Below are 60948 nucleotides of genomic sequence, written 5' to 3'. Positions count from 1 at the left end.
AATTCCTGCTGCCTCCTCCTCTTCACTGTGTGGAGCAGCTAGACAACTTCAGGAACTAGCGGGTTTGCTAAAACAGCCTGCTTCTGATGCCTTCAAATACAGACCTGTGAAAACACAGCAGTCCTGTAAAAACCCACTTCATTCTTCATATTATTTCCTAGGTAGTAGTACACCTACAGCACCAATAATTTTCAACCAGCTCTGCTACTCAAGTTTGTTTGCGATACACCTCTGTTGCTTAGCAGCACATAAACCATAGCGCTTGTCAAGATTCACAACAAACTGTAGCTATTATTTATTTGCATAAATATAAGAAGAGATTAAATGAGGATAGCCCCATGGATTTATTACCAAGCAGCATGACCTTCATACATATAGCATCCCTATGCTGTCATTATGCTTTTTCTTCTTCATTGAAAGACATGCAGAAAACTTCATGGGGGGAGAGGAGGGAGGGAGTGTCAACATATCAACAATTGAAATATTTTCACAGAAAACTAGAATTATTGTTCTAAATGGTGCTGTGGTGCCTTGTGGAAGCTGTAATTTAAATGCCTTATGCTCCCATTCTCCTCTATGGGCTGAACAAATTGTACATCCCATGATACAACACTCTCGCTTATTGGAGAGTGGCTGACCTGGTGCATCGTAGAAGCTACAATCCATTAATTTTCAGGTTTTGGCCCAAAGCTTTTTTTTTTTCTGGCTTTTTTTTCTGGCTGACATGCAGCTAATGTACACTGCTGTCTGACTGTAGCGTAAGTGTATCCAGCAACATTTTCCATCTCACTTCCAACCTCTCGTATATTATAACTGTGCAACCACTGGGTCAGGGAAGCTCCAGATGCAGCTCCTTCTGCTTGCCCCCATCATCAGCACCTGCTGCAGGTCAGTGGTATGCAGAATTCACTGGGAAGGGGGGTTCCAGATGTCGCTTTTTCTAACACTCCTTAAATTGCAGGTCATTACTGAGACTCCCTTGGACGAGGATGGAAGGGGTTCCAGATGCAGCTCCCAGGTTTCCTACTGAAGGTGCTTATGGAAAGATCTTTCCCATTGGTTGGTCCTAAACACTGCTTCTTGCTCCTTTCTCTCACCAAACAATGAAGATAGCCAATCAGCTTCTGAGAGCTCTGTGAATTCACATTTGTTGACATGTTGCTGGGCAACACCTGGGAGAGGAGAGGGAGACTCCCATTTCCACAGCACCAGAAAATTCTAACCTTTCAAGCCCTGTTGTTGGTAACACAGCGGGGGGATCATAATGTGGGGGTTTAAGTGCTGCAATCACAAGGTAAGACAAGAAAAGTTTACACAGAGAGTTAGAGAAACTGTGCTTTATTTTATGGTCTTCTAAATCTGTTGCTTAAGCTGCAGAGTTTCTCTTTTTAGAAGAGAGGAACAAGAATCAAAATCCAGAATCAAAAACCCCATGTTTTTGGAGGAAATTAGGATCTAGATCTAAATTTTGCTGCCTACACCCTTTTAAACAGGGATAATTTTTAGGGTAAATTGTCAATGTACTTCCTTCAGTCTCTCTGGCCATTCAGTTCAGATGATTCCGTGAATGCCTTAAAGGTAACAGGATAGAAAAATAATAAAGCTCCCAGCTCAGGCAGCGAGTGGGGAAATATGAAAACCATGTTTGTGATGTTTGCATAGAAGTGATCCTTCTGGCCCTTAGGAAAGCTGGGCTGTCTGTTTGAATACAGGACTGAACTCTGGGAACTGTTGCATTCAAATCGCAGCTCTGCCATGCTCTTGTTCTGTGGCTTTGGAGGACTCAGTTAATCTGGTTATGCCTCAAATTCATATTGGTTTAGACAGATGATCACATTTCCCAATGTCACAACAGTAGTGATTGGGTAATTAAGCCCCTTCTTTTACCCCAGAGATCAAACACAAATAGCCCATTGTGCAGGATGCCTACAGATCTCTGAGACTTGAACAAAATAGATTATTGAGGAGAACAGATTTAAGTAGTATTTTTCCCACCAACATTGGTTGATTTGTGACTATTTGACAAATGGATTGCTTATGCAGTTTCTTTCTTTCTTTAGCACATCTCATTTGTACAGGCCACCAGGGCAGAAACATAGGCTCTGTGGGCAAACCGTGTTTAGCTTCCTTCCCTCATTCCATTTTCTTTCAGATGGAAACCAAATTTGATTATTCTGATATTTAAAGGGGGAGAGGGGGGAGTACAAATAAAATCATAATGTATAACATTTTGGATACTGGAAGTTAAAAAACCTTACTTGACGAGCAGAATAACCACAACTGGCATGTGAATTATTGACCATACCACATCACAGAAAAAAGTACAAATGAAACTACATATGTTCCTTGTTGAAAATTTCCGGTTGTGATTTAACTTTATGCTGACACACATAAAATTATCTCCTCTCCAGGGGTATGGTTGATAGAGTTGTTGCTCAAATTATTAGCATAATTGACATCAGTGCAAAATTTAGTAGTGCTTTATTTCATTTGGCATTTTCATTAATCCAGGAATCTGGTATTTGATTTGGAAAAGGAATGTTGGGCTTCTAACTAGATGAAGCTTATTTTGCAGCTTACAGTTTGGGTATGCATATTTTACATTGTTCTTCATTTAACTGACATTATTTAGGGTATTCAGGCTGCTGTTCTATATATTTTTCGATAGACTCATGAATTTGAATGAAAACCTGGTATTTGAAGAATTGCAAGACAGAAAACAAGATATATAAACAAATAATATGAATAACAACATAAATGAGGAGAAAGCAAAGTCAAAAGTAGTAAAACTATGAAATCATCAAAGCATAATGGGAACAATTAAGGACTCAGACCAGTAGATCTTAATTGTGGCATCCCATATTGATGACACAGTCAGTCAACATTGATGCTGTAGCAAAGAGACATTTTTCTTGCTGCAGAAGCCCATGTTTTTCAAAAATGACAAGAATATTTTTTCAGATAAGGGTATTGTGGCACACTGTTGGTGCCTGCCACTTTCAGGGCTGAGCCAAACAGCCAGCAGGTGCTTGGTTACGGTGGCCATTTTAGAACTCTGGCTGCCAATATAAACAGAGCAGTTCGCTGCTGGCAGGCCAGGCAGGGACATTGCCTGGATGAAAGGCTGTATGTAACATCTTGAAGGTAAGGGCAGGAGCTGTAGGGGATGGTTTGGAGGCTCCTGGTCCTGGGCATGACCTCAAACTGCACCCTGCCGGGAGTGGGTGGCCTGGTGAGGCTCCCAGTGGTGCAGGAGTCCCCAGGAAATACCAGGCCAGTTACCACACCAGTGAAAGGTGGGTTGGGATGCCTTAATCCTTAACCCCCACAATACTGTGGGTACAAGGGGGCCAGGCATGGTTATGGCCACCTGAGCCCCTACCAGAGAGGGAATCCCCGTGGCCCCAGTGAGGGGGCAGCCCCAGTGAGGGGGTGGAGATGAGGAGCCTCCGTGAGGGCTGGGAGCCCAGTATGTGTGTGTGAGTGTATAGAGTTGCTCTGGGAGGGGCCAAGGCAAGCTTGGACCCGGTTGGGTAATTGGCTGGCCACTACCCCAGTGAGGGTCGTGGGAGAGGCCCAAAAGACAGTATGTCTGCCACCCAAGGTATGAGCTAGATAAAGCCTCTGGCTGAAGGGGCCTGCTCCGGGAGGGAGCAAGGCAGTCTAAGTTGTCAATGTGGGAAAGAGACCCTGTGAGAGGGGGTGGAGTGTGAGAGGCCCTAGTGAGAGGAGGGTGGTATGAATGTGTGTGTGTGTGTGTGTGTGTGTGAGGCCTGACAACAAGGGCTAAGCTTTGTCCGGCTGTAGGCCAGGAGCATTGTGTCGTCTAGATGCCATCTGCGAGGCTTGGGCTGTGGTGTAGGGGAGGAACAGAGTCGCAGATAGCGCCCCCTGGCATTGGGGCAAGAATGGGCAGCCTCCTGCCTAATTAACACCATAATTATGTATCATCAAGGCAGGAGAGGAGGCGGGTGGTGGGCCCATAAACAGGTGGGCGGGCCTACGGCAGGCCAGCCCTGAGAGAGCTCCCTGTCACAGCTATTAAAAATTCATCATCAACTTGCAGCTGAGTGGGACATCTGATAAATTATTACTCTGGTCCTTCCTTACAGCTTCCCTACAACTCTATGCTGTGATATGCTCACATTAATTGAGTCCAAACAGTTTTTGAATGTGAGGCCTTCTAACTGCTATTTACATATAGCAGAAAGCAGGAAGGGATTTAATAGTTAACACTCTTACCTGAATCACTAGGGGCATCTTTAATCATGCTCCAGGGGGTGGGGTGCTTTAATTAGAGCAGCTCTCAGGAGCTGCTCTAATTAAAGTGCCTATAGTGTCTTGTGTATTCAGCATCCCATACTTAAACCCTGCTGCCATTTTGTTTTAACTAAAGCTTATTTGATGCGCTTTAGTTAAAAAAAACTGCTGCTGGAGCATGGTAATTAGCACACTCTAGCAGACTCAGTTAATTAATTGAGTCTGCTCCAATGCACTGTAACTACAGCACATTGGAGTAGGTGTCCTGCAGATCTACAGGTACCCTACAGTAGGCTGTTTATACATGTTACATTTTTCTAGGTTTAATCTGGACTACAGCCATCACTATATACACGTGGATGTCTTGTAGCCTGAATTAAAATTGGCTCCAATCCGAATGGACTAATTCTCACTGAAAGTTAATACAGACTAGGACAGTCCAAACTAGGCAGTTTAAACTGGTGTTTGTGCCCGAAAGCTTGCAAAGAACATTTTTTCCAGCTATTTACCTTGAACAATTTGCATTCCCAAAGAATCTGCTACCTGATCTTTCAGTGTCTCCATCTGGAAATGTTTCTGTGCCTCTCAACTTTGGACCCCTTTTATATCTATTCTCATTTTTTTCTGGGAGCTGAATACAGGCTTAATTGATTTACAAAATGAGGAGAATAGATAAAACAAGTGCTACTAGGTTAAAGTAAAAGGATCTTCAGCTCAAAAAATTACAAATAGATTTTGGCATCAAGTAGTAACTGCTTGTATTAAAATACAGGGATAAATATAGAATCCAAATCTTTTGGACTTTGTCAAAATTAACAAGTATATTAGTAAATGTATGTGCATTATTTTATTTAGAAAATTATAGTTAATATTTTCAATATGAGCATTCTTTAAACATAGTCAGAAGGGTAATTATAAGCTTTCTTGATTAGAAGCAGCACAAATACAATAATTTTTTTTCTTCCAGAAAGTAAACTCCATCTGCAAATGTGTCTATATACCAGCAAGCTGCACATTTCAAACTAGATAGTACACTGAACATGCACAGGTGCACATACACAAATCATGTGCACAAATCCTAAAATGTGTCCATTGAAGGAGACAACCAACAGAAGATGGAGTTCATGCATAGATGTCTCACCCAGGACCTGGCTTTTTTAAAGTCATTCTCTCTTGCAAGGAAATTAAAAGAAAATACATTTCCTAGCAAGAAATAACTTCTTGAACAGAAAGCTTCACTAAGGTCCCTGACAGGATCTAATCTACCATCCCAACATTCGCACTTCCTGACATGCCACGTGCAAGGCAGGATGCATGATTTTGTGATCAGAGATTAGATCCCAATCATGTCCCATTTGCCAGTGCAGGGGGAACCTGGGATCATGATCACCTGCACTGGCAACTTGAAACCTGGGGATGCATCCAGACGAGCACAGTTGTGTGGTATGTGCAGATAGCCAGGAGTCAAAAAAAAAAAAAAAAAAAGGCAGTAAAAAAAGCAGAGCAATGCATGCTTGGCCAGCACATGCTGCTGAAAAGCAAAGCTGGGCTGCCCGAAGCCGCACTCCACTGCCAGCCAGGCTCCATGCAGCAGAATCGCCTCAGCTACAGCCCCTGGAGGCACCCAGGGTCCCAGGTAAGGCTGATGAGGCCAGCTCAGTGCTTGCCCCAGTCTCCCCTACCCCACCCGGGGTAACTTGCTGTATGCCAAAGTTCACATGGCATGGGCATTCCATGGCAGATAATATGGGCAGCTGGTGCCTCCTGATACTGGGGGGGCACCAGTGGCCAATTGCCAACTGGCAGGGTGGGGGGGAGAGGGGAGTCCCCAGCAGCCAGTCGCCAAGCAGTGGTCAATCTCCACCACTGGCAAAAGTGCTGGCGGCGCTTCTCTCAGTGCCCCCACAATCTTGTGAGGGGGGGAACCAGCCATCACTCCCCACTCCCCAGCCTTCAAGGGCCAATCTTGGGGGGGGGAGGCACATGCCCCCCATGCCCTCCCTACATGTCACCTATGGGAATAACTTTGTGGCTCATTTATTCTATTACCACACCTTAAATTGAATTGAATTGACTATGGAGCCAGGTTACTATTTAAGGCCTGATTAAATTGTTAATCATGTAATGTAATGCAAATCCTTAGGACTCACAGTAGATTTGAGGAAAATGTCATCCTTATTAAAGCATGTCTCAAAACTTTGCATTTGAAAACTTTTCAAAGAAAAAAGAGGTAATTTTTTCATGAAAATGTTGATAAATTATTTTTCTTATTTGCTCTGCTATCATCACAATTGCTCACAAATACAAATAAATTTTTGTTAAAGTCACAGTAAGTCTCTTTCAGAACTAGACAGGAAACAATTATTTTATCTCTCAAAAAACTGAGATTTTAAAAACATTTCTCTTCTGTGTTAGGATAGCATACAGGAAAAAAGTAACTTTCTGGGTCATTCACTCAAGCTTTCCACTATAACAAGCAAATGCAATCATGAACTTACCTTGGTAAGTTCTTAAGATTTTTAAGTTGTTTATTCCATGAGAGAGACCCTTCAAAATTTATACAAAAAAGCAGTGCAAGGGAGAGATCCACCCCACCCACTGCACCAGTTAATGCCCTAATCTGGATGATGGTAGATCAAAATTCAAGTACCTGCTCTTTCCCAGATTAAGAGCTGGGACCTCACTCCTACATACCATGTGCCTGACCTCTTGGGCAAGGGTCAGATTCTCTTTTGTTCTGAAAAGTGGTTTCTGCTATAAAAATTTCATTGAACCTTGTAACTGTTGGAGATCAGAGCAGCGCCGGCAGCTGCTTTCTGACCCCCCCCCACCGGAGCAGTAAAACTTTCACCTGACAGGCGGGTAGTGATGGATGGGGTGAAATTAACCAGGCACAGACGCGTGTTGGTTACAGGAGATTGTTTACTTACATTGCCCAGATAGTGACGTGCGACGCAGGCTGAGCCTTTGTTCCTGTTACAGTTGCTTCGGTTACAGTTGAGCGAATAAAGTCGGGTTACGATATCAAGCGATGACGAACGAAGCGCGCCGAGAACGAACTATCGAGCCTGCAGGGCTTTACTACGTCAAAATTAACGATGACGGGGAGTGATTGACAGCTGATCAGGCCGTCAAGCTACTCTGGTGATGGACTCAGGTCTCTCCTCAGAGATTTCTCCGGGGTTCTCCGCCTTGGGTGGAAACTGCTATTTAGACTATTTAAAGACTATTTAGAGACTATTTATAGACAGAGGTGTCTGACGGAGATAGATACCCAATGATGAACCATTATGTGGAATCTTTAATTTTCTGGCAAGCAGCAGTTCTTTGTGCTCTCAGGTTGCTATCAGGTTACAAGGTAGTGGGTTAGGTTTTCTGCCTGTTACGTATGAGGTTATGATGAGGGGCTTACGCTTGTTTCTTGACCAAGTGCAGGGATTTATGGTAGGGCTATCCTCTTTCACCCTGACCAGTCTTAAGTTTCATTTCTTGTTTGTGACGTGGGCATAAATTATATACAGCTCTCCGCCAGGATTTTGTTTCAGGAGTGTCTGGCAAGGATTTTTTTTTTTAACCCTTAGTTAACTACTTGAATGGTATCTCTTGCTAGTGTCATAGGCACTGATTAACTGGGTTGTGACAGTAACATTGTGCAAAAAGAATTAATCTTGACTAATCAACCTTTTCTGATCAGGAAAACACATTTGGCCAGAAAATTCCTGACTGGCTCTATTCTAGCTGTTTAATTAGGGAATAGTACAATGTTATTTTTTTTTACACAGTACTGCTTTTTAGTATCTGAGACTCACAGTTACTAAAGAGTACTTGCCCTTAGCTATGTGTGTCTATCCCTGTTTAATGAAGGTGTTGACACCGACCCATGTTCTGCAAACAGGTTGTGGGGGTGTCACATCCCTTAGTGCCTGTTACACATGTGGCTGCCTCTCTGGTAGAACAGGCTTCACTTATGGACATTTCTGAGTGCATTACTCATAAGAGATTTAAGCCAGGCTCCTATGATATTAGCTCTTACAGCAGGGGCAGGCAATTATTTCGGGTGGAGGGCCACTTACTGAGTTATGGCAAGCCATCGAGGGCCACATGCCAGACAGCCAGGGACAGATAAATATTCATTTTATTATTTTTTTAGGGGCCTCACGGGCCAGATAGAATGGCCTGGCAAGCTGCATCTGGCCCGCAGGCTGCATTTTGCCCACCCCTGTCTTACAGTCTCACAGGGCTTTGCAACTGCCAGAAATGGGTGTATATGCCAATATTCTGTGAGAAGATCTTGAGAACTATTCCTTAAGATGGGAAGATATACAGAAATGTGGATCTTGCTCAGCTCTGACAAGATAAATCAGCCTGACTGGGAAACATGGAATCAATCCTTTTCTCAATGTACTTAATTCAGACTTGATTGGACAATGGATGTTTCTTTTGACTGTACTAAAATTAAAAGAATTTACTTCCTTAACTGACTAAAGGGGACTGTTATTTGGAGAAAAATATAATATACAGGAAATGTATAAAGGTTTTGAATTTGGATGGATTTGCTAAGAACATATTTAGAAAGTATTTATTTTTTTGCTTTTTGTCTTTCAGTTAAAAGATGTCATATAATAAAATACAGCAGATTAGCTCACACTGTTTAAAAAGTGTTTTGAAGTACCTTATATCACAGATTTCTAACCTGATTTAAAAATTGAGCAGAATAAGGCAACTTTAGCACAAAGAATGCTATTTCAATCTATTATTTAGTATTATATGTTTTCTCTTAAGAAATAGTTAGAAGACTTGTGGAAAAATTTGAAAACCATTTAACACTGAAAAAATATGCCTGTAACGTATGGCATTTATTTTCTGTATCTTCCATAAGTATTTATTGCGGACATTTGTGTTAATGTAAGAAAAACACCACATTTTGAGAAGCAAAAGCATTACCTGTTGCAAGCAAAGGAACTTTAGTTTGCAAATGGTGATGGATTTTTGCATTGGAAGTGGGCATCCTGCCCTTAATAATCCCAGATGTGCATGCACATTTTTGTGAGTATGATTAAGGAACCAACTTTTGAAAACATTAGCTAGCTCTAAAACAGCATTTGTTCCATTAAGGTTTCATGTGTAAAGCACCACATTGGCAGTCAAGAAATATATACTCAGTTCCTGACTTTGCAACTGACCTTCTGTGTGACTGTGAACAGATCACTTCACTTTTCTTCTTGTCTTTTGTTAGTTTGTCTATTTAGCTTACAGCCTCTTTGTGGCACACACTGTCTCTTACTATGTATTTGTTCATAGTTTAGCAGAGGGGAATCATGGTCCCAGGGTTAGGACTTCAACTTGCTACTGTTACATAATTAAATTGGTGATGATGATTGTAAACCTGTTTGTAATATATTCTTTTTTTAATAACTGAAATTTGATGTCACAAGTAAGATTATAACTTTTTCTGACAACCAGCGTTCCACTGGTCAATGTGAAAATAAATTGTGTCCCAAATAGGAATTCTCACTACAGCCATCAAGTGAACGTTAAGCACAAAAAGTAAAGAGTTGTGGACAGTGGTGAAGGCAGGCAATGGGTCAATTCTACAGCCCTAAGTGAATTTCTCTCTTAACCAGTGAGAGTTTTCCCTGAATAAGGGCTTTGGCACATAGGACTTCTCTTAATATGTGTTGAAACAGAAGTTTTTTAATAAGACGTACTTTTTTCATTTTCTTACATGACAGTCACAGCCCAAGGAGGATGCCCAGTTGATTGCTTTGTTTACATCCCACCATGCAGAGATCTGTGTGTTTTAGCTTCACTGGGCCTTCTGAGACCTGCTGACTCTGGATTTAGCCTCTTTAGCACACTTCCTTGGTCCAGCCATGTCTGCATGTGCAAAAATGAGTCCTTCCAGTTCAGCTGCCAGAAGCTTCCAAAATTTAGCCACCTCCCTGCCCCCAGATTCCCCCATTATTTTAAACACGGCCTTTCCCAGAGCTCCTGCCATATGGGCACTCTCCATTTCTTTTAGCATTTCAGGGGCAAGAGATAATGAAAGCAAGCAGAGGTTTTGTAAGGATTTTAAAAACCTCATTTGTTTTAGTTAGTCCCTAGCTTGCATAGGGACATAGGACTGGAAGGGGTCTGGAATGCAATCCCCTTCTGCCTCTAGGCCCCCACTGTAGAATCCCTTTCATAAACTGATCAATCTCCATCTTAAAAATAATAATATTTTGCTGCCCCTGTTGCTTCAGGTTCCCCTCTCAGTCTCATGAGCATTCTTTGGGCTGGTGTCAGTCCTCTATGGAGGTCAGGATTCTGTCTGTCCGTCTGCATATAGTTTATACGCTGGAGCATCTCTCTCTTTCCTCCTCTGTCCAGCCCATTTTATGTAGTTTCTCTCTCTTTCAAAATATCTTGTGATAGACTTGGTATTTTGAAAGCTTTCATTCCATTTGTCAGGTGAATCTCTAAACAGCCTCCATTCCCAGATCTCAGATATGAAAAACTGGTTTACCCTGGGAAGTAGCCAACACTTTGGCCAATGGTACTTCACCCACATTTAATGACCCCAATTGTTAGCCCAGTGCCAGGTGAAGGAACTTCTCCCGTCACTTCTTGTGAGTTTCAGGTCAGTATGGAGGCAAAAGGACATCGGAGAAGACAGCCACATCCCACACTCGAACAAAATTTGCAGTCTGACAGGCACATACAAAGAGTCCCCAGTACAGAATAAAATGTGCTTGCTGTACATTGACAGATTTCCCCCAGTTGTCACAACTAATTTTTCATCTTGCTGGTGAAGAAGCACGTTCTTTCCTGGCAGCAGGAAGCATTTTGCAATGTGTTTTTTCTACGAGGTAAATACTGTTTTTTCAGTTGTGAATTCTCCTCATGGAACTCCTCTTTAAGAAAAAGCTGAAATGTTGAGGACTCATAAGAAGCGGTCAATTTAATCCCCTGCTCAGCACAAATATGTTTTGTTCAGTAGAGTTCAGTCAAGGCATCCAGGCTTATAAAATGGCCTGATAATGGGCTTTGAGGGGTTGTTTACATAAGGGATTTTAGAGAAATGAGAAAACAGAGAGTCTCTTCAGGAAGAGTTTTATATGGGGGAAATAGGAAACGTATGTGTGAACTTTGATTCCTGGTTCCAACACAGAAATGGAATAACTCCTAAACAATAAGAACAGCAGCCATTTCAGTGAAAAACCCTCCTCTTCCATCTAATGGTAGAGCCCTTCCTTTCAAACCAATTGTTTAACCTACACTCTTAACGGCTTGGAGAGAATAGCAATAGAGAAAGCAAATGATAATGTCATTGTGACTTTTGATTAGAATCATTTGAAAAGACTGCTATAGGTCTTGTTCTTACTGCAGAATAAGAATGTGGGTTGTCTAACTTATGCTGATTTCAGCCTTCTTATTTTGCTATAATGCATATGATGTGCCACTCATTTCCTGAAGCTGAGCTGAGCTGCAGTATTCCAGTTGCTTTTTATTGGATAATATGTGTCCAGTATTTTAGAATGGACTGTCATTACAAATCCATATTTTAAATTATGGCACTCGGCTAGCATTGCTATTTAAGATAGTAAACTATAACTCATTTCCACTGTATTATTCAAACTCCTGTAACATTTGGCTAGAATCTGGAATGGTCTTCCAAGAGAGGTGGTACTATCACCTAACTAGGAGGTCTTCAAGAGGAGGCTTGATAGTCACCTGGCTGGGGTCATCTGACCTTGGTCCTCTTTCCTGCCAGGAGCAGGGGTTCAGACATGATGATCCATTGTGGTCTCTTCTGACTCTACAATCTATTAATTTAGGAAAGAAAAAACAAGAAACATGTTTTGTGTCATGTTCTGTACAGAAACTTTAATTCCAAACTCTGAAGGATTTGAATGCATTTTATTATTAACCTAAAGAAAAGGGGTTTTGAATTGTTCAAATACATTTGAACATAGCACACTGCATTTGTAGATAGTGTCCAAAAAATAACTGTCCACTTGGCAGGAAGACGCATAGACCAAATGCTGTAATTCCCACAAGGAAGCATAATTCTGTTATGAAGTATTTACAACAGTGAGCTTGGAAGTCCAACAATAGGTTTTATTGTTAATAGATTGTTTATAGTGTCTTTTATTGGCTGATTCATTCTTAATGCTAATAGTCTGAGTCGCCTAATAGTCAAGTGAAAATCAGTGCTTGAAGTTGTTTTAAAATTTTTTCAGGTAACATAATGATCATTCTGTCATAATTGATTAAATAGAACATCTGGTGATAGGCACAAACTTGCAAGGTGCAGAGTTCTTTGAGACTTAGTTGAACTTTTCCCTTCCCATGACCCTCCAATACTCTTTATCTCCTTTTTTTCTCAGGATCCTTAAAGTTTCCCTATGTCTCTATTAGCCTAGACCTTCTTGAGGAATTAAGTTAGCTCCCAACTTGTGCTCATCCAATAGGCCACCCTCCCTAGAAATATTCCCATTCTTTGAAAGGGCCTTGCAGTTAAAACAATCCCACTGTTAGGCCCTGTTTGACAATTAATACAAATTGTGTACATTCTAGAACCATAACTCTTGCTAAGCAATGGAGATTGACAATCTTAACCAGTAGCCAAGTGTGGGGTGGAGAGATGAACTCCAGGGAAGCAATGGTCAGAAAATTCAGATTGCTATGAAAGGGAATGTGCTTTTAGGTTTATATATATGTATATATAATACCATTTCTTGTCCTTTGCTATAGTGTTGGCAGGTAAGGTACGTACAGACATTCAGGGTGGTTAGGGGAAGTTGATTTAAAATGGCCACCTCATGTAAGGTAAGTTGGGATGGGGAGGGCTAGTGGCAGGGCTTAGGCAGATCACAGGGGCAAACAGGCTCCAGGGTAGGATTGGGCCGGGGGGCAGGCAGGGACAATGAGAGGAATCAGTTGGATCAGAGTGTAGGCAGAGTCTTTAGGTGGGACTGGGGGAGCCGGCAGAGTCTGCAGGGGGGGGATCAGGGGATTGGGGTGGTAGGTAGGGTCTGTGAAGGGGTTGGTAGACTCTGGGAGGGTTTCATGGGATCAAGGTGAGGGGGCTTGGGAGGTTGTAGGAGCTCTCTCCACCACCCCCAGGACCAGGAGCAATTTTTAGCCCCCAAAACGAACAACCCCCTCCCCCAGTGAATCAACCCCCCAATCCTGCTCACCTCTCCCCCCACGCTGACTTGCTTCCTTGGCTCAAGGCACTGGTGAATACTGGTAACGCGAGCTTGTGTAATGGGGGCTTTGGCAAGCTTAGGATGGGGAGGGAGCTGACTGATCTGCTGGGGGCAGTTGTCCATCTGGGGATGGGGACAGCTCAGGGAGGAGGTAGGAAAAGCACAGTCCCGGGGCTGTGGCCAGTAGCCAGCTTTTCTCAGCCCTGGAGCTGCACTGGGAACTATACAGAAGTTCAGGACAGTTAGATTGGTCTGAAAATGGCCAACCCCATCTAAATTAGACCACCTTGGGGGTAGGGTTAATTAAAATCAGGTCTGCTTTTTTCAACCAGTCTAATTATCCTGATCTTTTGTACAGTTCACACTTAGATCAACCTAACTAAGGATCTAAGTGTAAGGTCTACACCTGGGCAAACTATGTTAGATCAGATGGACATTTTTAACATGATCTAGCTTGCCCCTAACCTCCCTGAACATCTGTATGCACCCTTAGTGAAGAAAGGGAAGTTTTCTGCATTGAAATGTCTTGGGCAGAAGTGGCAAAAGTGGTTATTTCTTTGACATACAGCCATCACTACAAAACCAGCTAGCTGCCTGTGTAGCTTTGCTCTAGTAGCTAGCCCCAAATGTTTGAATTTCATTTCTAGGTCCATTAGTTTTTAGTGCCTTTTTCCCAAGACTCTTTCACAGTTTCACATTGCACAGTGGCTAGAATACTCTGTAAAATAACCCTTTTGATACATAAAATAAAAACACCATGGCATTTCTGTATGTCTATGGATATACAAGTACCTGCCAGTCTAAAAAATTACTAATTTTTCAACCTTATACTTTATCATAATATAAGGTGTAATGATACAATAGAAGTTTAGAGATGATGAGCTCCAAATGCTAAACTTTTTCACTGGGGTGTAGGTTGTAGCCGTGTTGGTCTAAGGACATAGGCAGACAAGGTTCCTTGGGTGAATCTGATATCTTTTATTAGACCAACCCAAACTTTTTCACTAGTATTCACCAGTAGGTTGGATACTACAAAATGTTGCCCATAAAGATGTGTTCCTATAAATATCACAGATTTGCTCTGATGGGATGCACAATGCCCTTATATTCACTCTACACCTTTTGTACAAGGAAATCTAGCTATTAAGCATCTTTGTAGAATGAAAAAGTGTCACAAATTCCCTGGGAAAATTCAGCCTCATGTTTGTGCCAGAAGTGTTAGTAACACTCTTTGTAGGACTGACAGCAGAAAGAACGTTGCATCACTCTGGTGACATTTTGTTGTGTTTTTCTTTATGATGGCACACAAACTTCCCAGAGATCATGCCCCAGTTTGATGGGTACTTGTGTATTCATGCAATCAAATAGTAACTCAAAGAGCTTACAATCTAAACTAAATTTGCCTGTAGTATGAGCATAAGGCATATATTCTGCTTAGACACATTGAAAGGCATAAGTGATAAACTTTGTCCAAGCAGTACAATCAGCCAGTTGCAAAAAAGGAAGTTCTTGGAGCAAATATTCTGTAAGTCCCTGGATAAATGATATCCTTGTGAGACATTAAGAGGGGGAAAATGTTGGTCAAGCAATATCTTTCTGCTATGGCTTCGGTTTAGTGATTTTTTTTTCATGTTGTATTGTGTTTATAGTTAACAGAAAGGATGCTAGTTAAGCGGAAGGGTGCCTAAAACTGCCCATGAGAGTCCTTATTATGTGGTAGGTTTTTTTTAATTAAAAAAAAAAATCGAAGAATAAAAGTTACCAAATAAGTTTGAAGTTTCACATAACTCTCCTTGAATTTAGAAAGACTTGCCTGTAAAATATATGTATATATTAAGGAGAGAATATACAAAAACAATAAGAAACACAAGAAGCCTAGTGTTTAAACATGCTGAGAGTTAAATTCTTGAAGACAAATAGCCAGGCCCTGAGCTTGGAATTTGTTGCCTCTTATGTTGGTCCAGAATCTGACTCTGAGGCTATTAGCAGAGGGAAGGGTCATATTATTAAGATGAGAAGTTTAGCAGTTAAAAGACACAGAGTGAACTTTTGGCACTTCCTTAGACTTTCTACATACTTTGAATAAGTCATATAATTTCTCTGTGCTTGGTTTCTTCTTTAGTTGTGAAATTTAGCCTCATTCATGTTTGTAGGCTCTGAGATCCTCTGTCAAGCATGACAATGTTACAGTGAGTTATTGTTAAATATTTGATTGTAACACAAATTAATTTATTTGATCTGGTTTCTCATGGCAAATGCTGGTGATAGTTACTGAATATTTTCTAAACATATCACTTTGGTTAAATAATCTAAATTATTAAATTAATAAAGGGGAAGTCTTAGTCAGGTTGGGAATTAAGCATATTTGCAAGTTTTACCAGTCAGTCTTATTCTTAAGTGACTCTGTAAAGGCAACATAATTTAGCTCTATATATTGTTTGTATGTTCCATGTCCTGGCTAGAACATCTGTTGGATTTATAAATAAACCTTTCATATTGGGAGCTGAAGGTCTAACTGGGTTTTTATCTTGTTATATGACATCCCCACTCTCTTCCAACCATACCATAGGAAGGTAAATAAAAGATATCACCCAAAGAAATCATTGCCTCTCGCTGTGGACCATCACAGTTACAACATCACTCTTACACTACCATCTTCATTAACAAAACTTGTCTTGAACAAGATTGCCTAAGTACATTTCATGAACAAATTGCCCCTGTATTTAGAACCTGGTTTCAACTTCTGTTGGTGGTATGTAACTCACAAGGGAATCCTGCCCACCCTAACATAGCTGGGTTGGATGTGCTCTGGTAACAAAAGTAAAAATTCAGATTTATTTTTATTCCTAAATCTCCATTTCCACAGCGCTACCTTGAAGAATCAATTTTTACTTTCAGGAAACTAAGTTTGAAAATTGAGTTCAAGAAGGGATATAAATTATAAGGTAGTATGTACAGTTTCACTAGGCAGCTGTACTTCTAATATATCCAGGAATATGAAATGAATCCAAACTGAACACATATTAGGCTGTGTATTTATCTTGGAACCCATTTGACATTTTAATTTTTTATTTAATTGCCGGGAGAGAACTTTGCTAAATTTATAGTTCATTATCCCGTACTAGTGGTTATATAGTTAATTCTCTTGCTCTCCCAGAGAAGTGGTATGCTCCAAAATGTATTGCTAATTTTGTTTTTGTTTTCACTGTGAATTTCGAGTGCAAATCTAGAAATATACCTACTTGAAAATTTCATGTTAAGGGTTTTATCTAGTTTGTCAGTAACACATCCTGTATTTTTTTCCTTACATAGAATCATCTTCATATGCCAGAATGATGTCTGGATTTTCAAATTCGTTACATCTGTGATTGTGAACTTGTCTGCCAGTCAACCCTGAATCAGAAATGCATGGAAGGATGGTGTCATGGAGATAAAAAGTAATTCAGAACAAGATATTTGTTTAAATGTTACATATGCAAAAATGATTAAAATAAAATCTTAGGTCAGCATGAATAGTCAAGGTTTCCTGTATTTTCCTGAGGTAAGGTATATAGTGTTTCTAGCACAATTTACTTCAAAAATAATCAAGCCACAGTCAGGCTTTCTGATCGCAGGAGAATTTCTCCCACAGTGAAATTCAGCGAATAATGAGAGAGTCTAGGGGTGGCATAATGCTCCACTGTGCAGGATTATCCTAAACATTATTGTTTGCTTGTGACCTGGAAAGAACTGGAAGAGATGTAGGAATGACAAAATCAGACCCTGGAAAAGAAAGGAGAAACTAGTATTGTCCTCTAGCAACCACTTTGGCTATTTAAAGAGTGCGTGGTCTCATAAAGAAGTCTCCTTCATTTATTCTCAGTTAGAGGAAGGAAGTTTGACTACTGTTGTGATAGGGAACCAGTCTGGCTCAGAGGTTAGAGTTTATAGTGTGGGGCAAGAGATGTCTGTCATATTCGTAATGATGTGTGGCTTTAGATAAGACACCAAGTTAAATTTGGATAGCTGTAAGCATGTAAGTCAGTGGAGTATACATTTTAATTTTTATCTCTTCCTCAAACTCTCCTTGCAGTGATAGAAGTCTCTATAGCTGTAGAAATTCAAAATAGTGTTATTTAAGAGGGTCATAAAGATAAACATAGGAGAGAGAAAAATCTGTCTCTCTGAGGAAATGCAGTCATGAGTCTAAAACACAAGGCCAAAGAAAAAGGGATGATTCACATCTCCTTAACCTAACCACTCCTCACATATACATGTAAATACGAAAAGCTGACCATAAGACCCTAAGAGATGGAATACATAGTAGCTGCAGAATACAATAGCATTGGGAAATGTCATGATTTAACTACATTTTATGAATTAACTACATAAGCCAGAAATGAAGTTAAAACTTCCTAATAACATAGAACTATGTGAAGCTCAGTAGTTTGAATTTAAAGGGCTTCATGCAAACTCATTATTTATTTATTTTTACTTCTCATAGTTTCACACTGCTTAAGTTAAAGTTTCAGATTTCTATAATAAAATAATTTGGCAGGTATAATTATAAGTTGAACATTTGTTATGGCCTTTCTTATTTGTATGGTATTTGGAAGTATGGCATAATAGTAGAGTAAATACATTCTTGCTAAATCTCTTGTTGCCAACTTTTGAGAGAGACGTTAATTATTGATATCTTATTTAATTTCTTTCAAACAAACAGCAAAAAAACCCAACCCAAAACAAAACAAGAAAGCACAGAAAAAACAAATCAAAACCACTTGAACTGGAAGATCAACTGGATACGGTATTAAAGCATCTGCTGTGTTCAGCTCAGGGAAGTGAAGTCAACAAAAGTGAGCATCACACTAAACAAAAGACCTTCTCAGTTCCTCAAGTCCCCCTGTGTAAAGTAGAGAGAGAGCATTCATGGAACATTGTATTCTTAATGGAAACAACTGGAAAGAAAAAGAATTTGAGCAAAAATAATAAAACTCTGCCAAGTGCTGGAGAGGCCCCCACTAATATCTCTACCATCCTGCCTTCAAAACAGGTTGCAACATCCAGTGCGTCAAATCTTCCCACAGTTTTGCCAGCAATAGTGACTGTAGATTCCATAGTAAAAACAGGCACTGGGAAGAGGAGACCAGGCACAGTAATATTATCAAAACGGTCAAGTACTTCAAGCATGTCTCAGAGTCAATTGAAACGACCAGTCATTCCACCAAGGAGACCTGGCTTTAAGGTGTGCTATATCTGTGGGAGAGAATTTGGGTCACAATCTCTGGACATCCATGAGCCCAAATGCTTGGAGAAGTGGCATATTGAAAATGAGAAATTACCAAAGCATCTCAGAAGACCAGTGCCCAGTAAACCTCAGGCTCTAACTGGTGGTTCCTATGATATTAATGCCACAAATGAAGTGGCATACCAAAGTGCTCAGGCCCAGCTTATACCTTGTCGTAACTGTGGACACAGTTTCCTTCCTAACCATCTCTCTGTGCACCAAAGGAGTTGCAAATCAAAGGACAGTGGTCTGGGCCCTTCATGCTCCAATACTACTAGATCTGTGAGAGGTCCTAGCTCTGGCCTTGCAGCACGCAACAATCAATCTAGTAAATGTGAACAAAAAGGTGGGGCTGCACCAGCCATACCAGACAAGGTAAATTATTAAACATCTGATCTGTGATTCTTTCGATAATAGACACCTGACATCTTAGAGATTCATAAATTCTCATCACACCCTAATTTCAAAGCCATCTGCTTTCAGAGAGGTCTTTTTGCTGCAGATGCTTCCCAGACGAGCAATGAGTGGAGAGGAATACTGTGTGCATATGGGAAAATCACAGAATTTTCAATCCTTTTTCTTCCTCTTTTCATCTTTCCTGTTAAAACAAGACATTTAAGTTCCTACTTCCTACTTTCCTGTGGGGAACCACAAGAGACCAGTATCTGTTAGGATTCTATTGTGCTACTTTAAGGCGGATTTGCATTTTCTAGCATGTTTAAACAGATATCAAATTTTTTTGTATTCAATTAATGTGAACCATAATGTTTCCTTATCCTTTAATCATTTCAGCTGTTTTACATTACTCTGCGTTAATTCACTGGAGCTCATATGTTCAAAGCCAGCAACTCGGAGCATAACAAACAAATAAGTACACAGATTGCACAGTTTTTCCACTGAAATTGATGCAGGAAACAAGATTGACAGGGCCAATTCCTATTAGCAAAACCCTACATGAACACTGATAAAATAGCTAGGATTCTTTGTTTGTTTGTGTGTGCATTTCTGCATCCTCTAAGGTTTGATTTAAAAAAATAAGAGTTAGACTTGTTGGTTCATGGTGAGGCATCGAAATAAAGGACCTAATCCTTCATGGGACTTGGTTTCCTAAATGCTTCCCTCATTTCTGAAAGTATGATTTAGCAGTCTTACAGACTAGAACCAAATGGACCTGGTAAACACATACACGAGATTTATATGGAATTTAGGCATCTAAGTCAAAATATTCACCCCTTCCAGCAGCTGCAAAACTGCAGAGGTGCCTAGACTCATTAGTCACCTACATTCTGGACTGAAAAATCTTTTGGAACCTAGACTTGGGCTACTGTGAATGCTCAGAAGTGGTTCACGTGTTGATCACCCAGTTATACAACTGCCATCTCTGTTTGCTGTTACCTAAATTGTTATGGGAGGTACCTGAAGTCAGCCTAAGTTCTCCTACTTCCTGGGTGAGTTCTCTATGTGGCAATTGGGCAAAAGGTGGGCAGCAACATCACCATTGCCAGCCATATTCAAGACTGGGGAAAAAAGTTGCAGTGCTTCATAACGAACTCAACTTAGCTGTGCTGTCAAATGGGTCGACATGTCTAATCAGGACACTCTGAATCTCAAGATTATAGAAGTTTCTCCTTTGCAGCCCTGAGTCAGATACCTGGACTAAGTACAGGCAGTCAAAAAGCCCAAGGCTTAATTGATACAGTCTTTGCAGGTTAGTCGAAGCTGCAAAGATTGAACCAATAAGCAAATGAACAGATACTCACTTTTGATTCAGAAATTGCAGCCACATGCCTTCAGTGGCTCAGGCCAGAAGCCAGGGGGCACTAGAGCATGGCTCTGTAACAAACAGCCAGCATGGGCTGTTATTTGCTTCGTCTTCCTACTGCCCCCAAGGTCTCTGGGATCTGCAGTCCAGAATCACAGCAGCAGGACTCTGCATGGTTACTCATCACTTCCTTTTCCTGCTTCCAGGTGCCTCTGGGATTTGTAGTCTGCAGTCACAGTCAGCGGCATAGGCGACTGGTGCCTCCTGGGCCGATCTCATCAACTGGTGGGGTGGGGATCTCCTGCGACTGATCTTGCTGACCCAAAAGCACCAGCAGTGCTCCCAAAAGTGGCAGTGGTGCTTCTCCTGGTGTCCCCGCTCCCCAGCTGGAGCTCACAGGGGGGGCACCAGTGCTCCCACCTGACTCCCTACCCGTCATCTAACCAGGAAGTGCTGGCTGTCAGGGGGTGCACCAGCACACTCAGGGGATGCACGTGCACCCCTGAACACCCCCTACGCATCACCACTGGTCAGCAGTAAGTTTCACAGAGCAGGGCAGGGCAAGGCAGCTCTGTATTTGGGGGAAGGGAAGTTTAACCCTCCTCCCTGGCCCCAGACCCCAGCCAGGATTTGCCAGGGGTGAGGGAAGAAGGGTAGAAAAGGGAGCCAGCCCTTTTCCTAGGGAGCAGAGAGGTGGGGCCAGCCCTGCTTTCTGGAACAGATAGCCCAGCCCAGGTCTGCAAAATGCTGGGGAACTCTGATTTAACTTGAACCAGGAAGGGGTGTGAAACAGAAGTTTCATAAACTTGTTTGACCTAAATCAGTTAAGTCTGATACTACATTCAACCAGGTTTATCTTAAACCAGTTTCAGCTATTTTAAACTGGTTTATGTGCACTGACCTTCTATTCTGTTACAGTTTCTGATCACTTAAACTGGTCTATGTGTAACTTCTGTCCCTAGTCCTGGGGTCTAAATTCATAGAAAATTAGGGTTGGAATGGACGTCAGGACATCGTCTAGTCAAACCCTCTGCTCAAAGTAGGAACATTCCCACCTAGATCATCCCAGCCAAGCTTTATCTATCCAGGTCTTAAAAATCTCCTAGGATGGAGACTCCACAACCTCTCTGGATAGTCTATTGCAGTGCTTTATTACCCTCCTAGTGAGAAAATTTAGGTAAGGTATTAGGGAAAACTTCCCTTGCCACAACTTGAGACCATTGCTCCTTGCTCTGTCATCCATCACCACTAACAACAGCCTAGCTCCATCCTCTTTGAAACCACCCTTCAGGTAGCTGAAGGTTGCTATGAAGTCCCTCCTCGGTCTTCCCTTCTCCAAACTAAATAAGCCCAGTTCCCTCAGCCTCTCCTTATAAGTTATGTTCCCCAGTCCATAACCATCTTTGTTGCCCTCTCTCCAATTTGTCCACAACGTTTCTTGGGGGAGAGAGGGTGGGGGCAAAACTGGACACAATACTCCAGGTGTGGCCTCACCAGTGTCAAATAGAAGGAAAAAATCACTTCCCTCAATCTGCGGGCAATGCTTCTACTAATGCAGCCTAGTATGCTGTTAGCTTCCTTGGCAACAAGGGCACACTGTTATCTCATATTCAGCTTATTGTCCCCTGTAATTCCCAGGTCCTTTTCTGCAGACACACTCCATTTCCTATTGGTTTGCTGTAGGCACTTCCCCACTAAGTACCTTGGTGTTCTGGCTCACTTTTATGTCTCCCTGTTCACTGTATAGACTGTCTAGGCACTTGATTGATTGAATCACATGCCTTAGATGCGAGGCATCTAAGTGGGGCATCTACAAAGCTGACGTGGACTGGCCCTAGATCATTTAGGCCTGCAAATGGAGCAACATTTAATAGCCTTTAAAATCAGAGCTTAACCTGTATTTGCCTTAGCCCCTGTGTTGTAAGAGCATTTCCTTAATTTGTAGAGGTGTTGTGAGGACACGAGTATATTGATTGTGAGATGCTCAGATATTGTAATAATTGGGGCCAATTAAGATCATAAGATTCATTGGTGTATCAGGCCCACTTCACAACAGGGTTTCTCTGTATCATGATCAAGTGGCATAAGACATATAAGTAATGCAAATATTACATTGTATGTATCGAACAGAGAAAAGTATGCATTCTCATTGTATTCCATTCACCTTGTAGCTTGTATCGTTCTGAAATGCAGTGTAACTGTACAATTAAAGATGCTATTACAATACATATGAGTGAAGAATGCTTACATATGAGTGAAGTTAGCTCTTGGATGTTACTATATATTTGTAAAGAAAAAAATAAAGGATAGGTGTTTTTTAATATCAGAAAAGAAGAAATATCTGTATTTCAGTTCTGTAGGGGGAAAATTGTTTAAAGTATATTGTGTTACAGAAAGTGAACATCTCACTCTCCTGTCCAGCAGATTACTTGTGCTGACTTGACATAAGTTATTACTGTTTTTGTACTCCTTGGACCATTGCAGAACAAATGGGGCCAAGATGAACTGAAGTGGATTCTTTTCTTTCTTGGCACCACCACTAACAGCATTGCTTAGCATGGTCAGTTAGAGCTGTTCAACCCCAGTGGCATTAGTTGGGGTAGTACAGAGCATAGGTAGGACTGACTGTAGTTTGTTCTGTAGAACCTTATTATTAGTGATGACACACGCATGCATGCCCACAGAGCCTACTTGCATTTTCAAACATGAGGCTGAGTTCTAGCCATTGGAAAAAAAATCTTGTATTTGTAAATTGAGTACCTTCAACACAGAAATTTTTAAGGGCAATGAAAGTATTTTTAAATTTATGGAGCCATTATTCTATATATAAATCTGCACTTTAGAAGCAGAGATGGGAATGGATCAATTTAGAAAGCAGAGCATGGATGTGCTAGATGGCATCAAGATAGCAAAAAGATTGCAAAAGAAATACATCATCTACAGAGCTGGCCTTTCAAGCAAGTACTTTTGTTTACCTAACCAGTTCCTCTTCAGTTTGCTACTAAGGGGCATGCAATTAATGCAAACCAATAAACTCTGGAGAACAATATGTGCCTGAATATGTGCCTGAGAGCAATAAACTCCAGAACAATAAACTCCGGAGTCTATTGCCATTTGAACTTGTGCCCAGGCCTGCAGCACATTGGGCCAAGTTAGATCAGCCCTGGCTGGCAGCGTGCCCCCTCAGCTCAACCTGCTACAGAGGGGCTGGCTGGGGCATTCAGCATGGAGCTAGCTGGTCAGCAGCCCCTGCACTAAAGCACCCTCATGCCCCAGCCAGCTGTGTCACTGTCTACACATGTGCTGCTGCTGCAAAGTTTTTTACTCTGCAGCAAGACAGTACTTGTCATTTATGTGCAAAGTAAATTAGTTTACTCCAGCCTAATAGGGACACACATGTAGACTCCAAGATGTTTAATGCAAAGCTAATTAATCTACTGCACAGTAAACGTCTTGGGTAGATGTGACCAGTGAAAAATATATTAGGAGTAAATAAATGGTGGCTGATTATATAATATCAAACTCCTTTGCTCCCAGGAGGATGTGTGTTGGGTAGGCAGTAAGAGTAGTTTGGCAAATACAGTATACAGTCAGAATACTGGGTTAATTCAAGGGACTGCATCCAAGCATGTCTGCTTGGGGGAATGCTGCTTTAGGGCACATCTTTGGGGTAGAAAGAAGGGGGAGATGAAGAGAACAACACCAGGTTTTAGTGACATTCTTGGTAAGGAAAATTATTCTAGAGAGCCTGCTAGTATAAGGATGAGTGGGCAAGTTGGGCACAAATCAGAGGCTCTTCCTAAAGTGGGGGAGGGGAGCATGCCAGAATAAAGCAGGGGGCATCTCCTGTTCTCACTATCTGTTCCCCTCCCTCTGTACCTTCTGCATCTGTCCTGCAGCTTCCAGCTCCATATTTAGTAGGGTGGAATCAGAGCAACAGCAGTAGCAGACGGGGTGTGTGTAAGAGAGAGAGAGAGTGAAGGACATTCTGGGAAATGGAATTTCTGCTGCTGGGAGAAGATGTCACCTCATTTTTTGCCACTGAAAACCAGTGTTATTTTGGTTACTTTGCGTGCATGTTGGTGGCAAAAAAGAGGGACCATCTCCCCCAGCAGCAGCAAACCTCCAGACACTTATTCGGTGCCACCACTGCTCCGCTTTCCCCACAGCTGGAATCTCCAGAGCTGAAGGCACTGCAAGGAAGCTGCAGAGTGGTGAGGAGCAACTGCCTAGGGTGCAGTACTGGCCAGTTATGCCTCTATATTTTAGTTCTGGGGCAAGCGTTCATTTGAAGAATCTCAGGGCTCATCTAATTTTTGCCCTAAAGTCACTGGTCAAAGGGAGCCTTTACAACTGCTGCTGCTATCTGAGGTTTAGTGATCCTTGGTTCCACACCTTGCCCCTGGCCAGGCCTCTTGTGCTGATAATCAGATCAGAGCTGCTATAGGAAGTCTTTGCTACCTAGAGATCTTCTCACTAGGGACCCCTGTACCAGCTGATTACCATAGCTCTATGGTTTCTTCGTAGCCCTGAAGTAGCACATAGAAACTAGGAGGAGCAGATGATGTGAGCCACCATTTCTACGCTAGTCCTGATTTTCTTCAGTCGGCATGTCTACACATTCATTAATGTGCCGTAACTACAGCGCATTAAGTTTAGTACCTGTAATAACAGATACTAACTTAATGTGCCGTAATCAGCACTACTGCACAGTATTGCCAATGCAGTTATTTTGTGACACTAATGTGCAGTAGACTAATTCTACTGTGCATTAGCACATTTGCATGGCTTTTGTCATGATGCATTGATGTTTAGTAGAATTAGTCTACTGTGCATTTAGCAACTCATTTAGACACTCCCAGCCTCTACCAAAGCATTCATACAACTCCAGATAAAGCCAGTTGGAATATTCAAGCCCCTGGGCTTGTTGGGCTACCATAGTTAAGGCACACCAGGTTTTGTAGCCAGTAGCACTCCCAGCTGTCTTTGACTCCCCAAACTGAATGACCAGGTATCCATTTACAGCTGGGAATCCTGAAGATAGCTTTCAGTAGAAGTCAGAGTGAATCTTAAACTCACGCCTCTGGAGCAAAACACTTTACCTGGTACATTACTACTTTTTTACTCCGAATGATGGCAAACAAGAATACAAAGTATGGACTCAGTTGAATCAGTCAAGTCTAACTGTATATAAAGCAAACAACAGCCTTTGCCTAACTGGCTTTCAGGAGTCAAATCAGTTTGGAGATTTCTATTCTTGCATACCATTTAGATTATATTGTAATGCATAGTATTACATTCTGTCATTTCATATCAAGGGACTGCCAACATTGAGTATTATATTCTTTAAACCAAGGTCTGAGCTAGAGAATGCACAACTCTTACTATGCAGATTAACAGTATCTGATATGAATGTTCTTTTCATAATTTCTTTTGCAACAGAAAGTGATAACTTTAATCCTAAAATCCTATAGTATCTATCTCTAGCATCTGGTGCTGCCATCTGCTGTTTTTGCCTATTGTAATACCTACCCACAAAATACAAATGTTAGCTATGTCTTTCTTCTGCAGTATCATACATCCTAACACAGAATCTGTTCTGTTACCTTTCTCTGTTCCAGTAAAAACTTTACAGCATAACCTGCTCTAACACAACATTATTCACCCACTTAAAAAAATTGAAACACCTTCAAATATCATGTATTTCCACATAGCATGCCCTGCTCCTGCTCCTGTCTTTTAAGTCAATAACTGACTTTCCATTAATTTCAACAGGAATAGATTTGGTCAGTTTGTTAGAAGTTATTTGTAAATGTAAAGACAAAAACGGTAAATAAGAATGGACAAAAAAAGCCTTGAAAGAGCTTTATTAAGGAACTAGACATTTGCCCATCAGGAATGCCAGGGGGTGGGGGGTAGGGACAGAGCGCCACCACCCACCACGCCGTGCCACTGCCACCTCCCAGGAGCAGGGGTGGGAACCTTCCCCACCATCCCCTCCGGCCCCCTCGGCCAGCACCCCGTGCCATCGCCACCATCTCCAGGGAGCAGGGCCAGGGGGTGGTGAGGCCAGCAGTGCTGGCCTCATCTTTCTACTCTGTCCCCTCCATCCCTACCATCATTGTGGTGCTCCACTGCACTGCCACTGCCACCTCCTGTCCAGAATGCTCTTGGAGCACTCTGATTGGTTGTTTCAGTAACCAGTCAGACTGCTCCAAGAGTGTTATGGACAGACAGACTGATGGACTAAGCCCATTATTATATTAGAATGTTATCATTGCAAGCAGTAGAAAGTCCCTTCTCTCTTCAATATACAGTCTTGTGGGTGCCTGTAGATGGGCTCATTCACATTTTAATTAGAATGTGTCAGAGCAGATTTGATTAATCAAGTCTGCTCCATGTTCTAATTAAAACGCCCCAGCATCGCCTCACTATCACATGTATTAAGCCCCTATGCATTTCAAAATATCCATAGGGGTGGTTTATCTAAACCTCATTGAATAAGCTTTAGATAAAAGTGTCTTGTGGCCATTTTGAAATGCACAAGGGATTAATACATTAGTTCAACCCATAGTTAAAGCACTCTCAACCTTCTCTTGCGGAGGCTGAAGAGGTCCAGGTGCCCTAGTCTCTCCTCATAGGGCTTGGCCTGCAAGCCCTTAACCATACAAGTGGCCCTTCTCTGGACCCTCTCCAGGTTATCCACATCCCTCTTGAAGTGCAGCGCCCAAAATTGCATGCAGTATTCCAACTGCGGTCTGACCAGCGCCCGATAGAGGGGAAGTATCAACTCCTTGGATCTGTTTGTCATGCATCTGCTGATGCACGATAAAGTGCCATTAGCTTTCCTGATGACTTCATCACACTGCCAACTCATGTTCACCTTGGAATCCACTAGGACTCCAAGATCCCTTTCCACTTCCATGCCTCCAAGCAGGTCATTTCCTAGGCAGTAGGTATGCTGGACATTTTTCCTCCCTAGGTGCAGCACTTGCATTTCTCCTTGTTGAATTGCATTCTGTTGTTTTCCGCCCATATGTCCAACCTGTCCAGGTCTGCTTGTAGTTGTTCCCTGCCTTCCGGTGTGTCCACTTATCCCTACAGTTTTGTGTCATCTGCAAACTTGGACAGAGGACACTTCACTCCCTCGTCCAAGTCGCTAATGAAGACATTGAAGAGTATCGGTCCAAGGACCGAGCCCTGTGGGACCCCACTGCCCACACCCTTCCAGGTCGATACCAACCCATCCACTACGACTCTCTGGGTATGACCCTCCAGCCAATTCACCACCCACCGGACTGTGTAGTCATCTAAGTCACAGCCTCTTAACTTGTTCACCAGTATGGGGTGGGATACCCCATGTCTAGCAAAAATCGATTTGACTTGAGTTGTGACATGGTTTGCTGTTGTGCTTTTGAGCAATACAATTTCAGGATAGTGTCAGCAATTTCAGAATAATAATCCAGCACTAATACATAATTTTTTCCTACATGCATGACTAAGTCCACTTGATACCAAGGAGCTACAGGCTCCTCCATGCCCATCATGGGTTCTTTTCTTTCCACTTATCTGAACTTTAAGTAAGTTGTATATGCCCTTACACCATTTTCTATGTCATTATTTATGTTGGGCCAATATAGAGCACCTCTTGCTCTCCTTTTGCATTTTTCAGTGTCTAGATGCCCCTCATGTATTCTGTTTAGCATGTCTTTCTTTAGCACTGCTGGAACAAGAAGTCATGAGCCTTTGAATAAAATGCCATCCAGGACTGACAGGTCCTCCTTGAACTAAGAGTAGGGGCTAGGTATATATTTTCCAGGCCAAGCAGCACAAATAGCTGTTATCACTTTTTGCAGTGTGGTCCTGAGTAGTAGCTTCTGCAATTAGTGCCCACATTTTATCTGTGACAGGAATCATTCTTTTAATTAGATTAACATGTACTATGTCTTTGTCTGGAATTCTGTCATTTTCCATTGTATCATATTCCCTGGACAACGTATCTGCAATAAGTAGATTGTTTCCTGGCATGTACTGCATGTCTAGATCATATATCTGCAGTTGAAAGAAAAGTCTCTGTAATGTGGGTGGCATGTCTGATAACTTACCAAAGGCTTATGATCAGTTTCAGCTATCACAGACTTCCCATAGATGAATACATGAAATTTCTTACAGCCATATACCAGAGCTAAACTTTCTTTCTCAATTTGTGCTTATAGATACACTAACTTAGAGAGTACCCTAGATATATATGCTACTGGTCTCCAGCTATCCCCATGTTTTTGAAGCAAAGCTGCTCCAGTGGCTTCTTTAGAAGCACCTACTGACAATTAAATGGGTCTTTTAGTACTGGAGCTTTCATTATTTTTTCCTTCAAGTTTTTTAATTCAGTTTCATGTTCATGTTCCCATATCCATTGAGTATTCTTATGTAGGAGTGACCTAAGGTGTTTGGTCTGCTCTGCTATGTTAGGTAGATATTTCCCTACAAAACTGATCATTCCTGGTAATCTTTGCACTCCTTCTTTATCTGGAGGGTGTGGGGTGTTTGTAATGGCTTTAACGCTTGCAGGATTGATTTGCAACCCTTTCTCAGAGAGCTTTTCTCCCAGTTATGTTATTCCTTTGACCCTGAATTGGTATTTCTGTTGATTCTGTTTCAAACCTGCTCTGTGAGCTCTTTCTAGTGCCTTTTTTACCTCAAGCCATGTCCTTCTATAGTATTTCCCCAAAATAATACATCATCAATATAAACCATAGTTCCATTAAGAACTATAAAAAATTAAGAACTTAAAAAATTTGTTGCACCTTTCTGTGAAATAATTCAGATTCAGAACACAGTCCAAAAGGAAACCTACAAAAGCAATACCTTCCAAAGAGTGTATTGAAGGCACATAATCTAGTGCTAATTCTTTACTAAGTAAACTTGCCAAAATTCAGAAGAGGAATCCAAAGCGGAGAAATATTTTGCTTCTGCCATGCTGCCAAAAAACTCTTCCTTGGCAGGAATAGGAAAATGCTCCCATTTGATGTACCTGTTCATTTGCTTAGGATCCAGACACAATCTCAAGGATCCATCTTTTTTCTATTATGGACAACGAATGAACCCAAGCAGTCGGTTGCTCTAGTTTTTCTATTATGTCCATGTTAACAAACCTATCTAATTCCTTTTTCAATTTCTCCCTTAGTAAAAAGGGAACATTTCTTGGAGCATGTATGGTAGAAGTATTTGGTTCTCTTAATTCTATCTTGTACTCAGTTGACAGTTTCCCTATTCATAGATTCATAGATTCATAGATGTTAGGGTCGGAAGGGACCTCAATAGATCATCAAGTCCGACCCCCTGCATAAGCAGGAAAGAGTGCTGGGTCTAAATGAACCCAGCTAGATACTCGTCTAACCTCCTCTTGAAGACCCCCAGGGTAGGGGAGAGCACCACCTCCCTTGGGAGCCCGTTCCAGACCTTGGCCACTCGAACTGTGAAGAAGTTCTTCCTAATGTCCAGTCTAAATCTGCTCTCTGCTAGCTTGTGGCCATTGTTTCTTGTAACCCCCGGGGGCACCTTGGTGAATAAATCCTCACCAATTCCCTTCTGCGCCCCCGTGATGAACTTATAGGCAGCCACAAGGTCGCCTCTCAACCTTCTCTTGCGGAGGCTGAAAAGGTCCAGTTTCTCTAGTCTCTCCTCGTAGGGCTTGGTCTGCAGGCCCTTGACCATAAGAGTTGCCCTTCGCTGTACCCTCTCCAGGTTATCCGCATCCTTCTTGAAGTGTGGCGCCCAGAATTGCACGCAGTACTCCAACTGCGGTCTGACCAACGCCCTATAGAGGGGAAGTATCACCTCCCTGGACCTATTTGTCATGCATCTGCTGATGCACGATAAAGTGCCATTGGCTTTTCTGATGGCTTCGTCACACTGCCGGCTCATGTTCAACTTGGAGTCCACTAGGACTCCAAGATCCCTTTCCACCTCCGTGCCACCCAGCAGGTCATTTCCTAGGCTGTAGGTGTGCTGGACATTTTTCCTCCCTAGGTGCAGCACTTTGCATTTCTCCTTGTTGAACTGCATCCTGTTGTTTTCTGCCCACTTGTCCAGCCTATCCAGGTCTATGCCTTGAAATACATCATAAAACTCTTCTTTTATGTTCTTGCTTTCTAGTCCTTCAGCGGCATCCATTCTCTTAATCAGACCTAGAGTTTTACACATTCCCAACCCAATAATTGGCACTAGCTTTCCTGGGACTATTACAAACTGAATTTTTACTATATTACCCTTGTGTCTAATATGCAGTGCACAAACACCCTTGTTTGCTTATTTATTTGAGTCAAATAACTAAAAATAACTAAAACACACACAAACCCTAGGCACTTGGTCAAGTATCTGTAGGTATTTTTATAAGGACAAGTTTCTCAGGAACAGGTCTTTTCTGTTGTTGCTCTCTTTAATGGTAAAAAACATAATACAGAACAGTAAATAGCAGACAGTCTAGTCCCTGGCCTATGAGTAGTCTGGGTTGGAAAATTCCTTGAACTGGCATCTGGTAATTTCCAAAAATAATATTATTTCAAACAATGATCTTTCCAGATGTGACATTTGGGTAGTATTGGTTTGAAGAAGGGAAAAAGTAAATGAATGTTGAACGCCAGTAGCCTTAACATTTCCAAACAAACCTGTTCGTCACTGAGATTCCGTAGTTTAGTAAAGAGCTGTTACTGGAAATAGTGAAGAGAATTCTCTTTCACTTTTTGTTTTAAAATTATCTATGCAGTCCACATTTTTAGAAGGGAGATAGAATATATTGTAGTAAGGGCTCAGGTACGACATTTTGGGATATATTTATTCCCCCTTCGGGAGATAAAATTTCCAGAGTTGAATTTTTTTAAAGCAAACATTCCAAACAAATTGTAAGTAGTATTTTTTTCTTTTATACCATTGGGGCAGTATAAAAGAAGCTTTAATGTTGTTGTAAATGTAGCTTAGCTGGCAGAATGACAAGGACCTAGCTGGAGTAGGCCAGAGCCAGAAATGGGCTTTGGTGTCAATAAGAACCATTCATAGCATACCATAAATGTACACAAATGTACATACCCCCCTGCCCTGAAAAGCTTACATTCTAACATCCTGGACCAAAACTCATTGAGGTGAAAAGAAAGATGCTTTTTTGCATTCAAACCATTTTGGATCAGACCCCAAAGTCCTTTTGCCAAGTCAGTGAACATGTAGAGAGCTTGTAAGTCTGAGTAGTACACTAAATAATCAAAACACAAGATGTCACAGGTCAAGGAGTGAAGTAGCAGATGGTGTGAGGGGTATTGATAACAACAAGATAAAGGAGGCATTGTAGCAGCAGTAGTAGTATAAATTCACTATATTACAGAGGGGAACAGAAGAGAAAATATTATCAGAATAAAAATAATCTATTATCAAATTTGGCTAAAGAAATTGCTAAAAGAAATTAAGATGATGAAGGGATATAAGATTAAAGAATCAACGTATTTCAACATTTCTTTGAAGTAAAAGTATTTCTTTAAGACTTATTCTGATTATGCATTACAATCTTTAGAACAAAGACAAAGTTTTCCCAACAATCGTATACTCCTTTGTGGAGTAGTATTTAGTTTCTTCATGTAATAGGGTTCCCACCTGTGATACAGGAAATAAAGCTTAGATGGATGATGCAGTAATGACATTTTCAGACTTGGGCTTAAGTGTAAGAAGGGCTGCATGGAACTTTTTAAATAAACTGAAGGTCTGACAAAGAAGTAGCAAATGTTGGATTAGACCGTGCCCTTATCTTCCATCCCTGCTCAGCTGAGTAAGACACATTCCAACAGAGCATGGTGCAAGTAGATCCTTTCTCCTCATCCCTCCTGAGCAAGAAAACAGGGAATAAATAGGTTCTGCCCATTATTATGATGCATCTGAGCTGTAATGCATCTGAGGGCTAACTTCTGAGGCAGCTCTGGTATACACACCACATCTAGTGAGGCACGTTCCAAATGTACAATCTAGCCTATAATTTGTAACACTACAGTACTTTTCTGTTACCCAAATATAGAACCTGTCTGCCTATTTCTTTATGCATAGAGCTGTTTTTTACCACAAACAAAACAGCTGCACGGTAAAAACATCCCTATTTAGAGCCCAGCTCTGTTCTCATTGAAGTCGATGACAACATTCATATTGATATCAGTGAGCAAAAGAGAAAATTTCCATTTCCTTTCATGATTGACAATTTAATTATTTGATTTAGCACCAGTTTCAATCCAGCAGCAACAAATGTCATAGCTATCTGATGTCAACTGACCTGAAATTTCCCAAGAATCAGGTACCACAATCACCAAAAAACCCCATGACTGTTAAGTTTTACAGAGATGCCAAGGGCTGAATTGGCAATGATGGATTAACTATGCTCTGCTCTTAGACTCAGGTTGGAAACAGACATCACCTTTACTGGTCCCTGTGCTCCCATAAAAAATGTATGGCATGACAAAGGTAAAGCAAACAGACATCCATATCCCTTATCATGCTACAAAAGCCCACAATTTCTGGGCGTGACAAAGGTGGTAATAGATTGTGCTGTTTTTTACTAGCAGACATCTCTTTGCATGTAGAGGGAGAATGCAGTCACCCTGGCATTGCCTGCACTATGCAGTGACCCCGGGTAGGTGCTCTGGAGGCTTGAGAGGCCCAATCCTTGCATCTAGGGAATTCTTTAATGTGCCAGGGAAAGTCTGGGGTGCATCTCTGTAAGCAGAGAAACCTTGGGCTTTCCCCATTTAAGAAGGTTCACCAGAGAGACCCCGGGGTGTACCTCTGTAGCCAGGGAAATGCTGGCTTTCCCTACCTACAAAGACATACCCCAAGATTCTCCAGGATGCATCTCTGTAAGCGGGAAAAGCCAGACAAGTGCCCCAGGGGGTCCAATCCTGTGAGGAAGTTCCCAGTGTATGCAAGACTGGGCTCCTCAAGCTCCAGAATAACATGTTGCCTGTTGTCCTGCAGCATGAATATATGTTTTCCCAATGAAGCAGGTAAGTCCCAGTAGAGTTGATGCTGCTTCATTTGGCAGTGTCTGTTTCTATACTTAGTCTCCCTAGGGCAGGGTTAACATGCTAAATGGGTAACTACAGACATTTTTCCTGTGGCTTCCATGTTATTTCTGTCATTTTTATGGCTTAAAAAAGGGTTTCAGCCTCACAGACTGTCAACATATCACTCGACACATCCACTGAATTGAGACATTTAAATACATGTGTTTCTGCCTTGCTATGACTTGCCTGCAACTCCCCCAACTAAAGTGAAACAGGATTTCATAAAGCAACTTGACCAAGAGAACAAGTTGATGAAATCGATGGTGCAGATTTGCCAGGAAGCTGTGATTGGGTGTAGAATTCTATATAACAAATTAGTTAAAGGTTACTAAGTGGCATGTAGGCATACAAAGTTCTTTGGGAAAATCCTATAACTTCTATTAGACCAACTGAAATAGCTGGAAAAAATCTTCTTTGCAAGCTTTTGGGTACAAACAACCTTTATCAGGTTGAAGAAGTGTCTGCAGTTGGCCTGTGCTCTTCCTGGATGGAACAGAATACAGCTTTAATATTGTATTGCTATTTTTATTTCTATTGATTTCAGTGGGCTTTGATTCAGTTTCAGAAAGGTACCTGCATTACTAAATAACTATTTGGAAAAAGTCGACCAGTTCTTTGATCACTCCAGGCTGAAAATTCATATATGCCACTTAAAGGTACAGGTTGTAGCCACGTTGGTCTAAGGACACAGGCAGACAGGGTTCTTCAGGTAAATCTGATATCTTGTATTAGACCAATTAAAATAGTTGGAAAAATTCTTCTTTGCAAGCTTTTGTGTACAAACATCTTCATCAGGCTGAGGAAGCATCTGCAATTGGTCTGTGCTCTTCCTGGATGGAATAAAATAGAATAGCTTCAGATCAAAGAACTGGTCAACCTTTTCCACATAGACATTTAGTAGTGCAGGTACGTTTCTGAAGCTGAATCAAAGCCCACTAAAATCAATAGAAATAATAATTTCAATAGAATATCAGGTCTTTTCAAGAGCAGTTGTATAAAAAGCATTCTGAAAACGATGTTTCTTAACTGCATTTGTTGTTTTCAGCCCCCTGTGATAAGACGGCCACCAACAGTTATTTGTTACATATGTGGCCGTGAGTATGGAACTAAATCTATTGCCATCCATGAGCCACAATGTCTGAAAAAGTGGCACAATGAGAATGACATGCTACCCAAACATCTACAAAGACCTGAACCCAAAAAGCCAGAAGTCAAATCCATACAAGGTAAGTGAAAAAATAAGAGGAAATGGAAGGATGAAAGCGGTAGAAGAAATTGGGTTTTAAGAATAAGTAAATGTTTTGTATAGGATTTTCTCCATCCAGTCAAAATGGGGTCTATTTCTGGTGGAGATAATTTTGCTTTATGTTTAAGCATTCTGTTTTCTTCTGCCACTGAGTCTGTAAGAGTTAAGTGTAGTCAGTGCCTCTCAGGTAATGCCGCTTTTCTTTGTCAGAAGTTTCCAATCGAAAAACAGTCAAATTTCAATCTGCTCCATAACTACTGCATACATTATAGTTACTTTGTGGATATTTTCTACCTGTTTGGATCTTTTAAAAAAGAAGTGGTTCAAGAGTAATGTGCAATTTTTATATGTCAATTAATTAAAACAGGCATCCAATTAATCTGGCCTTGCAGATTGGATGAGTGGCACAGGGCCAGTCCACAGGCTGAATCAGTACCATGGACTCTCCCTCCCTCCTTCCCATGCCAGATCCAGAGCATGTGCCTGCTCCTGGACCCATGCTGTATATGGTGCCTGACCCATATGCCCCACACCTCACAGGTTCAGGACCCATGCTGCATACAGTGCTTGCTCCAGCTGGCTTGGGACCATATGCAGCATGGGTCCTGAACTGGCTGGAGGGTTGCAACTTGCAACATGAATCCTAGACTGGCCGGAACAGGTGCCCCATGCCTAGTCCCAGACCAGCCATGGTGGATGTCATGGGTCATGCAGATCTTGGACCTGGCACCTTGTTCAGTGCAGCTCCCAGGCCCTGCATGCAGGGCTGGTCCAGCACGCACTGTGAGGGTCATCTCAGACACAGAAGCAGCACGAGGGACTAGGTGATAGGGATCCATGGGCCAAATCCAGCCCAAAACCCAGATCTCTGACACCCCTGCATTAAAACAAAATAACCTTCAGGCAATAGTAACTTTGGGACTGAACACTCAGCCAGATTTTCTTCTATAATGTCGGCCATACAAACCTAAACTCTAGCAATTTCCAGTGATAACCAGTGTTGCTTCTGAGATACCAGAGTTTTAACCCTACTCTGTAATAACAAATATGAATGCTAACTATGTGGTCATTCAGGAGAAATGTTGAAGGTTTAAAAGCAGCTACTATATACATTAGCACACAGCAATTTGCTGTTGACTAAATACACACACACACACACACACACACACACAAAACTACCATTCCTTCTGCAGAGACAATTACTTCAGTCTGCCTGCTCTCTCTGATCACTAGCAGCTTAACATAAAAACACATTCCATTGTAAGTATCAAAATATAACTACAGTGGAAAAAACTGCAAGATGTAAAACATTCTTTTACTTTCTTTTCTTTAATTATGGAATATTGGACCCAATTCTGCAAGGTCAATCTAAGTTCCCTTCTCTCCTTTACCTCCTTATAGCTATAAGAGCTGAGCGGGCCCAATACGTTCTAGAATTGGATCCTTATATTTACTTCAGAGTCTGTCCTTACTGCAGAGGACAGCAGCTTGAGTAGGACTTTATTGTGTAGCTGCTGTCAGCCACGTGGCCAACCCAGATATTGAGCATGTGAGTTAAATCTGCAAGGGAAAATATGCCTCCTGAGAAGGCATGTTCATGTCATTTCTCTTTTTATTGATCAGCTTTTTTATTGTGGGATACAGCTGAGAAAAAAAAAGATAAGAGGACTGGATCTGAAAGAGATTGGTTTTCCTGGGTTTCAAGGGATGTTCCAGGTTTTGTTGAAAGGTTGGTTGTCATCTTAGCCACTAGCTGTTTTGGGAAAATGAGGAGAGGAAAGAAAAGCATCTTCCCTGAAAGAGCAGCCCAGCAGATGTCTCTCAGATATAAATATGAGTATTTTTTCATGCCTGGGAAAGCAGTCAGGCATGGCGTTGAGTACTTCCCATGAGGTGTTGTATGCCACTAGTTTCCCCAGAGGCACTTGGCAGCGTGGCCCTATCTCTCTGCTGGTGAAAGTCTAATCCATACCACATTTGAGCAAAAACTACATGCTGCCCCACTTCCCGGGCTCCAGAAAATATTCTTCATTTTGTTCTTTTGAACTAAGATGTGCTCCAGTCATGAGGGGAACACTCACTGACCCCCAAACCACAAATGCGTACAGCATGCCTCTCCGCTTCACAACTCAGGGGAGGGGCTAGCCTTTCGGTGAATGGAACGAGCAGCATTTTAAGCCAGAAATGTGATCTGCTTACATAAAGCTTTTTATAACTTACATAAAGCTGTTTTGTAAAAACATAAAGTGACACTGGACAGAACCAGTGCATTGATCACACAGTGTTTTGTTTGTGCAGTTTACACATGCCTGTAACAAGAAACCGCCTCCTTTTTTTACTCTCTTTTTTATAGTCAATAAACTTTCCAAAGTACAGAAAAAAACACATTCATTTCCTGCAAGCGAAAGGGATATTTGTCTCAGCCAAAAAAAGAAACACCACTTTGCTGCTCTTCTAACAAAAAGAACATTAGGAACAGACATATTAAGAGTTCTAAAGCTTATTGCGGTTATGAGAACCATTGGATATGAAACGTATTAAAACTTTATGAACTCTTAATGAATAGATCCATATCATGCCAGTGATAGAAACCATGGAATATTTTAAAAATGCACGGAGCCTTTTTTTTTGGTGCAGTGACACTCACAGTTTGAAGACAAAATCTATTTAATTATAGCCATTATCTATGTAATGCTATATGTCTTATTTAGGTTCTGGAAAGGCCAATAATTTTCCTGTTTCAAATCAAGCCTTTTTTTTCCATATTCTTCAGATGTAGTCATTAGGCAACCTAGCTTTGAAATATGTTTAAAAAAATAAGTTTTGAAAGATCATTTAAAAGTGAAAGGAAATAAAGCTTTTATGGTATAAATGGCAGGATTTAAAATGCATTTAAAACAGGTGTTTCAAGCCTAAAGCTATACTCTTACTAAAGGTAAACTCCCATCAAAGGTAGTGAAGGTAAAATGGGGGCAGGGATTATTTGAGAACTGCAGAATCAACCCCAATGACTTCAATGGGAATTTTACCTAAATAAGAACTTCAGGGTTTGTCCATATGAGGTTTGGGGCTTAATCTCACTTTTATTCAAGTTTTTAGCAAAATATTTATAGATTTCAATTGGAGGAGAACTGGGGCCTTTGTCCAAAATACTGAAGAGGGAACATGCTGAACTGAACTGAACTGAACTGCACTGAACTCTCTCCATACCCTTGGCTAGATTCTTATTAGGCAGATCTTGAAATAAGGCCAAAAAGTGAAATTCACTGATAATAACATATATGCAAAAGATGTTAACAATTAGTTAAGAATGCATGCCATAACACATAGTGCCATGTTTTCTTCTCATTTTAATACAATACAGAATGGTACTGTTTGTAGTTAACTTTATTTAACCCCTGGGACAATAAGCAGAGCCTTCTTTCTCTCTCTCTTCTTTTTCTCATTTCTTTCCTTTCCTTTTGCAAAAGCAATATGATTTGGTTAAAACCAAAAGACTCAGGCAGGAGGTATTTCCTGCAAATATTTTCCATGAAGAGCTGGATATGGCTCTCCAGAATGAAAGCTGATACTTTCTTTTTTTAATTTTCCAGCCCATGGTTTCTATGATCTTGATGCTTTAAATGAGGCTTCCTGGAAGAGTGCCCAGAGCCAGTTAGTTCCATGTGATATTTGTGGGCGTACCTTCCTGCCAGACAGACTGATCGTCCACCAGCGCTCTTGTAAACCGAAACCAGCAAAATAAAGTGCCCTTGTGCGGATACACACGTCCCAGCCAAAGCATAAGAGGAATAAAATCTGGACAAAAATAAGTGGACAGAGCCCCAGTGCACTGTCAAATCACATGATCCAAACATCTCCTATGTAAGATTAATAGTAGCTGCTAGAATGTAGGTCAAATACAGCAATGTTTAGTACACCATTATAGAAATGTAGAATATAATTTTATTTCTGTGCTCTAAGAGGTAGAGCTTCAAAGACATATGTAAGGGAGTACTAAGGTGGCTTTAAATTAGTTGCATCCCCTCTTGATCCTGCGCTGTTCTTCAGGGCTGGAGACACCAATTAAGGAAGTTTCTCTGGGCTTGTCTATGGCCTCTAGTGTTTCCTGGAGTCTCCACAGCACTGTGTTCTGCGGCCCTAGCCTTTACATGCCTCCGGCACAACCCTTTTTTCAGAACTAGCCAGGGTGTCTATGGTTGTCTTCCACCAAAGAAAGGTTACTCCAGAACTCCAGGAAATTGTAGCGTCCCTTTAAGTTCTTCCAGATGTTAGCCAGAACACAGCACTGCATTGTGACTGTGCAGAGATGCCCAAGTCAGCTAACAATGAGCTAGTTCTGAATATAGCATAGAGCATTAGTACCCTGGGCCAATATACAATACTTTGCTTTTACCCTGTTTTATCTAGCTCATTTGTAGTCAGCTTAGGTACCTCTGCATGGCACTGGATGGTGCTATTGCCTTTGTGGCCTGGCAAGGAGAAAAAGAAATGACACATGGGTAAGTCTGCCTTTTTGAAAGGTTCAGGTTCATCATCCCCTCTTTTCCTTAACAGCCACATGCTACTGCTTGGAAAGCAGTTGTGCCTAAGAGAGAGTAAAATGCCAGAGGCATACTTGTCAACAATATACTGATGACATCTAACTATATGTCTCATTCCCAAATGATGCAACTATCATTGATACTAAGCTGTCTGAGTGTCTACAAGAAATTGGTGCTTGGATGAAGAGCTGACTCAAGCCAAACTCAGGCAAGGCCAAAGGAATGTAATCAGAAAAGGAGAATGCTTTGAATATACAGCTAGTTGAGATGTTCTCTCCACCTTCCACTTTAGTGCAACGCCTCAGGGTCCTTTCTGACTCTTCACTGGTTGTGTCCAGATGGGAGCAACCACGTGGTATGTGGCACTGCAGACATGTCTGCGGCACCACATACCACACATTCGACTGTTTTCTGTGCTTCAAGGGGGCAGTATGGAGGGTTGGGGGGGTTGGGGGGGGATTGACCCCTGGATATCTAGGGGTCAAAAAACCTGCACCAAAAAACAAAAAAAAGCCGTTCACTTGTGCGCACCGCTCAAAACTGGGGCCTGGACAGTCGGAGCTACCTCCAGCTGCCAGCCAGGCTCTGAGTGGCAGGATTGCCACTGCTGCGGCCTCAGAAGTCTCCCAGGACCCCAGGTAAGGCTGCTAGGGCTGACCCAGTGCTACCTCCAGCCTCCCCTACCCCATCTGGGGTAATCTGCCATACACCAGAGGGCACATGGCACTGACATTCCCCAGGGACAACAAGTAGCGGCACATGTGCCAGTGCTAGTTGTTCCTGGGGAACCAAAAGTCCATGCTTGTGTGAATGCAGCCACAATGATGACAGGAGGAAATGGCACCAGTACCTAAATATGATTTCTTCAACCTCTACCTTGCTAGAAAATGTTGCCCCTTCCTCCTGACTGAAGACCTAGCCACAATGATCCAGGCATTTGTCACCACTAGGCTGAATTACTGTTATTCACTGTATTTGCAGCTGAATGTGAAGACAATGCACTGGCCCCAGCTAGTACTGGAATTAGCTGTATGCCTTCTCCATGGCATAAACTGCCATGAACACAGTGGGCCTGTGCTCAAGTCTGTCCCCTAGATCCTAGTCATCTTTTAATTTCAGTATAATGCCTTGGTTCTATGCTTCAAATCCATTAGTCAGTCAGGCCCCTGCTACATCAAAGATCACATTTTAATCTATGAACCACCAAACCAGATGTATTCCTCTGGGACAATGTAGATCAGAAAGACTAGGGCTTCCTTGCTATTGATTTTATATGGAAGGCACCATGAAGATGGGTAACAGTATAAAAACCTAAGGACAGATATAGATAGAATTTAGAGATTATTCTTCATTCCAGAGTAAAACACTCAACAATCCAATATATCATATGTAGATGGCAGGGAAAAATCAGTGTCAAATATTGAGGGGGCCTACCCTGTAATAGTCACTGATGCTGATTGAGATTTTGCTTTCTTTGTCCCTTTCCTAGATGAATTCCTTTCTAAGGTCTTGTTAGCCTCAGTTCTTAATCCAGAACTGGAACCAGCCTGTGGCCTGTAGAAGGATGTAACTCACCTGGCCAACACCAGGGCTGTCCAACTGACAGCCCACTGGCTGAGCAGTTAATGCAAAGCCTCTGGGCTCTGACCCAGCCACTGCTCTGGCTACCACTCCCTCACCTGGCTTCTCAGGCATGGCCCTGCCCTAAGGGGTGGATTGACATGGTGCAGTGCAGCCTGCAGTGCTGGGGGAGCTGATGGCATAGTGCCACAAGGAAGCCTGAAAGGAGCTGAAAGTGAGGTAGAGCCCTGGGCCATGTGTGTAGTGCAGCAGGGTGAAGGGAGAGTTGCCTGCCTGTGCACACAGTGCAGCAGGGATTGAGCACCCACTCACCTGCCTGTGTGCAGGGTGTGCAACCTCATGGGGGAGCTTGGTATCTTTTAGCACTGCTCCCACAGTGTGCAGCTCTGTAGGGTGTGCTGTAGGGTATGTGGTTCCCAGCCTCTTTGAAGTGGGACAGCTCTGGCCTACACAATCCCAGATCTAAAAGTGCTAGTTAGTAGAAAAGCAGATGAGTTCATATAATGTTGCATGTGACTGTCCCCATCCTCCACAAGGAGACATGCGTTGGTGGCTTGATCTTGTGCTTGTTGGATGCCATAACAAAACTCCACTCTTACCCCCTTAACTTCAGTGCTTCAGGATCAGGTGTTACCAGACTTTGTGTGACAAGATCTCCTGTCTCATACCCGCAACCCATGAGACCCCATCCCTTCTCCAGACATACTGCCTCATTCCACAGCATTTGACCTCGAAGTAGGAAGCCCTCACTTTTTTATGATCTCTTAGTTCTCAAAACCCTATAACTGAGCCACATGAGTTCTGCCCAATATACTTGGGCGGTGGAATCTAGCCCTACTCTGTGTACAAGTGTGACCACTCGAGAATGCCAGTATAATGCACAAGGGTACACTTTCCTTAGGGAAGGTCTGGGAGTGTTTTTCTTTCTAAATCAGTATTTCAAAGAATGTTACAGAATAGTAAGTGCCAAAGCACAGCAGTGAAAAGGTTAAACATGAGGAAATAATATACACTTTAACAGGGTTGCAGAAGAGAACGCTTCTTTTTTTCCCCTCTAAAGTGTTTTATTAAGTGGCCAGTGAGGTTATTTGAAACGTATGACAAAATCCAATACACGCTGTTCAGCAATAATATGAACTTCCTGAACTGCTGAAAGAGACTAAATTCATGTAAGTTTTCACCTTCAGTTTTAATGCCATGAAGCTGCTTGTATGTACCATGTGACAAATGGGGCTATTCCTAAAGCATTTGCACTTATTGTTGCATTTATAAAACTCAGGCAAGTTAAAGTTGATAGCTTTATGCACTTAGAAATGAAATATGGACCTCAACTACTTTTTTTTCCAAGCTCACAGTTTGCCATATGAGTATAAGAAATAAATACAACTGTTCAGCTATTTAGGAAACACCTCTGGCCCTAGCCCCAACAACAATTCAATTCAAACTGGAAAAGTTACCAGCATTCTTTAATAAAAATAATTTCCAAAACAATCAAGGGCTCCACAACAGCCCTTTCATTTCCAAGAGAAGAATATAATTTTCTCTAATTATTATACTTCCAAAAATCAAAGGTTCAGTTTTTCCTCTGCAGTGCAAACCTAACAGACCTGGCCCCTTAAGGATCTTCACTGCATGGGGACATTCCTGGGTGACCCTGGAGCTATTCCAACTTTCTTTCTTCTGGCTGAGATGAGTGATGTAGCCACAGGAAAAAGGGCATAGACAAGCTATTTCCATGCCCAGTAATCTGTAAGTGCAAGAACAGCTCCTGAGAGCAGTTGGCAACTAAAATAAGGGGAGGAAGAAGTTTCCCAAAATCTGGGAGCGCCCACAAGATATGGGTGAGGAATGCATTGGTAGCTGTTTAAGTATGCACAAATCAAATGCTTGTGAAAGATACCCTATTAGCAGTGCTGGAGACTAAAGTCCTCAGTTTATCCATAACAGAGCTATGTCACCGGCAGAAGCATATCAGGTTCTGCTCTGTGATCTCAGCAATCTACCTCAAACCTGGCCATAGGTCCATGTTCAAATTAACTCAGTCACAGATCTCTCCAGTGTGACAACCAGCAACGATGTTCATCTGTGCTGATTACAGCAGTGAATTCTGTGATGATTTGTCCAATGGGAACTGCATTAATAACCACCAGCCAGCCTCACACTAAGCTGTGTGATCAGCCTTTTCCATATTTCTTCAGCATTCATTATTCTGCTTCTTCCAGAAGAGAAAAAATGGAATCAAGAAAGCAGAGTTTTAACATTCCATGCTTTTGGAACTATTGACTGTACCTTAGCTACTTGTCACTTTTTTTTTTTATCACACCCTTAGTTGGCTCACATAGCCGGTCTCACATCCGTCCTATTTTTCTGCTGGCGCCACACACATGTTGCTGTCACCTCCACAGAGCTGAAAAATATTTTCCTGCAGTTCTTGAAGAAACAATGAAAATCCATCTAGTTTGCCATAAATGCTATTGACAGGATTTAAAAAATAACCATATAGTAATTATAAAAGTCAGAGCAGTGGCTAAAATTTTGCTAATTCTCATACAAAGTGCAAACACCCTGAAAGAAGAGGAGTCCTTCTTCAGGTCTGAAATAGTCATTGCATTAAAGTAGGTCAATGTGACAGTGCAGCTTTGCTGCCTGCCACTTTAAGGGCAGGAGCAGGCAGCCACCAGGTGCCTGATGAGGGTGGCCATTTTCAAACATAGGCTCGAGAGGCAGCAGTCTGTGTTCAGTAGCCAAGAAGCCAATGTTGGGCTGAGTTGCTCCTGGAATACCCTGGAGGTAAGAGCTGGAGCTAATGGGGTGGCTTAGAGGCTCCTGGTCCTGGGCACAACTTGAAGTTGCATGCTGCCAGGGATGGGTGGCCTGGTGGGGCTGTTTGTGGTGGGACAGCCCCCAAGAAGTGCCAGGTCAGTTACTGCCCTGGTTAAAGGTGAGGAAGGGTGCCTTTATAATCTGAACCCCCACAACCTAGTGGGTTAGAGGGTAACCTGGTAAAGAGGTTGGCAGGGCCAAGGGGGTCCAGAGTGAGGCAAGGTGCCCAATGCAAATGAGGGGTAAGGAGCCCAGAGTTTGGGAAAGGGCATGGAGCCTAGTGAGAGGATAGGAGCCCTGACTGTGTGGGGGGCAAGGAGTAGAGGCCCAGGCCAGAAGCTGGAGGGTGCTAGAGCTTGCCTTTCTGCTCAGCTGGAGCAGACAGCTTGGATCTGGGGGGAAACTGGGACAGAAGTTCAATAAACTGGTTTAACTTAAATCAGTAAAATCTGATACTACATCCATCCACATTTATCTTAAACCAATTTTGGCCATTTTGAAAGTGTTTTATGTATACTGAGCTTCTGTTGTCTTACAGATTTGAACCAGTTTCCAATCACTTATACCAGTTTATGTATAAATTCTGTCCCTAGCCCAGATGTCTTCGTTCCAGGGAGGGAAGCCTGAAGTAGGGTATATGGTCACTCTATCTTCATGTTCTTACTCAGGCTAGGTTCCCACTGAACCTGGATATCAGGACCTGGCCTGGCCAAAAAAGAACTTACAAGTGCAAATAAATTATTTATATGGAAAACTTGTATCTAGCTTGGCAACCTGGGAGTGATGTATTACTTCAATGATCATTACAGCATCATATGGAGAAGATATTTCATCAGCAGAGAGCTTATTTTAGAAGTGATCATTCTAAGATTTGTGGCTCCATAGCTACCTGCTTCAGTTTCTTAATGGGTATGTCTACATATGCAATTAATGCAACTAAATAAACTGCAATTTGAGCTAGAGTAAACTAATCCTGACATCATTGTCTACATGTGTGTTTAAGCACAGTAATTTACCCTGCCATCAGAGTACCTGTGTCTGATGGGACTATCTGATTGAGCTATAAATTAGTCTGAACTTCAACCTAATTGCCATGTACATGTAGACAGTGCGCTTTATTGCTCAGTTGACTTTGCTGTGCAGTAAAGTGTCACATGTAGATATGCCCAATGGGGAGAATAATGTTAAAAAAAAAACAAAAAAAAACCCATGGTGAAAGAATAATGAAGAATAAAATGTGCATGTCCAGTCATTGCTTTTGTTAGTTTAAGTAGAAAGCATCATATTTTATAAGCATAAACGTTTTGCAAAACTATTTTACTTGAAGCCTTTTGGCTGCTAAGTCTTTTTGTGTTCAAAAAATTGTATATTTTTATAGTTAAATATTACTAAATCTTGAAATAAAACTCTTCAAATGTGATTCGAACTTCCTTAGTCTTTTCTTTTTACAAAAACACTGTCCCATTTACATAAATATTTTGACAAATCATAGGAATGAAAATGTCCAAATGTTTCTAAAATGATATTAGTTTCTTTGTAAGTTTGGTTGGTACCACATAGACCTGAAGTAAGCTTGCCATTATCTAGTAATCATGCTCCTGATACCACCTCCTGATCCCTGAGAACTATATCTTTCTATGATTCACCAATGTCAGATAGGGTTCTATAAACACAGACATCAGTTGCAATATTGCCCTTGACTTAAATCAGTAAAGGATACAACCCATAGGAGCATCCAAATGAGTGTGGCCATGCAGTCTGTGGTGCTGCAAACATCTGCAGCACCACATATCGCACACTGAGGTGTTCTCCACACTGCAAGGGTGCAGTGCCCGTGTGTGTGCTGCTCTGGTTTGTTTTGTTTTTTCCCCCTCTGGGTTTTATTGTCTCCTGAATATCCAGGGGTCAAAAAACTCCATGGGGGGGAAAAAGTAGAGGCGTGTATGCACAGCACATGTACACTGCTTAAAAGCGGAGCTGGGTTGCCCAGAGCCATGCTGTGGCTGCCAGTTAGGCTCTGCCTGGCAGGATTGCTGTGGCTGTAGCCCAAGGAGGCCCCCAGAACCCCAGGTAAGGCTGCTGAGGCCAGCCAAGCTAGCCCCAGCCTCCTCTACTGCCTCCGGGGTAACTTGCTATGCACCACAGTGTGCATGGCATGGGCATTTCCTGGGGACAAGTAGCTGCAGTGCAAGGTGGGAAACCAAACACTCACATGGCCCATGATATCAAGATGACCAACACGGTAACACTTTTGGACTTCTGTTTATGTAACAGCAATTTTATCACTAAAAACCAAACTCTTCTTCCAGCATGTTGGGCAAATAATTTGTCAAGGGCCTGAGGAACTTTGTGCAGGTTCTTGTCTGAATAAAGGTTTTTCAAAGTAAAGGTACTCTCTCTGGGTGCATCCAGATGAGCGCGCATGTGCCTTTAAGGCAGGGCAATGGGCATGTGCCTAAAAAAATCAAAATTTAAAAAAGCAGAGCAAGGCATGATCCCAGACCATGTCCTGAGGCAACCTGAGAATGGGTCCTCCATGGAGACACTCTAGATGCCAGAGGGTCTCTATGGTTGGCCCCTCGCCCTGGTGCTGAAACACATGGCCATCCAGGCCAGGCCTCATGTTTCAGCACCAGGACTCTGGTGCTGGTGAGTAAGTGGTCAGGAGCTGGAGGAGGTGGGAGGGGACCATGGGGGGACCCCTAATAGCCCTGTCCACTCCCCCAGCCTCCCCAAAGCCCCCCAACCCCTGTTGCAGCCAGCCTCCCCCCTGTCATCCCCGCCCCCTGAGGCCCTGACCCCTGCCGCAGCTGGGCCCTCCCCCTGCCAGCCCGCCTGAGGCCCCTGACCCCTGCCCTGGCCAGCCCCATCCCCCTCGATTCCCTCCCCCCCCCCACCTGATACTTTACTTTAAAAAAAAAACCAAAACAAAACAAACCCCAGCACTTACTGGCAGCTGGAGCTGCCCTCAGGCTGACTGGGGCCCTGCCCGCACAGTGCAGAGTAGGGTGACAGCCCCAGCCCAGGCCCTGCTGCCCCTCCACTTTCCTGTGCTGCCTGGGGGGCTCTGCCAGGAGGCCCTAGAGCCCCCCATCCCTGCTTCTAAGTTAAGCAGAGGCTTTTTTCCCCCTTTTTTTTTTCTGTTCTTTTTCTAAGGGTTTTTTTGTTTGTTTGTTTTTGTGTTTTTAAGTGATGGTGTTTGGGGTTGTGGGGGAGGGCCTGGGGGTGCAAGTTGTGGGGTGAGGCTGGGTGGGCAGCCATTGGGGAGTCTGGGGGAGTGGGGGTTGGGGCTGGGTGGGGCAGCCATTGGGGGGCTGCAGCAGCTGGTGGGGGATGGGGCCAGGTGGGGGCAGCGATCAGGAGGGCTGGGGTGGGTGGTAGCCCCTGCAGGGGACATTTTGCCCCCTTGTGTGGGGGCCATCGCCCTGTGGCAGGGCAGCAAAATAGGTATTCATGAAACATGTATTTAGAGTTTACTTTATTATTATGATAGGAGACTTGCTTTAACACTGTAAGATGTATCAATAAAACATTGTCCATCTGATCGGTGTCTCTCTCTCTCTCTCTCTCTCTTTATAGTGGTCTTTTGTTTTACTTGTGGAGGAACATGGATTAGGGGGTATTTTACAGAGTGACTTTGCGATTTTTTTTTTTTTTTTTTTTTTTTTAAATCAGGAATTTTTCACTTTTCCAGTAAGGAACACCAGAATTCCTGCTAGGGAGGCCAGTGGCAGGACCCTGCTGGCTCAGAGCTGGCATCTTGGAGCCAGCTGGCTGTGGCTGACCTCCTGGCCAAGTGGGACCAGGAAGACATGCTCCGACAGTTCAGAGCACCACACCCAGAACATCTTCCGGGCGATAGCTGCCCAGATGGCCAGACATGGGGCACACATGGCAGTAGTGTTGCACAGAGGCCAACCCTGCAACCACAGTCCACTGGCAGCTGGCTCAGAGGGGCAGATGCCTCTACTGGCTGTGCAGTCCCCACCCAAGTCTGGCAGGTGCAGAGCAGGTCACAGCCGGGCAGCAGCCCCCACTGCCAGACTGCTGCAGTGGGTAGAGGGTGCAGGGAACTCTCAGGGCTGTTTCAGCAGTCCAGCTGGCACAAGGGGTACCAGCTAGCTGGGCCCCAGAAGCTCCTGAGAGCTAGTAGCCCTGAGCTACTTGTCAGGGCAGCCTTTTATACTGCTGGGACCAGGACAGGGCAGCTTTTTATACTGCTGGGACAGCACAGGTGCTGGCCCTGGGCTCTAGCTCCCCTTGGCTGCAGATTCAGGAGGAGCCAGGCAGGGTAATTTTGCCCCAAGTGTCACAATTTGCTCTACGCCAAAATGCATGTCCGAGCACATGCGCTGAAGCAAAAAGCCCCGGCTCAAATTTGCACTGCTTCTATTTGAGCTGCTGCAAGCACATGTGCTTGCATTTGTGGATACGCCCCCTATGTATAAACCTATATTGTGCCAATGGAGGGTGGTAGTGATAAACCCTGTCTGTGAGACAAGCGGAAAGAAGGGAGGAGCTAATCCACCTTGAGCCCAAGAACTCTCAAATCAGTTGAGTAGGTGCAGAAATAGCCTGGGCAGGTTCTCTAGCAGGGGCTGGCAAATGCTAATGGTGTAATTGGCCTACTCTCCACAATTTTCACTTGTACACTGCCTCCTCAACACTGACTAGCTGTCTACCCCAAGTCTCTCCTACCCACCACTCTCACAGTCTCTTCACCCCCCCTTTCACACTCCATTTGCCTCTCATACCTGCCTCCAGCTCCCTTCCTTTCTCATTTGCTGTTCCCTCATCACTCCTTCCTGTCTACATCCCTTTTCTCTTCCAGACCAAACCCCATCCTAAGAATTTAAAAACTGCCAATAAACATGATATTTGGAGACCATCAGTCTGCTTGTCTGTTATATCTCTGAATCCTCTCTGGTATTCCTGTTTGCTTTGAAAGTTATTGGAGGCATGGTTTTTCTACTTCATGTCTGGACAGTCTGGCACCCTGGGTCATTTGGCACTAGCATAATATTATAGACCTGGGCTGATACTAGCTAAGTTGTGAGATAATTAAGGACACGCCTAAAAGTCATGCTCTTTGGCCAAAAAAAGGTTTTGGTAGTCACAATTCAAGAAGTATAATAATAACTTAAAGAACTCATAGGAAAATCATGAAAACTGCCCAACAGCCTGTATTTTAAGTCACAGATAATCATAACATGCCATTCTGGCTTTATAACATATAAAAAGGAATAACTACTTGATGGAAATGATTCCTGATTAAAACTAGACCACTCAGCGGGGATCCTGGTTTTCTCTGTTTAAATTAGAAAATGTTGGATTAAAAAAAGAGAACCAACCCAATCAAAATCCAGTGTTTTGTTTTAATCATGGAAAATATGGGGGTTTTGGTTTGTTTGTTTGGTTGGGGGGGAGAGAGTTAATCAGAAAATTTTGGATTTATTTATTTATTTATTTATTTATTTATTAATCAGTGAAAACCAGGATCCCTGCCACTCAGTCTGTGAAATGCTTTCTCTGAGCTAGGTAGTTAAACATTTGGAAGACTTTTTAATTAATCATCTTTAAATGCATCTTTGTATACACAGGCCACATCTACATGTACAATTAATGTGCCTGAATTTTTTCTTCACAGAAAATTCAGATTCATTAAAGCACTTCCAGGCACATGTCTCTGCATTAGGAGCAAATTGCACCTAACAGAAGCAGCCCAATCCAGGGTTTCTCTGCCCACTGCAGCAGCAAGGGTGAACTCCAGGCTCCCCTGGGTGCCAGCCCCTCACTGCCCTGGCTGTGGGGCCAGCCCAGGTCTGTACAGGATAGAGGAGAGTGGGGTGCGCCCCAAGCCAAGACAAATCTCCATGCAGCTTGCACAGAGCTGCCCACCAAGCCAGGACAACTCCCCCCTCCCTCCCAGGGCTCAGGACCAGCCCTGATCTCCCCATGGCTGTCAAGGAGATGCCTGCTAAGTTGGGACAGCTCCACCCTGCCCATTGTGGCCTAGGCTGACCAGGAGCAATTTGCTTCCAGTCAGCAGCTACACATGTACTTCAGCACATTAATTTTAAAGTGACTTTTCCTAGTACCCAGATACAGGTACTAGAAAATGGTGTTTTAAATTAATCTTCTGTGCACATGTAGACAGTGATGGTTTACTGTACATTTGATTAATCTAATGCATAGTAAAACATCTTGTGTAGATGCATGCACAGTGAACCCTCTGATACAGAATGCAGCTTGTCCTCAAGCTATTGCTTGAACAGGGAACTAGAAAAAACTGGTCTGAAATTCAAGGGTTATTTCTTGCATTGAGAGAGGCATGCTTGGACATGGAAGCTTGAGCCACTGAAGCTTGATAAGTAGGACATAAGTACAGAAATCTCTGGGCACAGCGGAGTGGTGTTTTCTCAAGTGGAAAAGAATCTGCCAGCCTACTTATAGGGAAGAAATTGGTTCCAAGACATGAGAGCTGTCATTTTTCTTGCTTTTCTCTGTGACTAAGCAGAGAAGGCTATATCTAGATTATATCTAGGCTATATAGTGTGAGGAGTGTGAAGCTAGATTTTAAGTAAACTCTTATTTTGTGTAAGTTCCATTCTGTCCTTTTATAGTAAATCTTGGGTGCAAACCTTAACCTTTATGCTAAATTAAAAGATTGGGGTGAGGCAAATGGACCTATATCCATACAGGCAAGGATTCCCCTGAAGCAAGACCCAAAGAGTTACCACCTCTCAAGTCCTGCTAAGACTGTACCAGGCAGAGAAGAAGCATATCTGGGATTGGACTATCAGAAGTAAGTAATGCATAGGTTCCAGATAGCATGCTGGACCATGCTCTACCCAACCTACCTTGCTATAAATTTAGGTCTCAATGAGTTCCTCATATTTTATTTTCTACAACATCATATGTTAAGGTGATCCTTGGATATTACGTATAGTATACACAGCTTGGACCAGCAGTTCCCAATCTGTGGTACAAGTACTACCAGTGGTACACAAACAACCTGTAACTGTGGTACATGTTAACAGATTTATTATAATTACCATAGAATCATAGTGCTTAGGGTCAGAAGGGACCTAAATAGATCATCAGGTCCAACCCCCTGCCCCAGACAGGAACAGGTGCTGGGGTCATAGCACCGCAGCCAAATATCTGTCCAGCCTCCTCTTGAAGACCCCCAAGGTAGGAAAGAGCACCACCACACTTGGGAGCCCATTCCAGAGCCTGGCAGCCCTAACTGTAAAGTAATGTCTCCTGATGTCCAGCCTGAACCTTCTCTCTAACAATTTGTGGCTGTTATTCCTAGTAACCCTGGGTGGTTCCCAGGGGAACAGAGCCTCCCCCTATTCTTGCTGGTCTTCCCAGTGAGTCTGTAAATGAGCACCAGATCCCCTCTCAGCTTCCTCTTGTGGAGGCTGAATAGATCCAGGCCCTTCAGCCTCTCTTCGTAGGGCCTGCCCCACTGCCAGTGGACCATGCGAGTGGCCCTCCTCTGGACCCTTTCAATGCTAACCACATCCCTCTTGAAGTGCGGCACCCAGAACTGGACACAGTACTCCAACTGCGGCCTGATCAATGTTACATAGAGGGGAAGGATCACCTCCCTGGACCTGCTTGTGATGCATCTGTAGATGCACGACAAGGTGTGGTTAGCCTTACTGACCGCTTCCCCAGATTGGCAGTTCATGTTCATCCTGGCATCAGCAATGACTCCAAGATCCCTTTCTGCCACCGTGTTGACAAGAAGGGTGTTCTCCAGCCTATAGGCGTGTTGCTGGTTCCTTCTCCCTAGATGCAGCACCTTGTACTTGTCTGCACTGAATTCCATCCTATTCTCATCTGCCCACCTCTGTAATTTGTTTAGATCTAGCTGGATTCTGTCCCTCCCCTCCAGTGTGCCCACTTTGCCCCACAACTTGGTGTCATCAGTGAATTTGTACAGTGCGCGTTCCACACCCACATCCAGATTGCTGATAAAGATATTGAACAGTACAGGTTCCAGGACCGAGCCCTGGGGGACTCCACTGCCCACGTCTTTCCAGGTTGAAAACGACTCATCCACCACCACTCACTAGGTGTGACCATCTAGTCAATTTGCCGCCCGTCTGACTGTGTAGGTGCCAATGTCACAGTCACCAAGTTTTTATTTATTTATTTATTTATTTATTTTTTAAAGAGAATGTGGTGGGAAACCATGTCAAAGGCCTTCTTAAAGTCCAGGAAGATGACATCCACCCTGAAACTCTCATCCAGGGACTTTGTGACCTGGTCACAGAAAGAAACCAGGTTAATCAGGCAGAACCTGCCCTCAATGAACCCATGTTGGTTGCCCCTGAGCATTATCTCCCCTGCTGGGCCCTTGCAGATGTGTTCCTTGATAATTTTCTCAAAGGACTTCCCAAGGACCAAGGTAAGACTGACTAGCCTATAATTACCAGGGTCCTCCTTTCTCCCCTTCTTGTAAACGGGGACCACATTGGCCCTTTAACAATCCTCTGGTACCCGGCCAGTGCCCCATGAGTGCTCATAGAACCATGCTGGAGACCCTGCTATGACCCCTGCCAATTCCCTCAGTACCCTTGGATGAAGAACATCTAGACCTACTGATTTTAAACATGTCCAGCCCCTCCAATTATTTTATATGACAGAAATTTGCTGGTGGTACTTAAGCTTGTATCATTTTAAATTGGTGTTGTGCAGAGTTAGTTTGGAAACCAAACTGGCTTGGACAATTGGAGAAGGTTCAGAGGTTATGAAACCTGGAAAATGTATAGATACATGCCCATGCAACCATGCCTAAATCTCCTCCTCCCCTCCCCCCCCCAGAGGTGACAATAACCAATAGGAATGGTCAGCTGCATTCACAGTGTTTGGTGTACCTTTATTCAAAGGTAGATGACTTAGTTGGAGTATCTTGGCAGATCTGGGATTGAAATATAAAGTGCTCTGCATGGTTTGTGCCTCTCCAGGAGTGGTGAATTTGTTCACTGCTCCTTTGTATGAGAAAAGGAATGATCTTGTGTACTTTGGGAGGTCTAGTTATATCCCTTTTTAGTGCTGTATTATTTAGGTTGTGTAAGTGGAGTAAACAATTGGCCTTTTCATGGGGATTCTCAGCAATTGGGTGGAAGTTTAAGTGTGGTCTGTGTGCTTAACAATGGGTAAGTGAAACAATGGGTTAGATGGCACTGAGTGCAAAGAATGAAGGACCAGTAACATTTCACAGATGTGATGTTCTTTCCGTGGTGTAGGCCAAGTGTTTGAATGTAGGACAGGTCTGAGTGGTTCCTGTTCCATACAACTCAAAGAAAGCATAAACATATGGATGTCCTAGGTATATTATGGCTGGCTTAGAGAACAGAGCAATTAGTAGCCTTTGGGGCCTTAACAAAATCATGTTTTGATTTCCAAGCTGTACACACACACACATTGGTAAAATATTTTTTTTTTTTTTTTTTAGTGAAAAGCTTTATCTTGGGAACCCACTGATCAAATCTGGGACCCTTAGCTTCATTCTGTCCCTTTCTGAGGCATATCAAATTTCAAACAATCCTACCACGCAACTTAATCTTTAACCATAGAAGTCAGTGGTGCTGCTTTAGGCAGGGGCAATGTGGCATGGTGAACCTGGCAGGTGGGTGCCCAGGCAGCAGTGCCTGCCTGCTCACCTGTCTGGCACACCACACTACTCTACGCTGCTCCACCTCCATGCTAGACAATGCTATGCACCTCTCCATTGCCAGGATGCTCATCATAATTTTTTAACAGCTGGCCAGGACCAGCCTTTAAAATCCAGGGCTGGCCCAACTGAAGTGGAACATGTGGTCACCCTATCTATAATACAGATCCAGCAATCCTAGGGTACAGACAGAGGTGCAGCTTCCCGCTGTAACTCAGAATGCTTTGCAGGAAGCATGCTGAGTTGCAACGAGCTCCCGGACCAAACACAAGTTCACTGTTGGTTCCTCGGGGAGGGGAAGCTAGCTGCTAGCTGGGAGCCTGCAGCTGGTTTCCCCAAGCAACTGCCCTTCCTCCCTCCCTGCCTGTCCCTGTTTCAGAATGGGAGGGGGGAAAGAGAGCAGAGGGAGCTCGTTCTAGGGGTTCCCCAGTCGGTGCTGGAGGGTGGCTCCAATATACCCACCCTACTCTCCAGTAGGGACTGAAAAAGCCCCAGACCAAACTCCCTCCTCTCCCTCACCCCCCCATTCTGACAACAGCTTGGTGGCTGGCCTAGTCTGAGGGGCAGGCAAAGATCTTTGAAGCCCAACTCAAACACAACATAGCCCCTGAAGTATTACCTCACTTCTGGAGCCTTTCTTCAGTTTTATGTATAGCACCCATTTTTGGTTTTGTCTTATTTAATATTCTAGTGCCTTAAGTTATCAGCTCTTCTCAAATCTAGATCTTGATTGCTTTATCTATTGTGTATACAAATAGGTATTCAGCTGGTGACCCTGATCAGCTAGCTCATAGTCTTCCTTCAAATTCTTTTTTCCAGTTCAAGTTCCATTCTTAAGCTTTAAAAAAGGTTTGGGGTTTTGTTTGTTTTTTTTGTGCAAAAATCTGGTTGTTCTCATAAAAGATATCACCTCTACAATAAGTTCTGATTCTTAAGCTTCACATTAGATAGAAAATGCTTCTCTATGGTTTAATTATACTTAAGGAGTCATGTAATAAAGGGGGGCACCAACAACCAGGGCATCAACTCCAGGTCCCAATCCTAGAAGAGCAGGAAGGGCAAGAATAGCAGGAGCTTCACTGCTACCACCGCCAATTATAGCACAGCTAATTATACTTCCCTGTCTGCTGGTCCTGCTGAAGGCACTCAGGTGTTTAGTCATGCCTTTGCACAGAAGTCACATCTTTTTTAAAAGATTGAGATAACAAACAGCTGCCATATGTGATTGATTAATGCACCTACACTGAACTGTTATTTATAAAAATACACAGGGGGTGTTTGTACATGTGCTCCAGGGGTGGGGGTACTTTATTTAGAGCACCCGCAGTGTCTTTTGCATTAAATGAGGTTTTAGCACATCGAATAAGCTTTAGTTAAAGCGCCCCACTGCCATTTTGAAGCATGGGGACGCTAATACATGAGCCAGAGGCTGGCTGGATCATGCTAATTGGCATACTGTTAATTAGCATGCTCAATTAATTGAGTCTGCTCTGACACACTATACAGACACCCAGCGTGTTTTACAGTCTTTCTCTACCACAAGCGTAAACAATCTGCCTGCATGCTAGTTAGGGGCATTAGTTTCACTGTCACAGCAGGGTCCTTCGGGAGGGCCGTGATCTCCTCGAGGTCCCTCACTCCGTGTCAAGGCCGGCCCAAGGCACCCTCTTATTCTCGCCCGCCACGTCTTTGATGTTTGTATATATAATTGGGAGGCTGCCTATGACTCCCTGGGCACAGCTACTCGGGACCTCTGTCCCCGTGTGTTCCTGGACCCCCTGGGGGTCTCCCGATATGGTGGGTGTTCCCCAGACACCCTAGCCTTATGGGCTATGCGTGGCTCCTACCACCCCTAATACCACGCCCCAAGCCTCACTGATGTGAAAGATGTTGGCCCAAGAGTGGGCGTAGGTGCATTGTGACAGGACTTCTCTGCAATACGCTAGTCCCCTCTGGGACGTCCCCTCGAGCCGCCGGTCTTTTAGGCCCACCGCACCACTACCCTCTCTAGTACGGGCTCATCGCGCTGCTACTCCCCGTCCTCTCGGGGCAACCGCAGCACCTTGCCCTTCTCTGGGACGCTGTACTGCTAACCCTTTCTGTCTGGGTCCACCGCAGCACCCTTCCCCTGTCCTGGGTTTTCCACGGTGCTAGCCTGTTACCGGGCTCGCTCCTCCTGCCCTGGGTTTCTCAATCGGGCCCCTCTTGGGCCTCTCAAACATTGCCCCTCTCGGGGCTCCCCAGTAATCACCCCTCCCTGGGGCTGGGGTCTATGCACCCCGCAAGTGACACCCTTGCTGGCGTCTGCTGCACCCGTCCTGGGCTCCCTAATATGGCACTCCCCCTCTTTGGGGCTCGCCGTGCCCACCTTGGGCTCCCTGATAAAATTGCCCCTCTCTCTGGGGCTGGGGTCTACGTACCCCGCACACAACCTGGGGTCTGTGTCCCCTGTCTGCAACCCACTGGTTGCACCCACAACCCACTGGTTGCACTCCTCACTGCCAGTTGCGCCTGCACTGGCGCATAAGCTGTGCCTTCACTGGCGCCGTGAGGATAATGCGCCCTCCTGGCGCTAGACTGCGCCCTCACTGGCGCTGGAGTACCCCACCCCTATGGGGTCCCTATGAGGACAGTGCACCCTCTTGGTGCTAGGGCACCCCACACTCTCTGGGGTCCCTATGAGGCCTCCTCCAACCCCTACAGCCTCACCCAAACCTCCGGTTGTAATGCACACACTAACCAAACAAAACGCAAGCCTCCTGGCTATAACTTAACTCAAGGCCACCTGGCTGCGATAACATAGCTCCTGCACCACAGAGCCACCAGCCTTCAGCCTGCTCAAGCATTACTCGTATCTTAGCCCTGTGAGCTTCTGGCTGCTGGCAGGGAACTTCCAGCCTGGCCTCAGCCCTGCGCTTTATAAGGGCCAGGCCCTGCTCCCTACAGGCAGCTGGCTCCCCTTAGTTGCTCCGGCAACCCACAGCTGCACTCGTTACCCTGGCAACTCACAGCTGTGCTCATTAGGCTCTGCCAGGGCTCTCTCCCTGGCAGTTTCTCCTCTCTAGGAGCAGGCACTGAGGTGCCCTGCGACATTCACATAAATGTAAGTGTTTTTTTATTTTTGGTTGGGTTATTCCTAAAGTAAGGGGAAGAGAATCTGGCCCTGTGAAGATATAAATTCACACTCAGTTTCTTGTTTTCAGTATCTCATTTGTATCGAATTTTTGCAGTGACTTCTAGAGTATCAAATAAGTCAAACATTATAACTTATTTTTTTCCACTCACAGTAGAAGAGTTTGGTGCCAAGAAATAAAGGTGAAATGGTTAAGGTGTTCCTGCACCTAGTTGCTATATCTCAGTAATGTTGGGATGTGTACATTCAAGCCTGTATGAGTCAACAGTGATGTTAAGGATCTTGTGAGCTAACCCATGAGTCCTCTGCCACTTAAGTTAAAAGGCTGAGACTTCTAGCAGGAAACAGTAGCAGACTGTAGCCCACTACGGAATGATAGGCATGTTTTACAACAAATAATTTTAACAGAATTAAAATACTTTGCTTTTAGGGAGAAAAACAAAAAACATATCCTAAGACTGAACATTTCTAGTTTCTTCAATTTAGAGGTTTTTTTCCCCACCTCTCCTCTTTCCAATGGAAAAAGGAAAAAAAAGGGTGGAATAAGAAGGAAAGGAATTGGCTTTAACCCACTCCAACTTGTTGGCTTTAACTTTAAAAAAATGTCTTTATATTTTCCTTTGGTTTAAAAATTGGGAAATTCAAAACAACAACTATTTTTGACAAAAGGCCATTTCTTGTCAAAAGACATTTCAGGTGAAAAACTGCCCCAACCATACTAAATCTGCTTAAAATTAATTTAATTTGGTTTCTTAAAAATGCTGCCTTTAGTATTAAGTTCCCCACACTGCAATCCATTTCAAATTGCATACATATTTAACCATTTCCTACCATTCTTCAAAACCATATGATTTTTTATATCTAAGTCTAGGGATGGGCATTACACACAAAACAGCTTAAGTAATCAGAAACTGGTTTAAACCTGTAACAGAACAGATATTCAATGTACATAAACTGGTTTGAAAATGGCTGAAACCAGCTTGAGATACTACATTCAACTAGGTTTATCAGACTTAATGGATTTGAGTCAAATCGGTTTATGCAATGTCTGTCCCAGACCCCTTGATTTAAGATGAACCAGACACCCCCAGCATCCCAGCATGTTGTCTGGGCTGGGCGGGGCTCTCTGCTTCACAGCAGGACTGGCCCCTCCCCTCTGCTCCATGGTTGCAGCTCCAACAGAGACTACAGGCTGCTCACTCCCTGCTATTCTTCCCTCCCCTCTCGCTTGGGGAGAAGTGTCTGTGTATTAGCTAGCAGACCACCTGTTGGCTATGGTCCCTGTTGAATCAACAGGCAGAACTACCAGGTAGCTGGTAGTGTTCCTCTGTTTTCTTAATGGGGTGATAAAAACTGTCATCAATTCCCTGCTACGCTAATCGGAGCATTCTGCTGGGGTCTGGCCAAGCCCCCCTCAGCTCAGTACTGTGGAAGGAATGGGAGGGCTGCTGTATTGCCCCCCACCCTGCTGGCTTCTAGCCTGAGTCACCACAGGCATGTACCTGCATGTCTGGGAAGTCTGTGCAGTTACAAACTAGTTAGGCCTAGCCAGGTTAGACTAACCGGCAAAGATTGAACCAATTCAGGCTCAGGCTTTTTGAATGTCTGTCCCTAGCCTAAAGGGTTGTAAGGTGACTCTCTAGCCTACATATGCATGCGCACACACATGCATATAGAAAGAAAAATACAAGAGAGACTTCTGAAGAGTACTGTTTTCATCAAAAGCTTGTCATCTCATGGTATCTATCCCACGGTAGGCACAGCTTTATGTAGATGAACTATACTTACATAAATGCAGAGCTGAGTTGGTAAAATTAGCTGGGATAACTGTGATGAGCTGTATCTGAACAAATCATGGTTAGCACCAGACTCCAGTGAACTGATATAGGTATGCCAGTGACTAAACATCCTAGTATAGATGAGGATTGAAAGAATTTGAGGAAAAACCAAAACATTTAATATCGCACTGCCCTCATTAGTAATATGGAGGTAGTTAGCTATGTTATGTTGGATGGCAGGTGAAGATGGAGCAGGGTAGCATCTTATAGACTCACTCATTCAGAGAGGCATGAGCTTTCAAGACTACAGAGTACTTCATCAGATGCTATGCATGGTAATAATAAATATTGCAGTTAGCAGAAAACTGTTTTTTTCAGTATTTTGTAAGTTTTACTTTTCCCTGTCCTGAATTTAACCAAAGGATATTGCTGAGAGCATCCTCTCAAAATGTCTCCGGAAAATTGTTTCAATGACTTTTGCAAATGAATAAGTTTACTGAAGATGGGGTTAGATGTCTGGGAAATATTAACACACAATTAATATGTGTAAAACATCCTGCCAAGTAAATTGACAGTGACATTTCCATTTTTTTTTTTTTTTTTATCCAGCATCAAGAGATCCATTCAATTTGAAACCAAATTGCTGACCAGCCTGTATGTGCAAATAACATTGAAAACCCCTAGTACACATTTGGAAAAGCAGCAGCCTGTCTCATTTGTTCATGAATCAACAAAGCCCAGCAGGTGGCAATGTAGGCACTTCTCGGATTTTAAATCATTAAACTCTTGTCATCCAAGAGTATTAAGAAGATTTAAGAAAAACATAATTTTATTCATTTATGGTTCTAACTCTCACATGGAAAATAAGTCTGAACACTCAAAGTGATTTTATTCACTAACATAATGCAAATTCCATGTGTGAGAGCCTGAGATTCTTTCCATCTCTGGATCCTTTCTGTATGTGTATCTTTGGTATTTACCAAGTACCATTTTGTTATCTGGGCTTGATCGGAGTGTCTTGCAATTACAGGGTGCACTCTGCATCTGGAAACACACCTCATTGTTTTTCTTTATTAAATGGCCTTTTGAAAGCTAACAGTTACCTCTGATTAAAACATTCTCTTGAAACACTGCTTTTAATGAGTTTTACATTTGAGTCACTTAATACAAAGATTCTCATCTGGTTAAGGTTTCAAAAGGTTTTTTCTGTCTGTAATTAATCAACCATTCTTCAAAAACTTGTGGGGTTAGGTCTCCTGAGAGTTAACTGATCACCAATTACTTTTATTATTATTCGCTTAAGGGCAAGTGAAAGTATTTGAGCTGGGATGATAAGAGCATTTTAAACAATTTAAATGGAGAGTTCTGAAAGAAAGGATATGTGTGTGCATATGTTACACAGAGGACATGTTTACATACGTATTTACACATGCCTAAACTTAATATTTTGCTTAAGGTGCTTTAAGGAAATTTAGGCACATCTCTACATGTGGACACGCTAACACGCATTAAGGTGCATTAAATTTAGGCACAAATAGTTAAGTCACATTAGCACATGTGCAGGCATGCTAATGAGCATTAGCATGGTACGTATCCATTGACACATGCTGTGTTAAGGCACATTAATGCATCTACACATGCGCCAGTATGACTTGGCTATTCGCGCTTAAATTTGACACCTGCCTTGTGTGTGTAGACATATGCCCTTAATGTGCCTTGAATTGATCTAATGCACATTAAATGTGTACATGTAGACATGCCCAGAGTACACTAAAGGAAGACATTATGAGCAGTGAACTAGTTTTGTGCAGTAAGCTGAAGATTGTGCTTAGAGGATTATATAGACAAAGTGAGTCCAGTAGACATGAAGGCTTCTTCTGGGTACTGAAGTAACTGGAGAGTCCCCTGAGATGAAATTAAGAACCAAGAGTGCTAGGAAGCCTCTGAAACTTTGAACGTTCTGTTAAGAGATCTGACAGACTGTAATAATAATACCTTGCACTTCCATAGCACCTTCCATTCAGAGCTCTCCGAATGCTTTAAAACTATTCATTAGTTCAGTCTTACAGTTCCTGCCAGGAAGTCTTATTAATGCTATTTTAAAAGGCTGGGGAAATTGATTGCCTTAGGTCAGTATAGCAAGTCAATTTAGTTATAATGCCCAGCCCTCTCCTCTGTGAACTGGACTCTGCTCCCTCTCAGAACAAAGCACTGGCTTGTTTGGAAGGGAGTCTGCAAATTGAAACAATACTCTCAATATTCCCAGTTACAACACCAACATTAGGAATTTAAAGTCCCACATTTTAATATTTAACACTCCAGTCCTGCAAAGAGTTACACACTAGTAGATCCACCTAACTATGTGGAGCCCTACTGAAAAACGGAGTTGTGTAGCCCTACTCAAATCATTATAAGATTGGGGCCTAAACAGGGACTTTGGAATTAGTACTTGTGCTCTTAATCGATCATTTGAACATCTATGTAAGGAATTTGCACTCCCAAGTCTGACTCCTCATAAGGATAGAAATCTTATTCACACATCATCACAATAATATCTAAGTTTGAAGAACCTAACC

General features: G+C 42.9%; 1 protein-coding gene and 1 long non-coding RNA gene across 2 annotated transcripts; both read left to right on the top strand.

The window, feature by feature from the left end:
- Window positions 1-1067: 1067 nt before the first annotated feature.
- Window positions 1068-39774, top strand: LOC102564834 (zinc finger protein 474). Its single transcript, XM_014608605.3, has 5 exons — window positions 1068-1294; window positions 16770-16894; window positions 18160-19098; window positions 34622-34802; window positions 38416-39774. Exons 3-5 carry the CDS (start codon window positions 18385-18387, stop codon window positions 38565-38567), a joined length of 1047 nt encoding a protein of 348 aa, XP_014464091.2. The 5' UTR covers window positions 1068-1294; window positions 16770-16894; window positions 18160-18384; the 3' UTR covers window positions 38568-39774.
- Window positions 39775-39846: 72 nt separating this feature from the next.
- LOC132249552 (uncharacterized) lies at window positions 39847-45190 on the top strand. The gene is made up of 2 exons (XR_009461041.1): window positions 39847-43737; window positions 44439-45190. It is a non-coding gene; the product is annotated as an uncharacterized LOC132249552 (long non-coding RNA).
- The last annotated feature ends 15758 nt before the right edge of the window (window positions 45191-60948 follow it).

Source organism: Alligator mississippiensis, chromosome 3 (assembly GCF_030867095.1).
Source record: "Alligator mississippiensis isolate rAllMis1 chromosome 3, rAllMis1, whole genome shotgun sequence".
Taxonomy (NCBI): domain Eukaryota; kingdom Metazoa; phylum Chordata; order Crocodylia; family Alligatoridae; genus Alligator; species Alligator mississippiensis.
Note: the sequence above shows the minus strand (reverse complement) of the source record. Positions and strands in the feature narration are given on the sequence as shown.

Coding starts and splice junctions, on each gene's coding strand:
- LOC102564834 (XM_014608605.3), top strand. CDS start 18,385: ATGGAAACAACTGGAAAGAAAAAGAATTTGAGCAAAAATAATAAAACT. Junction 19,099..34,621: donor CACCAGCCATACCAGACAAG/GTAAATTATTAA, acceptor TGTTGTTTTCAG/CCCCCTGTGATAAGACGGCC. Junction 34,803..38,415: donor AGAAGTCAAATCCATACAAG/GTAAGTGAAAAA, acceptor TTAATTTTCCAG/CCCATGGTTTCTATGATCTT.